Source organism: Haliotis rubra, unplaced genomic scaffold (genome assembly GCF_003918875.1).
Source record: "Haliotis rubra isolate DU_JTF1 unplaced genomic scaffold, ASM391887v1 Scf517, whole genome shotgun sequence".
NCBI lineage: Eukaryota > Metazoa > Mollusca > Gastropoda > Lepetellida > Haliotidae > Haliotis > Haliotis rubra.
The window spans coordinates 722,038-794,126 of NW_025767210.1; the positions used below are offsets into that span (position 1 = coordinate 722,038).

At 39.0% G+C, this 72,089-nt stretch overlaps 2 protein-coding genes across 2 annotated transcripts in view; both read left to right on the forward strand.

Annotated features, from left to right (window-relative positions):
• Window positions 1-5,774: 5,774 nt before the first annotated feature.
• Window positions 5,775-17,943, forward strand: LOC124292423 (ankyrin repeat domain-containing protein 50-like). Its single transcript, XM_046729503.1, has 4 exons — window positions 5,775-6,331; window positions 15,559-15,646; window positions 16,174-16,373; window positions 17,646-17,943. The coding sequence occupies exons 1-4, from the start codon at window positions 5,775-5,777 to the stop codon at window positions 17,941-17,943; spliced, it is 1,143 nt and encodes a 380-aa protein (XP_046585459.1).
• Window positions 17,944-70,647: 52,704 nt separating this feature from the next.
• The window catches only part of LOC124292431, a 2,504-nt gene continuing 1,062 nt past the window's right edge, over window positions 70,648-72,089 (forward strand). The window contains exons 1-3 of the mRNA XM_046729510.1: window positions 70,648-70,733; window positions 71,028-71,166; window positions 71,384-71,476. Coding sequence (XP_046585466.1) covers window positions 70,719-70,733; window positions 71,028-71,166; window positions 71,384-71,476 — 247 coding nt within the window. The 5' untranslated portion in view covers window positions 70,648-70,718. The remainder of the gene's footprint in view (window positions 70,734-71,027; window positions 71,167-71,383; window positions 71,477-72,089) is intronic.

The window sequence follows — 72,089 nt, forward strand, 5'->3', positions numbered from 1 at the left end:
CTGCTTGTATCTTATCCCTCTCTCTGTACATATACTTAAACTTAATCTAACAGGCACACATGAGTATTAATATTGAACACATGATACAAACAAAATTGTAAATGGTTGGTTTCACTTAGAAACAAAACGACTGACTGACTGACTGAGTTTGGTTTTACGCCGCTTTTAGCAATATTCCAGCAACATCACGGCGGGGGACACCAGAAATGGGCTTCACACATTGTGCCCATGTGGGGATTCGAACCCGAGTCTTCGGCGTGACGAGCCAACGCTTTAACCATTAGGCTACCCCACCGCCCCAGAAACAAAACGATTCTGTACATGTAGGTTCGCTTTTTAATGGGTTTCTGATCATTTGACAATCTTAAATGGATATTTGTGTATATACATATTGCACACATTGTCAGTGTTTTCATTTGTAACTTTACCTTCTATTTTACAAGCATAATACACAGAAATTTCATATTATGAACTATTCATTTGTAACTATTGGTGAGTGCCTCTCAAGAACCTCATTGGTGAATATGTATTTATCTTTGGTTCTTAAAGCTGTTGTGAAGTAGGGGGATATTTTGATTTCACGAAAACAATTAACACAAGAGATCTTCTGGCAAGCGGTACTGATCAAATCACTTTAGGCATCTGAAGGAACTGTGTTTCACTGTAATAATGCTGTTCACGGCATGAGACCAGATTTTCTGCTTTTATTCTTTAGATCACTCCTCACAGGAAAATGTCTTCATCATTGAGTAGGGCCTGTAAAAGTAGTCGAAACTACTTTAATTCATCCCGATAATAACTTTGGTACTCTACTCCCATACAATTTAGACGATAAAATATTCCTAGTCTTTTATGTTGAACAATATTTCAAAGTTTAGGAATTATCAACTATTTCTTTTTCAAATCATTCATATATCAATATCATTGAGATGCTTCTCCACAGCTTGCAATAACAAAAAATTTATTTACATGAGGCCCCAAAATGTCATGAACTGCCTCCTGCTAATTGGGATTTCAATTTTAATATCATTGAGATGCTGTTGAAGCATATGTACAACGTTGGGCCGACAGAACTTGGGTTTCCAACTATGGATACCAATGAGGCATAGGGCCATGCTTGGGTAGAAAGAGAACAGCAACCTGTAGAATCTCTTTCACAATGTGTTAAATCACTGCTTGATGTTGTTATTGGTAGAATGTACACAATGAAAAATTGGAAACCTTTCTGTCCCAAGCCAGATGTCATCTAGTGTCTGGTTGCCCTACATGAAGAATTTGTAGTTGTTTATGATAGCAAAGTGTCAACTAACATAACATTATATGTAATCACCACTATTTCAATTATTTAATCAAAGACCTTGGTGTAAATGACAGATAAATATGCCTCATGTGAAGACAATCTGTTATGTGAAGAAGAAAGCTACCCAAAAGACTCACTAGTGCTATTAAATGACTCTAATACATGTTGACCATCCATTCCTCTCATGTATTAGCCTCCAGGGCGCCGTTTCACAAAGCTCTCGTAAGCCTAAGATCTCGTAACTTTTCTCGCAGCATTCGTACCTCCTATGTTACATTATAGGAGGTACGAATGCTACGAGAAATGTTACGAGATCTTAGACTTACGAGAGCTTTGTGAAACGGGGCCCTAGGCCCTTATTCTCGAAACGTTCGTAGCCCTAAGAATTCTTAACTTTGATAGTAGCCAATGTGTTCAGAATGGGCTTAAGAAGTTCCTAGGGCTACGAGCGTTTCGAGAATAGCTAGCCAGAGTTTTAAAAACAATTCGTATAAAGAGAGAGGCACATTGTTGGTTCCAAACAATGTATTACCAAATCTCTGTCTCTAAGATTGATCACAGTCCTTAATACTGCCAGGGAAGTACTTTCTTTGCATTCACAGAAAGCGTTTGAGACAAGAGGAATTAATGCCATGTTGATTCACAAACACTCTGTGAAATTGCTTGCATTTCAGAGTGCAGTGAGTTCTGTTCTAGTAAAATATAAATAAAATCATTTGTTCAACTTAAGCTTCAGGTATACTGAAGGTCTGATATCTTGTAATAACCACCAAATACCCACTTACTTCGCGCTCCTTAACTCACCCGGACTTCACGTAAAGGAGACAGGTGAGACACCGCATACGTTTCATACTTAGATCTATAAAGATCAGGCAATAACAGCCCTAACTCACCTTTCGACGTACAGTCTAACGTGCTCCTTTGAGCATGACTTCAAAGAGTATGATTCAAATCTTAACTTGTTCAATTAATGTTTCAAGAATTTCGTCCAGCCGTCTTATTTCAAGAATGGAATAGCAAGTTGACGTAGCTCGAGGGTCGTATGAACTCGGTCATCTTCTACTTGGGTGTGAGTAAATGAGTAAAAATGTATAGTCACATCGGCAATATTTCAGCCATATCGTGACTAAAACATAATAGGTTAATATTAGAGCATAAAATCTGTTGACAAAGGACAGTAAAATAACTAGAATATCACTCTATTAAACCCAGTATTTAGCTTAAAAACCATATACCTATTTGGGACAATAAAATATAAAAACAATCTGTTCATCACCAATAACTAAAGGTACATGTAGATCACAATACTGGGTACAATTGGGAATAACAGTCACTTTACTACATGCATAGACCCCATCTGGATTTACAGCATCCCTCCAACCGTTGGCGATTGTAGTCAAATTTCGCCAAACATGAAAGACACATATTTTGCAATTAAAATATTAAGGATGAAAATATACTTTTAATGAAATTAGACTTACATACCCTCTCTGTGGGACAATCGTTTTACGCTACATGTACTTCAACCCCCATTTAAGGTAAACTCACGGGCGAAAGAAACGTCACCTCGCTTTTTGAACATGTCGTAAAACAACAAACTCAGATTTTGGAAATTTAACAATCATAATTGGAAAATAAAGGGATTTACAACATTCTGAATGATGAAAGTGTGAACTACAGATATGAATAATCACTTAGTGTACGAAAAAAGATAAAAAAATCATTTTGGTGACGTTTCTTTCGCCCTTGAGTTTTTGTCCACTGACAGTCGACAGTTATTTATCCATTCTAACAAATTAACATACATTTATTAACTACAATACAAAATCAAAATTCTCTATTGAATTTTTTTCTTTTAAAAATGCAATGATTAAATGAGAAAATTGTTAAAAAGGTCCTTCATGGATAAAGCTTTGAAATATTTATACCTTGTGAGGAAATTTATACCATGAAATGTCAAGTGACGGCACAGATAGAGCGGGAAACGCAGTGTTCAATTAGGTTCACGTAGCTCTGTTCTCGTTTGTCCTCAGGTCTCACCTGGCCAATGTGGATCCAAGACCTGTCTCCCGAAATTTCGATGTTTGGAGACTCGAAATAGACAGGCTGTTTGAGTCAAAGGCAACGGCATTTTTTAAATATATGTAAATATTATGTTACATTGAAAAGCCAATTTCTTGATGCCTGCAAGGAAGGTGATCTTTGTGAGGCAGAGGTATGTTGTAAATCCTAAATTATGACTTTTGTAATATGTGTGGTAAAACGAGAGCAGGAACATACTTTGCACATCTTTAAGAAACCTTTGGTAAAGCAATTGTATGGTTGTACAAGTCCAACAATTTTTAAGAACATGGGTTTCTTAGTTTGTTTAACGTTGAACTCAGCGATATTTCAGCTGTCTCTAAGCAATCGCGTCAGGACCAGACAATTCAATGATTGGCATCATCTGATACAACTACAAAGCATACGTTTATGAATCAAACAATGATGATACACGTACTCCTTCAAACCTAGTATAACTGTCTTTCCTCGTGATTGTTGTTTAGGGTTTCATGCATGGGACGCCCGATAATATGTAGAGGGCATCACGGAAATTTATAATTTCCAACTTATATGGAAGAGGCTCGTATTCAGCCTCGTATTTATCCAGGCCAACAAACCTGACAATGTCTTGATGACAATGTCTTTGCTTTCCAAATATTAATTTGTATAACCCGCATTGCTCTCGGTGCGTAAGCTTTGGTACTCCATTAACCCGTTCATTCGCACTGGATATAAACTAGATGGTGCTATTTGAAAAGGCATGCCTCTTAATATTCCATCAATGATGATCGTGATAGTGAGAGCTTAAGATTGTTTCCAACTGTTTTGGTTTTGTAGGGTTTTTTATAATTGGTTTATTTATCCTAAGCACTATCACAGTTTTGCATAACAGTTTCTTCTGTATGAACTTTAATGCTAGTGTCTAATTAGTATTTCTACAGTTGAAAATGATTCGTTTTGACAAGATAATGTCAAGGTTTAAAGGATTGTTATTTTCCGATAAATAGACAAAAGAAACATTTTCCACGGATATTGTAAGTGGGCTTTGCATTTTGTGCGACATCCAACTTTCCAGTTCTCACCAGATGGAGCACACTTAGATCCACATTTCCAGAATATATGCAAATCATCTTCTATTTCCCTGGGACAGTAGATGCATATTTAACTTTCTACGTACGGTATTGTGGTTAGATCACGTTCGTGCAAGTACACAGAATACAATTGATACTCTAACTTATTCTTTAAAATCGTGTCCAAGGTCGTACTCCCATTTAACTAAGTTGTACAGCGCCCGTTGTTTTCGGTGCATTAGATCTGGTACTCCCTCAGCCTGTTTTACCTTTTTGGGATATAGTACTCGTTGAAAAGGCATGCCTCTAAATGTACCTTGAATGATTTTCGTGATGTTGAGAGCGTAAAATTACTTCAGATTGTTTTGCTTTTGTCTGGTTTGGTTTGTTATTTATATATTTGGCTTGTTTATCTTAAGCAATTTAACGGTTTTGCATGACAAAATATTGAAGAGAATAAAGCACTACAGACCAAAGCTTATTGAAGTAATCTCTGTTACAAAAGGAGTACTTTGTTAACGTATATAATTTGGTGGCCTTCTGTATGAATTGGAATACTAGTGACTAGTTAGTATTTCTAAAGTTGAAGGTGATTCGTTTTGACAAGATAATGAAAAGGTTTGTTATTTTTCTATAAATAGCCACAAAACATACCACATTTTCCATAGATATTGTTACAGAGCTTTTCATTTTGTGCGATATCAGGCTGTCTACGAACCTTAATGAGAAGACAGTTCGCTGGCAAGATATGATGCAGCTTTTGATACTGGAACTGTTGTCAGGTTCCTGCAACTAAACGGGATGGAATCTCTTCTATCATGTTCTTTAATATCATGCCCAAGGTACTACTCTCATTTAGCGAAATGGTTATTTCTCTCACATATGTTTAAGTGCTATTATAGAAATACTGTGAACCTTAATTTTGTTTGTTAAGACGATATATATGAAATGGTAAAATGGGAGATTGTAGGGTAATGTTTAATTTTGGTAATCGATGGCTTTGGCAAAACTACTTTTAACTTTTGAAGTACAATCTTGGAAAGATGTATGTCATATCAGTTCCAACACACCAATGGAAAGTTGACACCATTTGCTTCAGTACACGTAAATCTACCATTTTTACAGCTAAATCCATTCTAAACTACATTATGTCATGTATGTTTTAACGCACCGATGTCAGTGCATTATTTCCGTACATATCTTCAGATTGGAAGCAGTCCTTCCCTGGAGTGGCTCTTCAATATATGAAAAGAAAGACACTAAAAAGCAAACTTTATGATGCCTGCAAGGAGGGTGATCTTAAAAAAGTGAAGTGGATCTTGTCTCATACTCGGGTGAACATGAACTGTAGATGTGGGAAAATGAAAGCGACGCCTCTCCTGCTGACTGCATTCTATGGGCACAGACAAGTGTATGACTTCCTTGTAAGTAAAGGTGCTGATGTATCCCTGGTAGGTGTTGACGGTAGCAACATTCTGCATGTGGAATCTGAAGGTGGACATGAGGAGGTGGTGAAGTGTGTCCTTTCACAAAATATTGTTGACATCAACAGCAGAGACGAAAGGGGAAGGACACCGGTGATGCGAGCTGTATATTTTGGACATAGAGACGTGTACAACCTCCTTGTAAATAAAGGAGCTGATGTTTCCATCGAAACTAATGACGGTCGCAATATTCTTTATAGCGCTGTTGCGGGTGGACATGTGGACATGGTGAAGTATATCCTTTCGCAACATATCGTTGAGATCAACAGCAGAGATAAGAAAAGGAAGACAGCATTGATGGTGTCAGCATACGCCGGACATAGAGAGGTGTTTGATCTTCTTGTCAATGAAGGAGCTGATGTGTCCCTCGTAAATGGTGACGGTCGCAATATTCTTTATACTGCTGCTCAGGGTGGACATGTGGGCATGGTGAGGTATATCCTTTCGCAAAATATTGTTGACATCAATAGCAGAGATGGGAGAGGGGGGACACCATTGATGGTGGCAGCACACGGGAGATATAGAGATGTTTTTGATCTGCTTGTCAATGAAGGAGCTGATGTTTCCCTTGTGACTAAAGATGACAACAACGTCCTTCATACTGCCTGCACCGAGGGACACACGAGAATGGTGAAGCATATCTTACTACTAAACGTTGTAGACATTCAAACGAGGAATGGATTTGGCCATACACCAGCAATGATAGCAAAGCAGAAGGGGAATATGGCAATAAATAAACTACTTCAGTCACATGCTCGGGGTAGCCACATTGAGTAATAAAAAAAGTATGGAACTGTGATGGGCTTATTGAAGTAAATGCTAAAAGAGCTTGTGTTGCTTGACTATTTTAGATTAATGGTTTCACAGAACCATTAGTTATCAATGTATTTTGTCCCATCTTGAAGTTTAACATTGTTAATGATTTTGTTATCAACCAAAGTTTAACACCTTTTCTTGATATCTAAACACTCAAAATAATATGTTATCATTCATAACATGACATTATACATTAATGTGGTAGAGAGCACATAAATGTATCATGTAAACAAACAAATGATGATAAATTGACTGAAATCAGGAAGAATTCACTTTAATCTCTGGTACATAACACAGCTAATTACGAAGCCAAACGTCAAGACAGATCAGAGGTTTGTTTCTGTTGTGGATAAAAAAACATGATTGTGAATAAATGCCTTGTTTTGTACTTAATCGGTTTGAAGTTAATTTTATATGCATCCATCTTCCATATAAAAACAATGATGCAAAAATACCCACCACACATAGGGGCACATAAAACAACATAAAGCTTACGTCATACGTCATTATTGTTAAACATTTCTTTGACAAGAGATCTAGTGATTAACGTTTCATTCATTACTGCCTTTTACAGTTTCAGTCATTGTGTAGATTTTGCGCATCTGTTTGTAGGAATTGCTACTTACGTTTTCTTTAAAAAATTAAAACTACCAAGCCAAATCAGAATAACCTTTGAACAACTCAAACTGCGTGTATCTTATCCGCTCTCTGTACGTGACAAAGTTCTTAAACTAAATCGGCACCCATGAAAGGCCACCTCCTCGTGGTGGGTGCTGGGTAATGCTAAGCGCCTTTCAAACCCCCCGTTGTGGACCCGGGGGGATATTAGGTCCACCAACCTGTTTGCCGTGGGTTGCGCCCCTGTGTCGGTGGAGGAAGGGATTCTGGTGGTTGAGGGCACTGGTTCCAGGAACAGTGTTCCTTTGCCCAACACACCACTTCGGCCCTGACTTCACCTAGACGGGTGGTTGAATTGGCCCGGTTCAACCAATCGGCTGGTCATGCCGAGCCCTGAGCACTAAATTTCATTGCTCCAATATTATTTGGCACTGTTTTATTTGGTAACAATATTGACATGTTTTGTTTTTGTATATCTACTATGTGATGTAGGGATTTTCAAATTTGTGAAAATTTGCCTAGATGCTGGTGCCAGAAGGCGGTGGCTCATGGGCCAATCTGGTGGAAAAATTACTTTTTGGTTTTTCTGCTTGAGTATATCATCCGAGTATCCTTGGTGCTGCAAGTCGGAGACCCGCTTGTTTTTAGCATTGTCCTTTGTGATACTCCGTGGTGGGTGGGGAGCTCGGATGATGAAATCTAAACACTTACCATGGCTTATGAAACCCCAACAAAAAAAAAAAGCAAACGTCCTCTGGAAATTGATCCTGATGATAACGACCTCAGACTGTCCAAACAAATTGATTACTGGCCCCGTTTTGTTGTCATTGACACGAAAGATAGCACACCCTTAAAATTAAATCCTTTTGCTGTGTCTAAGGGTATTCAAGGCATTGCTGGCGAGATAAAGAACATTAAAAGACTACGTTCTGGTGCGCTGTTGATAGAGTGCAGCAAAAAAGCACAGTCTACCAACCTGTTGAACACTGACACTTTTGTTGGCATTCCGGTTACCGTCACGGCCCACAAAACACTTAACACAAGCAAGGGAATCGTGAGAGACCGATAGATTGCTGGCTGACATGTCGGAACTTGATATCGTCTCGAGATGAAGGATCAGGGTGTACTGTATGTCAAACGTTTCTCAACACGTAAAATGATACAACCATTAAAACCAACACCTATCTGTTTTCCTTTTCTCTACCAAATGCTCCAAAATCACTGAAGGCAGGTTATTGTAACCTCAATGTTGAGACATATATTCCAAACCCTCTTAGGTGTTTCAAGTGTCAAAAGTTTGGCCACGGCGTGAATACTTGCACATTGTCTGTTGTGTGTGCTCACTGTAGTGAAAAGACACACACAACTGAAGATTGTGTCAGTAATGTCAAAAAGTGCACCAACTGTGCAGGGAATCACCCATCTTACTCTAAGGACTGCCCCGTATGGAAAGACCAAATGGCAATTAATAGAATAAAATTCACGCAAAACATTAGTTTTGCGGATACCAAGAAGCTAGTCCACAGCTCAGAACAAACAGAAAGTTATGCTTCTATTGCCAGACCAACGGCTGAGGTACCATCTAGGGTAACTAAAGTGTCTACAAGTTGTCAGACAAACTTAACTTGGGTAAATACTGAATCTCCTAAACCTTTCTCGACTGCTACAACTACACAAACTGGAAACTCACCTCCTGATCCATCTCTAACCCAGTCAGAGACGTCCTCCCGTGATCATGAACCATCTTCTCAGTCGTCAGCGAAGTCTCAACAAGATATCACTAAACCCAAAAGTAACAAGCCAGATTTTTCTAAAAAAGCTGAGTGGCAGAGCCCCAAAAGGGTCGCAAAACAAAATTCAATTATACAACAAATATGGATCTCTTGAGGCCATGGACGTATCTGAAAACGTCCATTCTAGGGCACATAGCTTGTCGCCCTCCAAACAAGTGCGGGGTAGATCCCCAATAAATCCCCCCAAAAGATAATGTCTTCTAATAATCTTGTACAGTGGAACTGCAGAGGGCTAAGGAATAATTTCAATGATTTGCAGCTCTTAGTCCAGGACTTCACACCATCAGCCATTTGTCTCCAGGAGACATATTTAAAACAGACGGATACATTTGAATTACGTAATTTCAATGCATACCACTCCTTTTCACCTCCAGGTGATCGGGCCACTGGAGGATCTTCGATCCTTATCAAACAAAGTGTTATCCACAGCCCTGTTATACTTAATACTGGTCTCCAAGCGGTTGCAGTACGACTGACGTTACATGTTGCGTTCACATTATGCTCATTGTACATTTCACCGTCTTCAACTCTTCGGAAGTCTGACCTTCAAAATTTATATGACCAACTCCCAAAACCTTGTATCATTATGGGAGATTTAAATGGCCACAACCCGCTCTGGGGTGGTACAACAACTAATGCCAAAGGTAAACTATTAGAAGACTTTTGTTCAGATAATGATGTATGCATATATAATGATGATTCGAGCACATATTTACATCCTGGCACAGGAACTTATTCAGCCCTTGATTTATCAATTACAGACTCAGACTTATTGAATGAATTTGAGTGGTCAGTCCACGACGACCTGTGTGGAAGTGACCATTTCCCAACAATTCTCAAACCCGTGAATCCATCTGATGTTCCTCCATCATCAAGATGGAACTTTAAGAAGGCTAACTGGCCTTTATATGAAACTTTCTGTGCTGACAAACTCAAACCTGAACTTTTTCATGATCTTCCTGATGCCATCAAATGTTTTTCAGATGAGCTCAGACACATAGCTGACAAGTGTATCCCCAAATCCTCTGCAGTTCCTCATGTACGTAAACCATGGTTTAACGCTGAATGTAAACAAGCTCGCAAGGCACGGAAGAAAGCTGAACATTATTTCCGTCGCCATCCTATGGTCCACAATTTAAACAAATTTAGAATTTTAAACGCCAAAGCACGGCGTACTTTTAAACAAAATAAACGCCAATCTTGGCGAAACTATGTCTCAAACATCAATTCGCGCACGCCAATATCAAAGGTGTGGAACATGATTCAGAAAATAAAAGGTAAGGGCTCTAAATCTAGCATTAAGCATATAAAAAATGGAGATGAATTATTAACTGATAAATCTGACATAGCAAATAAACTTGGAGAAACTTTGGCCAAACATTCTTCCTCATCTAACTATGTACCTGAATTCCAGAAATATCAAAGACAGCAGGAAAAGAAATCTATTAATTTCAATTCAGACAATGGGGAAGACTACAATGAAACCTTTTCGATAGATGAGCTTCATACTGCTCTTGACCAAGCTCACGATACTGCTTCAGGAGCTGATGGTATACATTATCAACTCCTGAAACATTTACCTGAATCATGTTTAGAGACGCTCTTATCTATTTTTGATGTCATTTGGACATCTGGACAATTTCCTTCGTCGTGGCGCGATGCTATAATTGTGCCCATCCCTAAACCTGGACGTGATCATACTGATCCTTCCAATTATAGGCCAATTTCATTAACTAGCTGTGTTTGCAAGACCATGGAACGCATGATAAATAATCGACTTGTTTGGTACTTGGAAACCAATAACCTTATAACTAATATACAATGTGGTTTCCGTAAAAACCGTAGTACCATCGATCATTTAGTGCGCTTAGAATCTTTTGTGAAAAATGCCATAATTAATAAACAGCATGCAGTGTCGATCTTTTTCGATTTAGAAAAAGCATACGACACAACATGGAAACATGGGATTTTAAAAGATTTACATGACTTTGGATTACGAGGCCGTTTGCCTCACTTTATATCCAACTTTTTAAATGACAGGCAATTTCAAGTCCGAGTGGGTTCAACCCTGTCTGACCATTACAATCAGGATCAGGGTGTCCCGCAAGGCAGTATTTTGTCTGTCACATTGTTTAGCATTAAGATAAACAGTTTATCCAAGGTTTTAAACGATTCCATTGATGGATCACTTTTTGTGGATGATTTTAATATTTCTTGTCGCGGTAAGAATATGCATACTATTGAACGGCAACTACAGTTGTGTTTAAATAAAATACATAAATGGTGTCTTGAAAACGGCTTTAAATTTTCTAAATCTAAAACTAATTGCATACACTTCTGCCGTAAATATAAACCACATAAAGACCCAGAACTGTTTTTAAATGGCACTCCCATCAAGGCTGTAAAAGACGCCAAGTTCTTAGGTCTCATTTTCGACTCCCATTTAACTTTTCTTCCGCATATCAAATCTCTCAAAACTAAATGCCTGAAGGCACTTGATTTATTGAAAGTCGTGTCTAATTCAAGGTGGGGAAGGGATCATGCTACGCTCCTACACCTTTACAGATCACTTGTCCGCTCGAAGCTTGATTATGGCTCCATCGTTTATGGTGGAGCCTGCAAAAGCAACCTAAAACTCTTAGATTCAGTCCACCATCAAGGTCTGAGACTTTGTCTTGGGTCCTTCAGAACATCTCCTGTTGACAGTCTCTACGTCGAGGCAGATGAGCCTTCTCTTACCCAACGCCGTATAAAATTGTCATTACAGTATATTACGAAGCTATATTCTAACGAGTCTAATCCTGCGTTTCACTGCATCTTCACTCCTCTTTATGAGGATTTATATAACAAAAAAGCCTTCACTTGTTCCGCCTCTGGGGCACAGAATTAAACCATTCCTTTCTGCTGCCGGCATTAAGCTGGAGAATATATCTCCTTTTCGTCTTCTTTCTTCTCCTCCTTGGCAATTGGTGAGGCCAGACGTTGACTTAACATTAACCACATTTAAAAAATCCGAAACTAATGATTTACAGTATAAACAAGAATTTAGTCAATTAAAAAAATAAATATAATACCTATAAATCCTTATATACAGATGGATCCAAGGATGGTGGCGCGGTTGCTTGTGCCACTGTCATTGGGTCCAAAACAATATCTTCCAGACTACCCAATGACAGTTCAATTTTCACAGCAGAAGCAAACGCAATACTAACAGCTCTTAAATATATTAATAAACACCGTAAATATAAACAATATATCATCTTTTCAGATTCTCTTTCGTGTCTTCAGGCTATTAAAAATCTTTCTTGCAAACATCCACTTTTATTAGAAATTATTGAATTGTATAATGAGCTTGCTACTGGCCAGTGCGACATCGTCTTTTGTTGGTTACCCAGCCACGTTGGCATTTCTGGGAACATGATGGCTGATATTGCTGCTAAGGCAGCCCTCAACAAATCTGTGACACCACTTCTGCTCCCATACTCTGATTATAAAGCTTGCATTAGATCTTACATCCGTGATCTGATGCAAAAGAAGTGGGACACCCAAGTAGGTATTAATAAATTACATGCAATAAAACCCTATATCGGTTACACTTACTTGGGTTGTCAGTCCAGATTTGAAGAGGTCATCATACGACGATGTCGTATTGGCCACACAAGATATACGCATGAGTACCTATTAAAAGGTGAGGATCCTCCGTTTTGTATCCCTTGTGATGAACGAATCACGGTCAAGCATGTCTTGCTTGACTGTGTTGAGTACTCCATCACAAGGGATATCTATTTCACATCCAAAACACTGAAGGATCTTTTTACAAATGTCAGCTCTCATTTAATTCTTGCATTTTTAAAAAATTAGATTTGTTGACTGATTTGTAAATAGGTATATATTTTATTATTGGTAGTTTAGATTAGCAACTTAGATTGTTAGTGGCTGTACCCTCAAAGGGGGTTGACGTAGCGTAAAATTATTGTCCTCCTGAGGGGGTACGTAAGTCCCAAAACATTCAAAGTCAATTTAAGAATACCAGGTTTTTAATCGTAGCATTCTTGTAATTTTAATTGTAGCTAACATTCCTTACAATCGCCAGCAGCTGAAGGGATGGTGTAAATCCAACTAGGGTCCATGCAGGTAGCCAAGGTACTGTAAGTCCCCATGGTCCCTAGTTTGGTGATCTACCTTCTGGTGTTGGCGATCTATAGCCCATTTTTACATTGTATTGTCTTCTTTAATTGGAATATTTTAGCTTTTTTCGCTAGTTTTATATTGATATCTGTGATATTCTAGTTGTTTTACTGCCCTTCGTCGGCAGGTTTTTTATAATATACATATATTTCATTCTAATATCGAATGTTCTCGTCACGATATGGCTGAAATATTGCCGATGTGACGTTAAATAATAACTCACTCACTCACTTAAACTAAATCTATATCATACACAAGTATAATACACACACATTTCATATTATAAACTATTGATTTGTAACTATTGGTGGATATGTATATCTTTGGTTCTTCTGATGTATGTTGTTGTAAAGTAGGGGAACATTTTGATTTTACGAAAGCAATTAACACAACAGGTCGTCTAGCAGGTGGTCCTGATCAAATCACTTTAGGTTTCTGAAAGACCTGTCTTGCACTGTGATAAAGCTGTTTATGGCATGAGGACAGATAACTCCTCGAAGGTTAATGTCTTCATCACTGAGTAGGGCCTGCAAAAGTAGTCAAAACTACCTTAATTTATCCCGATCATATCTTTGGTACTCTACTCCTATACACTTCAGATGATATACTATTGCAAGTCTTTAATGTTTAACATTATTTCAAAGTTTAGGAATTTCCAAAAATCTCTTTTTCAAATCATTCCATCCTACTTGTCCAGTTAGAGAAACATGTTGCATAACGTGGATTGGCAGGTACGATATAAATCTCAGAACGTGTAACTGCCTAGAATCTTCTACCAACATCTAGGTCATGTGATCACAGATAGCTTCTCCACAGCTTGCAATAACAAAACACTTATTTACATGCGGCCCCAAAATGTCATGAACCGCCTCCTACTAAATGGAATTTCAATTTCAATATCATTGAGATGCTGATGAAGCATGTGTCCAACGTTTGGCCGACAGAACATAGGTTTCCAACTATGGATGCTAATGAGGTATAGGACCAAGAAATATGCCACCTGAAAAAAACAGGCGATTATTTCGTATTGCTATACGAAACTGTTAAGCCATTAATTATTTGAAATGAGTAACATATAAAGTAAATACAAAGTCAATTATCAGTACATGGCGTTTCTAATGTACATATACACACGTGCGTTAAAACACCTCTCCTCTCCAATCTTAACATGGAGTATCTACTGTACATATACACACGTGCCTTAAAGCACCTCTCTTCTCCAATCATAACAAGTGCTCATGTCACCAATGTCACACCAGAAAGTCTTGTATCGAGGTGTTTTACCATAATGTAATATCGAACCTGTGCCATAACAGTGGTACTTAAAATATAACTGCCTGCTGGATAAATGTAGGAAATGAAAAAAATAAACACAATTTCATCCTGCCGTCTTTTTTCAAGATGAGAAGAGCAAGTGGATGTAGCTCGAGGGACGCATCAACTCGGCCATCTTCTACTTGGAAATATAAATAATGAAATGTCACGTGACGGCACAGATAGAGCTACTTAATGCAACGTGAAGGGCGTTTACTTCAGCTTGTTCTCGACGAGTGATCACACTGGCGTCTGTTGGCTGTCAGTCCTCATCACACTGTGAATGTCATTCTCAGATGTCATATAGAAGTGCATTATCGTTACTCTAGGACTTCGTCAACGTTTTAATATGTTTCGCCGGTATCATTTTGCAATCCTGCTCCACTGCTTCGGCGCTATGATTGTATTTTGTTTTGGATCTCGGTCAGAGAAGAGACAGACTCACTTCACTGATACAATATAACACATTGGCATCAAATTGTGTGAACTGAAATGTATTGAGAATGGCCAGTGTTTAAGTTTTCAATACATTATTAAAGCTTTAGTGTGTCGTTTATCAAGTGACGAATCAAAGAGGATTAAAAAGGAAGAAGGATACATCATTATTCCTAGAAATTATTCCAGTGTAAGTCATATTTCGTGTCATGTTGTTCACAGCAAACCATGTCAATAACGTGTTTCGATCACGTGATATTAGTTTATATAACAGTTAAATCGAGTTAAAACTACAAGGTATGTTTGTGAAAGATTAAAAAAACACAAAAATATGATAGCATTTGGTCTGTACACATAAATACGTGCGCTGTCTTGAATAGTAATCGAATAATGGGTGTTTGGCTTCCAGCATAATACGATTTTTAGAGATTGGACCTTTGAGAATAGTTCTTTAATGCTTCAAATCCTCACGTGGCTCTGTTCTCGTTTGTCCTCAGGTCTCAACTGGCCAATGTGGATCCAAGCACTGCCTCCCGAAATTTCGATGTTTGGAGACTCGAAATGGACAGGCTGTTTGTGTCAAAGGTAACTGCAAATTTATTTATATAAATGTAAATATTATGCGACATTGAAAAGCAAATATCTTGATGCCTGCAAGGAAAGTGATCTTTGTGGGGCAGAGGTATGTCGTAAATCCTGAATTACGAACTCTGTAACGTGTAATAAAACGAAAGCCGGAACATTGTGAGAGAAATGTTTGGTAAAGCAATTGTACGCTTGTACATTTTTTATGGGCATGGGTTTCTTTGTTTGTTTAATGTTGAACTCAGCGATATTTCAGTTGTGTGACGGCGGTCTCTAAGCAGTCACTTCTGGTCCAGACAATTCAGTGATTGGCATCATCTGATACAATGACAAAGCCTACGTTTATGAGCGAGTGAGTTAGTATTTAACGTCGCATCAGCAATTGTTCAGCCATATCGTGACGACAACACATTTGACGTTGCATACGTTTATGAATAAACCAATGATGATATAAGTGCTTGTTAAACAACATGGTGGCGTTATTCAATTCTTGTTTAACTGTTTTTATCCATTCTTGTTATTTACAGTTTCATGCACGTGACGTCCGAGAATATGTAGAGGACGTCATGGAAAATACTAATTTGGAACTTATATGGAACAGGCTCGTATTCAGCCTCATATTTATCCAGGCCAACAAACCTGACAATGTCTTTTTTGATAAATCCACTGACAACATTTACATCATCGAATTCTGGGCCCCCCTTAGCAGTAATGAGTCAGGGAAAAGGTAGCTGACCTCATAAGCTGTGACACGTGCATCCCAAATACTAAGTTGTACAGACCCCTTTGCTCTCGGTGCCTTAGGTTTGGTACTCCCTTAAAATGTTCCCTCGCACTGGATATAAACTAGATGGTGCCCGTTGGCACGGCCCGTCTCTAAATGTGCCTTGGTGTATGTTCGTGGTGGTGAGAGCTTAAGATTGTTTCAAATTGTTTTGTTCTTCTTTTTTATCTTTATATAACTGGTTTATTTACCTCAATCACTTTCACTGTTCCCCATATCAACATCTTCTGTATGAATTGGAATATTAGTGGATAGTTAGCATTTCTAAAGTTGAAGAAAAAGTGATTCGTTTTGACAAGATAATGACAATCTTTAATGGATTGTTATTTTTCTATAAATAGCCAAAAAGGACATTTTCTATGGATGTGGTTACCGGGGTTTACATTTCGTGCGATATCTGACTTTCCAGGTCTCGCTAGATGGAGCCCAATTAGTTGCTTTTCAGGAATATATGTTGTTCTTCGAAACATTAGCTGCATTTTGTACTGTCTACATACCGCATTGAGAAGACAGTTCGTGAGCAAGATATAGTGCAACAGTTGATACTGGAGCTAATGTCGTTAAGTCAGTTTAACTAAACGGGACAGAATTTCTATCTTGTTCTTCAATATCGCGTCCAAGGTACTAGTCCCATATAGCGAAATGGTTATTTCTCTCACATATTCTTTAATTGTTTTTTTTTTATATAGAAACACTGTGAACCTTGATTTTATTTGTTCAGATGATATATATGAAATTGTAAAGTGAGAGATTGTAGGATAGTGTTTAATTTTTGTAAATGTTGACTTCGGCAAAACTGTTTTAAACTGTTGAAGTACAACCTTGGAAAGATCTAGGGCCACCATGCTTTTAGACTGTACAACTAATTCATCTAACTTCATCTGTCACCCACGTTTGACACCATCGGATGTAGTTCTCGTACATCTGCCATTGCAATTACAGCTGATAAAAAGTGTTAGAAAAGGTGTGTTAAGCGTCTTCGTTCTTGAACCAACTGATGAATTCATCTACATATTCTTTACACAAGTATGAAACCGTAGATCAGTGCATGATGTCCGTACATATCTTCAGATTGGAAGCAGTCCTATCCTGGAGTGACCCCTCAATATATGAAGAAAAGGACGCCAAAAAGCAAACTTTATGATGCCTGCAAGGAGGGTGATCTTAAACGAGTGAAGTGGATGTGTCTCATACCCTGGTGAACATGAACTGTAGATATGGGTCAAAGAAGTTAACACCTCTCCTGCTGACTGCATTCTATGGGCACAGACACGCGTATGACTTCCTTGTAAGTAAAGGTGCTGATGTATCCCTATTAGATGTTGACGGCGGCAACATTCTGCATGTGGCATCTGAAGGAGGACATTGGGAGATGGTGAAGTGTGTCCTTTCACGAAATATTGTTGAGATCAACAGCAGAGACAAATGGGGAAGGACACCGGTGAAGCGAGCTGCATATTATGGACATAAAGGCGTGTACGACCTGCTTGCAATAGCGGGAGCTGACATTTGATGGTGTCAGCATACTGGGGACACAAGGGCGTGTTTGACCTTCTTGCCAGTGAAGGAGCTGATGTTACATTCGTAAGTGATGATGGTCAAACTAGTCTTTTCAGTGCTTCTGGGGGTGGACATGTGGATATGGTGAAGTATAACCTTGTGCAAAATATTGCTGACATTAACAGCAGAGATAAGAAGGGGAAGACACCATTGATGGTTGCAGCATACTTGGGACATAGAAAAGTGTATGACTTCCTTGTAAATGAAGGAGCTGATATTTCCTTAGTAGCTCACGATGGTCGCAACATCCTTCACAGTGCCACTGTGGGTGGACATGTGGGGATTGTTATGTGTGTCCTGTTGCAAAATACCGTTGAGATCAACAGCAGAGATAAGAAAGGGAGGACACCATTGATGCTTTCAGCATACTTTGGACATAGAGAGGTGTTTGACCTTCTTGTCAGTGAAGGAGCTATTGTTTCCCTCGTAACTGATGACAGTCGTAATATTCTTTAGAGTGTTGTTGCGGGAGGACGTGGTGAGGTATATCCTTTCGCAAAATATTGTTGAAATCAATAGCAGAGATAAGAGAAGACGTACACCAGTGATGTTGGCAACATATCGGGGACGTAGAGAAGTGTATGACTTCCTTGTAGGTGAAGGAGCGGATGTTTCACTTGTGAATTATAAAGGTAACAACGTCCTCCATATCGCCTGCACCAAGGCACACACATGAATGGTGAAGCATATCTTACTACAAAACGCTGTAGGCATTCAAACAACGAATAAATTTGGCCATACGCCAGCAATGATAGCAAAGCAGAAGGGGAATATGGCAATATTTAAGCTACTTCAGTCATACGTTTGAGATAGCCAGCTAAAATAATAGAAAGTATAGAATTGTGAGGAGATATAATTGAAGTAGCTAAAGGCATTTGTGTTGGTTGTGTGAACAAATACATCAATAAGGTCATTTGGACAAACGATGTGCTAGTTTTATTGAAACGTGTTCAATCAAATGTAACTGTTAGAAAATGATAAAGTGTTCTAATATGTATATAATATTTTAGAATTCCGACTAAGTAGATACGGCGTTAATTTGTGTGAGTTTTCATACCTTAATATTGAACATTATATTTGGAGCACCGTTTGTGTGACCAGTAGTTTGATTCGTAGTGTGATACTATAGTCAATTTGAAACTACCAATGAATTTCACTTTAGACAACGAGGTCAATCAAATATAGTGAAATTTAGACTGCGAATCCTCATAATTTCACCTTGCCAATTGAACATTTAAATCTCAGAATTTCATTCAACTTAGGATAAAAGTTGTTTAACAAACGATCATAGATTCAAATCGCTATTATTGGTTTGTATTACAAGGGGGTAAGCGCAGTAGTTGGGCCAGTGAAACAAATGCACGTGCGGTACATGATGAGCGTTAACTTAGACCAACCCTACTTGTTCTCGGTGTTTCATTTAATGTGAATACGTTTTCCGACTGAGCAGTTTTAGCGACATCATCGGCGTAGAGAAGTGAACATACATTAGGGAATTCTTCTGATATAAATATTCCTTTGCAGTTGGACGTTGACCTTTCAGTGACGTTCGTTGATCTATAAAATGAACAACAGTGGATTCACCATACACCCAACACAGCACTGGAAAAACTCTGATAGTCCTGTATGTGTACGGATACAAGACTGAAGCTTGGAGTGCATGTTTCTTAAGATATTCAAGATGTTCCCATGTATTCCATACTTTTGAGGGGCGGTAGGGAGGCCTAGTGGTTAAGGCGTTTGATCGTCATGCTGAAGAACTAACAAACATTGTGTACGACACCCGTTTGGACCATTTTTATTCTATCAAAGTGAAAAAAATATAAACTTTTCAAAGCTTATGAGTTCTATTGTCTAGTGGCCTCATGCGGGGGCGGTGAGGTAGCCTAGCGGTTAAACCATTCGCTCGTCACGCCGAAGACAGGGTTCAATTCCCCTTATGGGCACAATATGTGAATTCCATTCTGATGTCCCCCGCCGTGATGTTGCTGGAATATTGCTAAAAGCGGCGTAAAACCAAATTCTCTCACTCCATAATTTTGATAAGCCGATGCCATATTAAAGTATGATTGATGCTATCGAAAGCCTTGGAGAAGTGTCATTGAAGAGGACCCAGTTTCTCCCGCCAGTTAATTTAGACAAGTATTTCGTGATCAAGCCGTAGAGAGAGAACAAGTTATCAACTGTGAAATACCCTTTCCACTGTTGAAGTCGCTGGTTTGATATTGTTTGTAAATACCTTTCCAATCACCGGCCAGAGCGAAATTCCTCCATCATTACACACTTAAAAAAAAGAAAGCGGCTACATGATTCTAAGAATACTGGACTCATGTAGCTGCAGCAAAACAATACAAATATACTATTTCTTTCCAAAACGTCATCTTTGTATGGCTGTAAACAGCTTCTCTCTCTCTTCCACTTATCACAATATTAATACTGTTTGTTTCGAGGTGTTGAAACTTCCACAGGTATCTCATGAATGAACAGTGTATGTATACTACTAGCAGCACAGCTGCTACACAACTTTAGGTTGTGAGGTCGGAAAACTTTTTGACCTCCCCTCGTATAATTTCGTTAACCGTTTTTCACGCAAGACTTGAATAGAAGCAGTGTTCCCCTGGAACATATTTTATCAAAATTCGGCAAGTGTTAACAATGTAAAACATTTCTTCCTATCTTAAGATATCCCTTTTGTCTTTCGTTTTATACATTTGCTCACAGTTGGGCAATGTGCAGATTATGAGTGAGTGAGTGAGTCACATCGGCAATATTTCAGCCATATCGTGATTAAAACTAGTTCTAAATTTATAATACGTACATATAATATATAAAACCCTGTCAACGAAGGACAGTAAAATAACTAGAGTATCACAGATGGAGTCTAAAACTAGCATGAACATGTAAAACTATTTTAATTACGAAAACAATACAATATAAAAACGGGCTATAGATCGCCAACAACTGAAGGTAGATCACCATACTAAGGCCCATGGGGACTTACATTACTTTTGCTACCTGCATGGACCCTAGCTGGATTTACACCATCCCTTCAGCCATTGGCGTTGATGCTCAGATTTAGCCATACATTAAAAACACAAAAATACTACGATTAAAAACCTGGTACACCTAAATTGACTGGAAATGTTCTGGGACTTACGTACCCTCTCAGGAGGACAATAATTTTACGCTACTTCAACCCCCTTTGAGGGTACAGCCACTAACAATCTCAGTTACTAATTCAAACTACCAATGATAAAATATATATCTATTTACAAATCACTGATCAAATCTAATTCTTTTGAAAATTCAACTATTAAATGAGAATTAACATTATAAAAAAGATCCTTCAAAGTTTTGACATTAAAATACTTATCCCTTGTGATGGAATATTCAACACAGTCAAGGAGGACATCACCTTTCAATAGGTATTCATGAGTGTATCTTGTGTGGCCAATACGACATCGTCGTATGATGACCTCTTCAAATCTGGACTGACAACCCAAGTAGGTGTAACCGATAGTTGGTTTTACTGCATGTAATTTATTAATACCTGCTTGGGTGTCCCACTTCTTCTGCATCAGATCACGGATGTAAGTTCTAATGCAAGCTTTGTAATCAGAGTAAGGAATAAGAAGTGGTGTCACAGATTTGTTGAGTGCTGCCTTGGCAGCAAGATCGGCCATTGTGTTCCCAGAAATGCCAACGTGGCTTGGTAACCAACAGAAGACGATGTCGCATTGACCAGTAGCAAGATCATTATATAATTCGATTATTTCAATTAAAAGTGGATGATTGCAAGGATATTTTTAATAGCCTGAAGGCAAGAAAGAGAGTCAGAAAATATGATATATTGTTTTTGTTTGGGATGTCTTTGAATATATTTAAGAGCTGTTAAGATGGCGTTTGCTTCTGCTGTAAATATAGAGCTGTTATCAGGTATTCTAGAAGATATTGTTCTGGATCCAATGACAGTGGCACATGCCACCGAACCACCGGTGCAGATTATGCAACAATCACATACATTACACTTTTATGAATCCCCAACCAACGGACGTCCACCACATCGCGTGTACAAGCAAGCACACACTTCAATGAAGGTATGTCGTGATGTCATATGTAAGTATTGTTGAAATGTCTTTGGAAATGTTTGGATTTGGAGATTGAGTAAATAATATTCTATACTGACTTTTACAGTTTCCGTCATGCTATTACAACAGTAGATTTTGCTGATTCTTTCATGAATAACACCATGAAGAGTTATCAGTGTCAAATATTATATAACACGTATATCCAAACCAATGTATCTGTTTGTTTGAACACTGAATATGTATAGTGAGCGAGTGAGTGAGTTATTAGTTAACGTCACATCGGCAATATTGCAGCCATATCGTGACGAGAACATATTTGACATTGAAATGGAAGAATATTTGTAGATTTACCCACGAGGTACAAGTGATTACTGAAAATGTGTCACTGGTGAAATTGACATTAATTTCACTCGTGTCTCATTTTCCTTAACCAAAGTACTGTCGCCAAACAGGAATAATCTGTTTTGTGTCAATCTGCGTGTGAAAGGGCACTCTCCAACTGCTTTACTTTACTATAATTCGTCTCCTTGTGACCGGTTGATGACAGTCGAAAAAGGAACGACCCGACTCGCTACAAGGAATAAACCACATTAAGTTTAGCAAGGTACAAAAATTCCGCTAGTAGATGATTGTAATCATCTCGCTTGAGGTAACACTTTATGCTACTCTTACTCTGCTGTTAATATGTGTATTGAAAGGTGTATACTATATGTGTTCCTTTACCATGAAACAAAATGTCGCAGGAATTACTGCGTCCAACTTTTGGTTGACTGCAGGTGTTTGTGAAACGGGAAAGGCATATGACCAGCCATAGATAACGACATATGCCCAGCCATATGTAACGAAAGTGCCACCATTCGCTCTATTTACATTAGATGTACACCAAATGAACACAAACACCAAACCCGTAAATCACCAATGACATCTGGGATGCCTTTGGAGTGAATGCATACTGAAGCGCCGACTTAGAAGTCGTGATTTCGTCCAGCTGATTGCAAAGCAAAGTCACGATTCGTTTCATACTTCATGCTTACTATGCTCACTGAGTCCCTGTTTGTGGTGGATATTTGTGTGTGTGTGTGATTGCTTATGCTCCAGCAAAAGACGACCAAACAATCAAGTGTGTTACTCTCAAACGAATAACCACTTCCAGTTTATCCTTTGAACAAATCCCATTGACTCCTTTGTATCTTATTGTCTTTCTGTTCATGAAAGATACTGAAACTTATCTAACGGTAGGAAAGTACATTATATTGTAAATCCTTTTCTTCACTAAGAAACCCAACCCTTTCATATTGGTTTGTAAATGTTTTATTTTTGTCTTTCGACAATGAAATATAGAGATTTGTTTTATAAATGTAGAAAAATGTACCGATCATTTGTAACTCTACCTTATACATTACACATATTATCAGACAAAATATTGTCGATGTCAACTTCTTCTTTATTGTATACACAACACAACGTTTCAGGGCTTTTTCTTGCCCTTTCGTCAGGTGAATAACACAAAATGTGAGTATTTTATTAGTAACTGTTGATGGATATGTGTTAATAACCACATATGTTTTGGTTCTTTTGGTGTATATTGTGGCAAAGTATACACTACGATGGGGGCATTTCAAACCAATTATCTAATTTGGATTCCATTTATTACTATTATCTTCGTCTGCTTTCAGAAGAGGTGACTTATTTGTGTGGAAAGGGTTTTGTCGCTCCCATTTCCAAAGACATGATACCACACATATCACACATCATATCACATGAACGGAGTTTATAATTCAGGATATATACGGTATATCTGCCGAAACCGCATAAATGTATTATGTCTTCTCACAAATAATATTAATATATGTTTTTAAGTGTTTAGATATCGGGAACAATATGTGTTAACCTTGGCAGGTAGATAACAAAGCCATTTACAAAGCTCACCTTCAGAGTGGGACAAACGATATTTGTAAGCACAATCTGCATGGAAGATAAGTGTTACACATGAAAAACGAGGTTCTGGGATAATCTTTCTCGTGTACTTAATCCCTTAATCTTTGTTGTAAAAACCACGCTTCTGTTACTCTCAAAGAAAGAACTACTAATGTTTTCACATTACAACTCGTACCAAACCATGATCAGATTAACCTTTAAGGAACTCAATTTGCCTGTATCTTATCCTGTCTCTGTACATTAAAGTACTTAAACTAAATCTGTCTTGCACGCATGAGTATTAATTAATATTCAGCATATGATATGGACAATAATGTAAATGGCTGGTTTCACTTAGAAACCAAACGCTTCTATGAAAGTTGTAACATGTAGGGTATTGTTTTGAAAATGGCTTTCTGATCATTTGACCATATGCATGTTAAATAGATATTCTTTTTTATACACATTGCAAACAGTGTCAGTGTTTTCATTTGTAACTTTACCTTCTATTTTACAAGTATAATACACAGAAACTTCATATTGGAGATTGGAACATTGTGATTTTATGAAAACAATAAACAAAACAGATATACTGGCAAGTGGTACTCAGAATAACCATGATATTCCTTTTGTTGTGGCCACAATAAATTAATTTGCTCAAAGTGAGAATTATTTTGTGTTCACGTAAAGTTCCCAATTTATATTGTTCATATTTCATTTAAGATTGTAAATTTTTGAATAAAATATTTTTTATTAACTAGCGTAAAGCTACCCTTCCATATCTGTCAAGGGGAGGTAAATGCCTGGAGTCAAGCATTATATGCCATGTGCTCTCAGCATGCACATGCTCAAGTCCCCAAGTCATCATGTCACCAAGCAATAACGTATTCTAGAGCAAAGTCAATCTGCATTTGTAAACAGCATATGTAAACAAAATAGCTCAGGAAACCAGAAGACAAGAATAAAGTATTAACAACAAGTAACGTGGTAATTACACCTTTCTTGCGTCATCAAATCATTTCATGTTTCTGAAGGCACTGTCTTGCACTGTGGTAAACAAATGATCATCGTATGGGGAGAGTTAACACTGCTTTTTATGCATAGATGACTACTCTCAGGATATTATCTTCATCATGGAGTAAGGTCTGTAAAAGTAGTGGAAACTACCTTAAGATATCCCGATGATATCGTTGGCATACTCCTGTACACCTTATTACAAGTCTTCAACGTAAGACAATATTCGAATGAAAAAACACACACAACTAACATGGCATTTGGTCTGTAAACACAAATATGTGAGCTATCTCGAATATTAACCCAACACTGTATGTTATTTTTCAGTATGAAAAGTTTTGGAGAAATTCGACCCTTGAGAATAGCCTTGGTCTTGAAGGTTTCAAAAGCTGTATATGTCATGACGAGAAATTCAATGTTCAAATACGTCCATGTGGCTCTGTTCTCGTTTGTTCTCAGGTCTCAACTGGCCAATGTGGATCCAAGTGCTGCCTTTCGAAATTTCGATGTTTGGAAACTCGAAATGGACAATCTAAATGTGTCAAAGGTAACTGCAAGATTTAAATAGAGGTATATATTATTTTATACGTTCGTTGACGATGTTCGAAAGTAATGATTGTTATGCTCTGTACGTGCTGATGTTCTTGGATGACAAACACAGTGGCATTAAACACAGGTTTTTAATCGGCCATTACTAAGGGAGGTAATTACATACTTCCTGGATCCAAGGGAGATAACTAGCTACTTTCTGTTGGCTTGTGTCACTCAAGGCTTCAGGAGTTGTCTCCCATATGTCACTGGGGCCATAACATTACAATGATAAGATTGTTTTCTTTTTATTGTGAAAGCCACATAATTTGCGCATTAACCCCAAAGCCACAAATCATTGTGCCTCACCCGTCTTTTGTATTTGTTGTCACGACAAAACAAGAAAGTTAAGGTACAATAGTTCCATCCACTATCTCTCTTTCCCCTCAGTCTTCTATTTGGCTCCCGATCGTCTTGTGAGAAACGCCAAACTATATTATTAACCGTAGTCATCCCACACGTTATGTGAATGTTGTCTCTGCTACTGACTGTTGGGCAGCTGGACGGTATGGATAACATTGCTAACGAAAGGAATCGCCCTGTCAAATAGGCAAAGACGTGGTACCTGCTGAGAATGCACCCCGATCGATTTTTAGGCACCTGGCTTGGAAAGTAAACTAAATATAGTTCTGCCTCTAGTCAAGCTGAACTAACCAAGGTGTGATTTTTCACGAGATTTAGAGATGAATGTAGATTAAACAACAACATTTGTGCAACTGTCCGATAAGTAGATGCGTAATAAAAGCGACAAATCCCCTTTCACATTCACCAGTAATTTCTGCTAAAAAGCAGAAACGATTGTACAATTCAGAGAATATCATGAACACATGTCATTGATCAATATATGGAGGGACGCAAACCTCATGATGCCTACAAGGATGGTGATCTTAATGAGGCATGTATTATGTATGGTATGAATCCTGATTTATTAACTCTGTTGTTGTGGTATCACTTATAATATGTGTGCATCATCTCTTTGGAAACGAAACATCTATAAGAAATGTCTGTTAAAGAGGTGACGGTAGAACAAGTCAGACTGTTTCATGAGCATGTTTTCTTTCTTTTGTTTAATGCTGCATATGACTGTCCCCTAAAAAGAATATTTTTCACGTTTTATGTAGGAAAAAGAAACATTTGCCTCAGGCATCCTACCACTGGGAATTCAAATCAATAACGATAAACAAAATGTAATCAATATGCATTGAGTGTAATATCAGGAAGAAAACAGATTCTCTCCAGATACCTGAATTCATTTAGGAAAGATGGAATAAACGTATCTAAGTGAGTGACAAGGAAAGGGCATTCAACATCTGTAACACCAAGGCACTTCGCGTCGTACATTACTTGGCCTAGGATCTGTGAGTGGAAAGTATTGTTTTAATCAAATACACCCATTCTACAGTACATCATGTCATATACGGCACCCATGAAAGGCCACCTCCTCGTGGTGGGTGCTGGGTCACGCTAAGCGCCTTTCAACCCCCCGTTGTGGACCCGGGGGGGGATATTTTGGTCCACCAACCCGTTTGCCGTGGGTTGCGCCCCTGTGTCGGTGGAGGACGGGATCCTGGTGGTTGAGGGCACTGGTTCCAGGAACAGTGTTCCTTTGCCCAACACACCACTTCGGCCCTTACTTCACCTAGACGGGTGGTAGAACTGGCCCGGTTCTATCAATCGGCTGGTCACGCCAAGCCCTGTGCATGGTACATATATTATTTGCACACATACTTATTTTGGGGCTTTTGATATTTTGGTCTTCCATTTACAAATTATTCTCATGTTGAATTGCCTAGAGTCCTATGCCAGAAGGCGGTGGCTCATGGGCCAATCTGGCAATAGAGACCTCTGAATTCTGTTCTTCTTCAGAAAGGTGTCAAGGGCGAACCAGCCTGCCATTTGTTCTGTTAGATTCGACAGCTATTCAAGTGTTTATGTGCTGGAGTATAACATCTCTGTAACCCTGGTGGAACATGCTGGATGCCGCTGTAACACCGTCCTTGTTGACACTCCATGGTGGGTGGGGAGCAGGGATGTTGAACACTTTTCCTTCACCATGGCTTTTCCTCTTCCTTCTGGTTCATCGAAGCATAAACGTAGATTTGTAGAATCTACATCGTCGGATGAAGGATCTTCTGACACTGTTGACTCGTGGCCGAGGTTCATTGTTATCTCCTCTATAGAAGACACTCCTTTACAACTGAACCCCTTTGCAATCTCCAAGGGCATTTATGGTGTCTGTGGAGAAGTGAAGGACGTTACACGTCTCCGAAATGGCTCGCTCTTAGTGGAATGTGCCCGTAGACAGCAATCGGTCAATCTGTTGAAACTAAAACAGTTTGTGAATACACCTGTTGTTGTCTCGGCGCACAGAACTCTGAACTCCTGCAGAGGTATAGTCAGAGACAGGGCCCGTTGCCTTTCTGATATGGATGAGGACGATATTGTTCATGAACTAGAAAACCAGGGCGTAACAGGAGTAAAGCGTTTTTCAAAAAAGAAAGATGATGGCACAATTGTCAAGTTGAATACGTACTTGTTTACGTTCTCACTTTCCACGCTTCCAAAAGTATAAAAGCTGGGTACTTTAACATCGGAGTTGAGGTATATGTACCAACTCCGCTCCGATGTTTCAAATGCCAAAAGTTTGGTCATGGGGCCAGGTTCTGCCGTAATACCATGGTATGTTCCCGTTGTGGTGGTGCACATGAACTCTCTGAGTGCACGAATAGCATCAAGTGTGCTAACTGCGATGGAGAACACTTGGCCTCATCAAAATCATGCCCGGTCTACGAACGTGAGACTAAAATTCAAAAGATAAAACACACCAGCAACATTTCTTATGCTGAAGCTAAAAAGCAGGTAACTGTATCATCCAATTCTACTATTTCCTATTCAACTGTAGTTTCCTCTCGTGGCAATACCTCCAGACCTCCCATGACATCAACGTCGTGCCAGACATCCATATCCTGGGTGAACAAACAATTTACAATAGATTATAAAATCCAGACCTCTCAAATTGGTATCTCTTGTATTTCGACATCGGCCTCTCAGACGGAAACTGTCACATCGCTGCCATCAGCAGATCCTGCTTCTGAACCTGAATGTGCCTCAAATGCATCACAGCAAATTAAACCATCCAAAAATGAAAAAAAGGAAAAGAAAAAATCGAGAGGAAGGACCAGGGCCCTTCAACATTTGGAGGTGCCTTCCTCTCAGTCGTCCCCTGTACAGGTTCAAAATCAATTTGAACCTTTGGAGATGGAGGTCAATCCCTCTGTCCCAGTCCATGGGAGTAGACCTCACTCCAGTCCGCGTTCTCCAATTGATCCTCCATGAGTGGCTCAAATAACATTGTTCAGTGGAATTGTAGAGGACTGAGAAATAATTTTAATGATTTACAATTACTAATACAAGATTTCACACCATCAGCATTTTGTTTACAGGAGACGTACCTAAAAAACACAGATCAATTTGATATCCGGCAGTATACTTCATATAACTTCTTTTCTCCTCCGGGACTCCGAGCTACTGGAGGCTCTTCAATTTTGGTGCGACAGGGTATTATACACAGCCCTATTCCCCTAAATACAACACTTCAGGCTGTTGCAGTCAGGTTGACTTTACACATTGCCTTTACATTATGCTCCCTTTATGTGCCGCCATCTTCCACTCTTCACCAAACTGATCTTCAGGCTCTTTATGACCAGCTCCCCAAACCGTGTATCATTATGGGTGACTTGAATGGTCATAATCCTCTTTGGGGTAGTTCTCATACAAACAGAATTGGGACAGTACTAGAAGATTTTATTTCAAACAACGATCTGTGTATATTTAACGATAATTCGAAGACATACCTACATCCTGGCACAGGCACATATTCTTCTCTTGATTTATCACTCACTCACACAGATCTGTTAAATGAATTTGAATGGTCAGTCCATAACGACCTGTGTGGCAGCGACCATTTTCCAACTATTCTTAAAACAATAACTCCTGCTGATGTTGCTCCATCATCAAGATGGAACTTCAACAAAGCAAACTGGCCTTTGTTTGAATTACTCTGTATTGACAAACTAACTCCTGCTCGTTTTATTGATGCTCTTGATTCAGTGCAATTATTCTCTGATGAACTACACAAAATAGCTGATGAGTGTATTCCTAGGTCCTCTACAAATCCACATATACGTAAACCATGGTTTAATAATGACTGCAAACAAGCTAGAAAGGCACGGAAAAAAGCTGAACACTATTTTCGTCGCCACCCAATGGTGCATAATTTAGATAAATTTAAAATGTTAAACGCTAGAGCACGTCGAACATTTAAGCTTAATAAGCGCCAGTCGTGGCAAAATTACGTTTCGAAAATAAATTCACGGACGCCGATGTCCAAGGTATGGAACATGATCCAGAGAATTAAAGGTAAAGGGTACCAAATCAAGCATTAATCATCTCAAAATTGGGGACCAATTGTTAACAGATAAATCTGACATCGCAAATAAACTGGGTGAGACACTTGCAAAACATTCTTCCTCGTCAAACTACGTTCCCGAATTTCAAAATTCCAAAATTGCAAGAAAAGAAACAAGTCAATTTTCATTCGGATAACGGGGAAGACTATAATGAAATCTTCTCTATCCACGAACTTCATACTGCTCTTGAACAAGCTCACAATACTGCAACAGGAGCTGATAACATTCATTATCAACTCCTGCAACACTTACCGGAATCTTGCTTAGAAACACTATTAAATATTTTTGATGACATTTGGACATCTCGTAACTTTCCTTCATCTTGGCGTGATGCCATTGTTGTACCCATACCTAAACCTGGACGTGATCATACCGACCCCTCAAATTATAGGCCCATTTCCTTGACAAGTTGCGTTTGCAAAACCATGGAACGCATGGTCAATAACAGATTAACTTGGTACTTAGAATCGAATAATTTAATCACAAATATTCAATGTGGTTTTCGTAAAAATCGCAGTACCATTGATCATTTAGTTCGATTGGAGTCATTCGTTAAAAATGCCATTCTTAACAAGCAGCATGCAGTGTCAATATTTTTCGATTTAGAAAGCCTATGACACGACATGGAAGCACGGCATTTTACAAGATTTACATGATTTTGGTTTGAGAGGCCGTTTGCCTCAGTTTATATCCGAGTTTTTAACTGATAGGCAATTTCAGGTCCGCGTGGGTTCTACCCTGTCTGACCATTATAAGCAGGATCAGGGTGTCCCACAAGGTAGTATTTTGTCTGTCACATTGTTTAGTGTTAAGATAAATAGTTTATCAAAGGTCTTAAGTGATTCAATCGATGGGTCACTATTTGTGGATGATTTTAATATTTCTTGTCGTGGTAAAATATGCATACTATTGAACGGCAACTGCAGTTGTGTTTAAACAAAATAGATAAATGGTGCCTTGAGAATGGATTTAAATTTTCTAAATCCAAAACTAATTGTATCCATTTTTGTAGAAAATATAAACCACATAAAGACCCGGAACTGTTTCTAAATGGCTCTCCCATCAAAGTTGTTAAAGAAGCCAAGTTCTTGGGTATAATTTTGACTCGCATCTAACTTTTCTTCCCACATCAAGGCCCTTAAAACTAAATGCATGAAAGCACTTGACTTGTTGAAAGTTGTTTCCAATTCTAAGTGGGGAGGGATCAAGCTACCCTACTACAATTATATCGATCATTGGTTCGTTGCAAACTTGATTATGGCTCCATCGTATATGGTGGAGCCTGCAAAAGCAACCTAAAACTTTTTAGATTCTGTCCACCACCAAGGTCTAAGACTATGTCTTGGTTCCTTTAGAACTTCACCTGTTGACAGCCTCTACGTCGAGGCTGATGAGCCATCTCTTACCCAACGCCGTATAAAATTAACTTTACAGTATATAACAAAACTTTATTCCAATGAGTCAAACCCTGCATATAACTGTGTCTTTAATCCCTATATGAAGATCTGTATAACAAAAGCCTTCTCTTGTTCCGCCTCTTGGTATAAGAGTGAAACCTTTCCTTTCTGCAGCTGGCATTGAGCTAGAACATATAGCTCCTTCCCGTCTTCTTTCTTCTCCTCCTTGGCAGTTGGTCAAACCACAGGTTGACCTAACTCTGACAAAGTTTAAAAATCAGAAACTAATGAATTACAGTATAAACAAGAATATAATCAATTAAAAAGTACATATAATACATATAAATCCTTATTTACAGATGGGTCCAAGGACGGTGGCGCAGTTGCATGTGCCACTGTCATTGGATCCAGAACAATATCTTCTCGAATACCAGATAACAGCTCTATATTTACAGCAGAAGCAAAAGCCATCTTAACAGCTCTGGACTATATTCAAAGGCATCCTAAACATAAACAATATATAATCTTTTCTGACTCTTTATCCTGCCTTCAGGCGATTAAAAATCTCTCTTGCAAACATCCACTTTTAATTGAAATAATTGAATTATATAATGATCTTGCTACTGGCCAATGCGACATCGTCTTTTGTTGGTTACCCAGCCACGTTGGCATTTCTGGGAACACAATGGCCGATCTTGCTGCTAAGGCAGCACTCAACAAATCTGTGACACCACTTCTTATTCCATACTCTGATTACAAAGCTGCTATTAGATCTTATATCCGTGATCTGATGCAAAAGAAGTGGGACACCCAAGTCGGTATCAATAAATTACATGAAATAAAACCAACTATCGGTTACACCTACTTGGGCTGTCAGTCCAGATTTGAAGAGGTCATCATACGACGATGTCGTATTGGCCACACAAGATATACGCATGAGTACCTATTAAAGGTGAGGATCCTCCGTTTTGTATCCCTTGTGATGAAAGAATCACGGTCAAGCATGTCTTGCTTGACTGTGTTGAGTATTCCATCACAAGGGATAAATATTTTCAATCACGAACTATGAAGGATCTTTTAAATAGTATCAGTTATCATTTAATTATTGAATTTTTAAAAGAATTAGATTTGTTAACAGATTTGTAAATAGCTAAATATTTTATGATTGGAAGTTCGAACTAGTACCACAGATTGTTAGTGGCTGTATCCTCGAGGGGGGTTAAAGTACTGTAAAATTATTGTCCTCCCGAGAGGGTACGTAAGTCCCAAAACATTCAAAGTAAATTTCAACTTTCCGTTTTTTAATCGTAGAATATGTGTAATTTTAACGTATGGCTAGATTTATCTCAATTGCTAACAGCTGAAGGGATGATGTAAATCCAGCTAGGGCCCATGCAGGAAGCAAATGTACTGTAAGTCCCCATGGTCCCTAGTATGGTGATCTAACTTCAGTTGTTAGCGATCTATAGCCCATTTTTATATTGTGTTGTCCCCTCTAGTTAAAATGTTTTAGATTCAATTACTAGTTTTACGTGTATATCTGTGATAATCTAGTTATTTTACTGTCCTTCGTCGGCAGAATTTTATCGTTTCACTTACATTGTTGATAGATTTCTAACTTGCTTTAGTCACGATATGGCTGAAATATTGCCGATGTGACTTAAAATCTTAACTCACTCACTCATGTCATATACGCTCTTACAAACCAATGTCAGTGCATTATGTCCGTACAAATATTCAGGTTCGAAGCAGTCCTAGCTACCCTGCTGTGACCCCTCAGTATAAGGAGAGGAAATTAAAAACCAACCTTTATGGTGCCTGCATTGAAGGTGATATGAAACGAATGAAGTGGATCGTGTCTGATAGTCGAGTGAACATGAGTGAAAATAATCTGCTAGATACGATTGTACAATTCCGACTATATAATGAGCTTGTATTTGTTTTATTGTTCATTGCTGTTTTGGGTTGTTGTTTTTGTTTAACGCCACACTGGCTTCGCGGTCTGTGAGTAATAGAGTCTGGACCAGAGAGTCCACTGACTGGCACCGTGAGATACAATGACAGAGCATATGTTTATGAATCACTATCAAAATAGTGATGATTCCAGGTGTTCGCGAAAAGGCGGTAGATAGATAGATAGATAGATAGATAGATAGATAGATAGATAGATAGATAGATAGATAGATAGATAGATAGATAGATAGATAGATAGATAGATAGATAGATAGATAGATAGATAGATAGATAGATAGATAGAGAGAGAGAGAGAGAGAGAGAGAGAGAGAGAGAGAGAGAGAGAGAGAGAGAGAGAGAGAGATAGATAGATAGATAGATAGATAGATAGATAGATAGATAGATAGATAGATAGATAGATAGATAGATAGATAGATAGATAGATAGATAGATAGAGAGATAGATAATTATAAGTTTAATAGGTGTTCGGGCAACAGGGCCCATTTACACCTTGTCCATTACAAAGGTTTGCTAAGATTCTTAACTTTGATAAAGTTGTAAAGCTGCCACAAACTTAAATATAAGTAAGAATGACATTCTAAACATCATTGCGTGTGATATTGTTTGAGCACAACAGTCCAGTCAATGAGATGTCAATATTGAGAGATGTTAGAGATTCAACCATCACCTTACATATATTTGGCAATGCAGTAAATAATGAGCCACATAATCTTACTGATTACACACTGTGCAATTTGCAGAAATATCTTTATTAATAATATTTAGATATGCACCAAGACCACAATGCCCAAGACGAAGTCTGGTTAAAAGAACCTCTTCTCTACGGTTGCGTCTGGATAATTTCGCTTTAGTTACAAAAGGTTCGATGTCATAGAGATGGCGTCCTTTTAAGAATAAGGTCCATCTCTGTTGCCATTGTCTTTGAGCATGAATCGTTCCGACAGTGCATAATTCTGCAGGAGAGGCCAATATTGTCTCATCCTGTCCTGATCCATCAAAGTCTAATGCAACTTTTGCCAATTTATCAGCTTTTTCATTTCCAAATAGTCCAACATGAGCGGGTATCCATGAAAATTCAACATCTAAAAGATCTTTACTTAATTCATTAAAAAGGTCGAGTATAATATTGATCAAGTCTTGTCTTGCTGAGGAGAAACCTGTCCGAATTGCTTGTAAAGAACTGACAGAATCACTGAAAATGACCGCTGATACAGGTCTACAAAAATAAATCCAAAGCAAAGCTTCAATGATTGCTGCAAGTTCAGCAGAGAATACTGATAAGTGATCACCTAATCGTGTAGAAATTTCTCTTTTATCAGTGATTATGAAGATACCTGCACCAACACGACCAGACACTGGGCACTTAGATCCATCAGTGTAAATCTGCTTGGCATTGATCCACTGTAAACTTCGGATATGTTCCTCGGCTAGAGCTAGAGTGCTGGCTCAGATTTATTTACTTGTTCTAGGACATCAAGATAAACTGATGGAAGTTCAAGCAACCATGGACGCTTCTTTGGCAGAGCACTACCAACATCTATTTACAACATCACGTACATTATGATGGAAAGCAGTTCTCTAAGAACGCATCCCATAAGGCCCCATGCCGTCTTTCCAAGGATCTAGAAAATACTCAACGCAATCTCCCAGTACAGCTGAAGTAAGGTGTTTCGTTCCAAAAGATTTCATTTGTAGCATGTATCTAACTTTTAACAGTTCACCTTTGAGATCTAACGGCATTTCACCCGATTCTACATGTATTGCCTCAGCAGAGGTTGTTCTGAATGCTCCGAGGCATATTTGTAGGGCTTTTGACTGAACAACATCTAGTCTTGCCTTTTGTGTAGCACATGCAGATCCTTATGCTTGACAGCCGAAATCAAGTCGTGATCTAATTCGGGCACGATACGACAGTAATAAACACTACCTGTCTGCCCCCCATTAGGTACTGGACATACTTCTCAGAAGGTTCGAGACTTCTGAATCAAATAGTCTATATGAGGTTTCCAGGTAAGCCTCTTATCAAACCAGAGTCCCAGAAACTTGACTTTATCCACAAACTCCAAATGAAAACCACACAAAACCAATTTTGAATCATGAGGAATCTTCTTCGAGTAAAAATGATTGCAGACGATTTAGAAGCTGAAATCTTAAAACCACAATGCACTTACCAATTCTGTACAAGATGGAGAGATTGTTGAATGCCATTGAAGACAGCGTCAAAATACCTGGACCGTTTCCACAACGCTCCATCGTCTGCAAACTGTGATGTTTCAACCAGTACATCGATATTGTCAAACAGGTCATTAATCATAACATTAAATAATGTTGGGCTGATTACACTACCTTGTGGTGTTCCATTCTCTAACATGTATATATTCGACAGAGAAGTTCCAATGCGAACTTGTATAGTTCTATCCCTCAAGAAATCTTTTATCCAGTCAAGCATGCGCCCACAAACTCCAAGCTTATACAGTTTTATTACCAAACCGTCTCTCCATAACTTGACATAGGCTTTTTCAATGTCCATGACAACAGCCAGTAGATATTCAGTGCTTCCTGGTGCCTTTTTAATTTCGGTTTCAAGTCGCACTCAATGATCAGCACAAGATCTGTTTTTTCGAAAGCCTGACTGGACACCTGAAAGGAGATTGTTCTTTTCCATGAAGTAAACCAGACGGTTATTTACCATTCTCTCCATTATTTTACACATGTTGGAGGTAAGAGCAATAGGTCAATAGGATGGGGCTTTAGTAGGATCTTTACAGGCTTTGGAATAGGAACTACAATTGCCTTTTCCAAGAAATGGGAAGTTTGCTTTCAAACCAATGTGATTAAAAAGTAAAAACATAGTTTCAAGGCTGATAATTGGCAGATGTTTGAACAATAACATAACACAATAAACCTTCACCTGGAGAGGTGTTTTTGCGTCCAGAAATGGCATTCCTTAATTCCTGTAAACTAAATAAAGAGTTGTAGTCAGCGATGTGGTGTGTGGGACAATGTAAGATATCTGAATACTCTGATTCAAATGACTCTTTAATAAGCCGGAAGTCTGAATTAAAGTTATCTGTACTAGATACTTTTTGAAAGGACTTTGCCAGTGCTTTATTCTTGTCAATATTTGTTGTTGCTGATGTGTCTTTACTAATAGATGGAATAGCACGTTTGGAACATGATCTCCCAGAAATAATTTTCACTTTTCTCCATACCTGAGAAAGAGGTGTATTTTTATTTATGGAACTTGTGTACTTAGACCAAGACAAACGTTTAGCTTCAGTAACAGTTCGTTTGAGAAAAACGGAAGCGCGCCGAAACCCTATCAAGTCAGATGGTAAAGCTGATTTTTCAACTACTTTCTTCCTAGCATAATGTGCTGATCTTGCGCATCCGTCCACAAAAAGACTGGCGGTTTAAGAGGACGTTTACCCGAACTTCTGCCTATGAGTCTAGTAGCTGCATTAATAATGTTAGAAACAAAACTGTTTGAATTTGAATTTATAGCTGGCGTGATAGTGTCAGAGCACAAAGCAGTAAATGCAGACCAGTCAGCTTTAGAGAAAGTCCACCGCTGAGCTGTTTCTCTTAATTCAATTATCGGGTCAAGTTGGAGGCTGGTAAACACAGGATAATGATCACTACCAAAAGAATCCCGAAAATACACTTCCCAATCACAATGTGGAGCTAGTTGTGGACTGACAATGGTCAAATCCAGGGCTGAAAATGAAGCAGAAACCAGCCATACCGGGTCATGGAGCCATCATCCAGAAGGAAATGATTATTTTCATCAAGGAGCGTCTCAATGGCCTTACCTACAACATCCAACCTAACAGCTCCACACAATGGATCATAACTATTAAAATCACCACACAATACTTGCAGACTGTGGCAACCTAAGTTCACTAAATGATAACGAACCCTTTATGAGCATAGCACAACCACCGATTGACCCGATCGGACGGTCTTTACGTAGACAGACATATCCATCCCAACGGAATCGCTCATTAGGATTCAAAAACGTCTCCTGAAGACATATAACATCTGGCATGGGATCAAGACTGTTGACAAAAACTTTAAAACCTGGACCATTAGCATTAATAGATCTAGCATTCCGCTGAAGGATTAGGAGAGCCTTAATAATGATTATGACTTCCATTGTTGACCCTTAACCATGCTCGTCAGATCCTCAGATGACAACGTTAACCCCAGCAGAGAATGTGCAGCTGATGCTATCGTCTGTAGACAATCAGACTTGAACGCACGATTCGTTCCAAGTTTGGCAACTATGCAAATAACAAAATTGAGAAAATCACACTGTTGAACAGAGGTGTACAAGAAGTTTCATGCATCAGTAAGAGAATCAGTCTGACAGTCAACCTCTTGGGTGTCAGTCTGCGTACTTGCTGTCACCATGACAGAACGAGATACCATATCAGAACTTGGAACAACCGGAGACTTGGGTTGAGCAACGGGTGGTTGTTTATGAACCTTTGTATCCTTAACAACATCCGAAACTACACGCACATTTCGAACAGCCTGAGAATAGGAAAGTTTCCCCTCAACTCTAACTTTCTGGATTTGGACCGCTTCTTGATATTTAAGACAACCTCTGTATGCAGCAGAGTGAGCTTAAACCACAGTTTTTACATTCCTCATGCTTGTGCTTCCCTCCACATCTAGCGCAAACATGATGAGTGTTCCTACACTTAGCAGAGACATGTCAAAAGGACTGACATTTACAGCAGCGCAGTGCGGGGAAAAAATATATCTGGATTGGAAATCTCTGGAAGAAAATAACAACACGATCTGGTAAAGACTGACCAGCAAATGTGATCAAAACAGATTTAGTAGGGATTTTATCAGGTCCACGAGTCAGACGCACCGGAGAGTATAGTCGAGACAAAACAGGTTTTATTTATTTCTCAATTTCACTCATCTCAACATCCAGGTCGATACCATAGATTACTCCTCGAGATCTCATTAGTGACTCAGGCTCAAAAAGTGTAACATAATGTTCATCAAGTTCTGTAATTTGCATAAGCGTATGGGCTACCTCAACGGATTTAGTTGTTACACAAACATCATCCCTGGCCATCCGCTTAACACTATCTATTTCAGTTTTAACCTTAGCCAGAGCTCTAGCCAAAGCCCGCTGGGTCATCAGTTGACAAAGGGTTGGAGAATTACCATCATCATCAACATCTGCCTTAATGATGACAGTTGTTGACTTCATCTGAACTGGCTCATCATAAACAAAGGTGAGATCTGACCATGCATGAGAGGTAGTTGGCGGTTGCTTGACAACACAAGCTTTCTTAGAAAAACCAACCGGTATGCGACCGATTCGCTTCCTCCCTGAAGACACCACTTTAAAGCCACCCTCACAGTCCATTCTGTTGTCAGACATTGCCGAGGAAAATCCCTAACAACTGACTGATTAACCCACGAAAAAAGAATAAAAGTAAAAGTTTCAATACACTCCAACAGAAGAGAAAAGCAGAACACAACCAAAAAGGAACCACAATAAACAATCAAGTATGCGTTGATACTGATCAGTTTGCTGACAGCAAGCGAGGCAAGTCATGAACAAACTCACTTGCCTAACGGAGACCACATGTGTCACGTGTGCTTGGTAGTGCGGGAGGAGTGAAGTTATAGACACTCTCAGTTAAGTCGAGCTGCCAAACACAGTCAGTCATCCAAAGACTGTCCCCGACCATTTGTGACCTGTGCTGTATGTGCTACCAGTCGATGTGATGACACGGTCAAATCAATGACGACCAAGGCGGCGGTGTGTGAAAGACCTCTGTAGTGCAATGAGCGATTGTGGCTAGTGCTAAGATGGCTGGTGACATAGATATTCAAAATCACCAATAAAGATAAAGAAACAAGCTTCAGTCCTTTGATCAAGAAAGTAAAATAATTACACTACAATGGAATAACCTGACTACCCTTAAAACATGAATGAACGGACCCTATAACCTTAAGCTATGTGAGTAATATACCTAAGATAGAGATAGACAGACAACTAATTATAACACTTGTTGGAAACAAGCAGTAGTCTGTTGAATACAGCTATATACAATGATAAAACCTGATAGGTACAAATGTACAAAATATGAAAATGACTGACTTTATCCCTGTTACAATATCATTCAGTGACGCATGTTTAACTCTCGAGAGGATCATTTCCATTATTTCCTTTGGTGTCCTCTGTATGAAAGATTCAGGTTTAACAAATACTTCTTTCAAAATAATATAATTTTACATGCTATTCTAAGCGGCGACAAGTATTTGTCTCAGTATGAAAACGAATCTGTTTATAATTCCTTGAATGATTCCTATTTTGTCTGCTCATTTTCTGTATTTCCACAAATATATTTGTAAACTCATTCGTTATAAGTTTGTGTTTAGGAGAAGCATTTATATAGGCTGGTGTAGCCTGTTTTCCATTTTGTATTTATTATTCTGTATTGTACATTACATGACTTTTGGGAAATGAAAAACTGTTAAAAGCATTCAGAGGGCCATAAAATTTCAGTTTTCCATACCAAAGCACTTACATCCAGCTTAGTCTGTGCACTCTTGGATGCAATGAAGTGAGTTTTGATTCCAGTTTGAAACAATATTAAAATGAAATAATTCATTGTCAGTCATAGTCGGCACTTGGACAACAGGACATGTACATTAATATGTTTCATTAAAAACTGTAGAGCGTCTAGTACGGGAACTAAACTATTCAACGTATTTGTGGCCATTGTCTTGTGAATTTCAAGGTGTGTTCCACAACAGATCTAAAGACCCTGGAACTGATTTGCAAAGAAGAAGAAGAAAAAGAAAATGACGAGGCTTAGGACGAACAGGACGCGTTACAATAGAAGAAATCATTACAGTATAGCCTGTGGGAACCAGATAAATTTCCTTTTCCTTTTTCTTTTTTATCGTTTCACTCAGCAATATTCCAGCTATATGGCGGCGGTCTGTAAATAGAGTGTGGACAAGACAATCCAGGGATCAACAACACCGATCTACGCAATTGGGATACGATGACATGTGTAAACCAAGTCAGCGAGCCTGACCACCCGATCCCGTTAGTCGCCTCTTACGACAAGCATGGGTTACTGAAGACCAATAGTAACACGGATCTTCACGGGTTCGGCGATCTGTAAATAATCGAGTTTGGACAAGAAAAAACAGTCATCAACATCATGAGTATCGATCTACTCTACTGGGATACGATGACACTTGTCAGCCAAGTCAGCGAGCCTGACCACCCGATCCCGTTAGTCGCCTCTTACGACAAGCATGGGCTACTGAAGACCTATTGTAACACGGATCTTCATAGGTACGGCGATCTGTAAATAATCGAGGGATTATTTACCGACCGCCGCCATATAGCTAGAATATTGCTGAGTGCGGCGTAAAACTATTATCACCCACTCACTGACCACGAAGACGAAGATTCTTAGTCTCGCCACTAGAGAGAATCTAGACGCTGGCTGTCCTTTATTGAGTCAGAAGCCGTGGTTGCTGCTTCTACTGCGCCCGGCACCCGCGAAGAGCCACCTCCTCGTGGTGGGTGCTGGGTAACGCTAAGCGCTCTTCAACCCCCCGTTGTGGACCCGGGGGGATATTTGGTCCACCAACCCGTTTGCCGTTGGTTGCGCCCCTGTGTCGGTGGAGGAAAGGATTCCATTATAGGGAGACTGGATGTTGAGATTCCATTAGTGGTAGACTGGATGTTGGGATTCCATTAGTGGGAGACTGGATTTTGGGATGGCATTAGTGGGAGACTGGATGTTGGGATTCCATCAGTGGGAGACAACAACACGATTTGTTAAAACAACAACAGAAAACAACACGATCTGTTAAACAACAACACCAGACAACAACACTATCTGCTCCACATCAACACAGACAACAACACGATTTGTTAAAACAACAACAGACAACAACACGATCTGTTCCACAACTACACCAGACAACAACACTATCTGCTCCACATCAACACAGACAACACCACGATCTGTTAAAACAACAACAGACAACAACACGATCTGTTAAACAACAACACCAGACAACAACACTATCTGCTCCACATCAACACAGACAACACCACGATCTGTTAAACAACAACACAGACAACAACACGATCTGTTCCACAACAACACAGACAGCAACACGATCTGTTAAACAACAACACCAGACAGCAACACGGTTTGTTAAACAACAACACAGACAACAACACGATCTGTTCCAAAACAACACCAGACAACACCACGATCTGTTAAACAAAAACACAGACAACAACACGATCTGTTAAACAACAATACCCGACAATAACACGATCTGTTAAACAACTACAGACCACAAAAAGATCTGTTCAATAACAACACGATCTGTTAAACAACAACACAGACAACAACACGATCTGTTAAACAATAACACCAGACAACAACACGATCTGCTCCACAACAACACAAGACAACACCACGATCTGTTAAACAACAACGCCAGACAACAACACGACCTTTTAAACAACAACGCAGACAACAACACGATCTGTTCCAAAACAATACCAGACAGCAACACGATCTGTTCAACAACAACAGACAACATCACGATCTGTTAAACAACAATACCAGACAACAACACGATCTGTTCAACAACTACAGACAACAACACGATCTGGTCAACAACAATACAAGACAACAACACGATCTGTTGAACAACTACAGACAACAGCACGATCTGTTCAATAACAATACCAGACAACAACACAATCTGTGAAACAACTACAGACAACAACACGATATGTTAAACAACTACAGACAACAACATTATCTGTTCAACAACTACACCAGACAACAACACGATCTGTTAAACAACTACAGACAACAACATTATCTGTTCAACAACAACACCAGACAACAACACGATCTGTTAAACAACAATACCAGACAATAACACGATCTGTTGGGATTCCATTAGTGGGAGACTGGAGGTTGGGATTCCATCAGTGGGAGACTTGATGTTGGGATTCCATTTGTGGGCGACTTGATGTTGGGATTCCATTAGTGGGAGATTTGATGTTGGGATTCCATAAGTGGGAGACTGGATGTTGGGATTCCATTAGTGGGAGACTGGATGTTGGGATTCAATTTGTGGGCGACTTGATGTTGGGATTCCATTTGTGGGCGACTTCATGTTGGGATTCCATCAGTGGGCGACTTCATGTTGGGATTCCATTAGTGGGAGACTGGATGTTGGGATTCCATTAGTGGGAGACTGGATGGTGGGATTCCATCAGTGAGAGACTTGGTTTTGGGATTCCATTTGTGGGCGACTTGATGTTGGGATTCCATTAGTGGGAGATTTGATGTTGGGATTCCATAAGTGGGAGACTGGATGTTGGGATGCGATTAGTGGGAGTCTGGATGTTGGGATTCCACTCGTGGGACATTGGACTGGATGTTGGGGATTCCACTATAGGGAGACTGGATGTCGGGATGCCATTAGTGGGAGACTGGATGTTGGGATTCCACTCGTGGGAGACTGGACTGAATGTTGGGGATTCCACTATAGGGAGACTTGATGCTGGGATTCCATTAGTGGGAGACTGGATGTTGGGATTCCATTTGTGGGCGACTTGATGTTGGGATTCCATTTGTGGGCGACTTCATGTTGGGATTCCATCAGTGGGAGACTTAATCTTGGGATTCCATTAGTGGGAGACTGGATGTTGGGATTCCATTAGTGGGAGACTGGATGGTGGGATTCCATCAGTGAGAGACTTGGTTTTGGGATTCCATTTGTGGGCGACTTGATGTTGGGATTCCATTAGTGGGAGATTTGATGTTGGGATTCCATAAGTGGGAGACTGGATGTTGGGATGCGATTAGTGGGAGTCTGGATGTTGGGATTCCACTCGTGGGACATTGGACTGGATGTTGGGGATTCCACTATAGGGAGACTGGATGTCGGGATGCCATTAGTGGGAGACTGGATGTTGGGAGTCCACTCGTGGGAGACTGGACTGAATGTTGGGGATTCCACTATAGGGAGACTTGATGCTGGGATTCCATTAGTGGGAGACTGGATGTTGGGATTCCATTAGTCGGATACTGGATTTTGGAGATTCCATTAGTGTTAGACCGGATGTTGGGATTCCATCAGTGGTAGATTGGGTGCTGTGATTCCATTAGTGGGAGACTGGATGTTGGGATTCCATTATTGTGAAACTTGATCCTTGGATTCCGTTAGTGGGAAACTGGATGTTGGGATTCCATTTGTGGGAGACTTGGTGTTGGGATTCCATTAGTGGGAGACTGCATGTTGGAGATTCCATTATAGGGAGAATGGATGTTTGGATGCCATTGGTGTGAAACTAGATGTTGGGGATTCATTTCTCAATAACATGGCATGATATATATACCGAGAAACATGTTGTGAAGTTGTTTTGCTCACATGTGACATTACAGATATGAACATTTATTTGTTTACACTTTTAACAATACTTTTCTTCAATGTATGTTTTTTCCTTAAATTATCTTATATACAACATACAAGCAAAACGTGAAAGTCATCTTCAACGATATTTAAGGAACTTGTCTGCATTTTCTTTTATGGCTTGCCAACTTCATCTACTAACTTGCGTGATCAGTTTCTAAATTATGCCAAAGGTATTCTGTATCGGTCTATGATTACATCGGTTAAGATGTAATGTGCATATTTGCATTTCGGTATATTATCTATGATATTCACGCATGCTAGAAACATTGCTGGAAATATCTGAAAGATTACGGTTTAATACAACACTCGTATGGATTACGTCATCTAATTTGTTTTGGTTGGGGTAAAATATATGTAATCAGCATGACTTACGATATCTGCAAGCGAGTTGCAACCCTTGCTCGGTGGTTATGAGCATTCGGGACCTGCTTGGGGATTTCCAAAGTTTCCTTGTGGACGTGCTGACTGAATTTCCAGATTTGATCAACCACTTAGAATTACAAACATGAAGCCCCATGCATTTTCCCTTTTTGGTTGTACCAAAGAGTCCCCGTAAATATCGATCGGGTAAATTGGCTGGTGATGTAATGAACTTGTGTTTCCAGCCGGTTGGGTGAGGTGAGCTAGTTTGTTCCTCGAGCACCCGTTTGATCACGTTTTTGTTCGACTGAGAAGTCGATTGGGTGCAGTCGACCCTGACAGGCATTTAGTATCTTGAATGTTTCTTATGGGAAAGGCTAAGTCGCTTTTGTTGACTGCTAAACGTGACAGATAGTTCTTTTTAAACAAATTTGTCATGAGAACAAAGAATATGAAATTATCCCTTTTTCAGGGCCTTATCGTGATGTTTTCATGTCCAGCCAGTCGTGTAGCATATAAACGTATTGGACCTTGACGTACAGTAGAGACACACCACATGATTTTATGGTGACTATTGAGGCGATCCTATTCAATACGATTCAGTTTCATGAACACGAAAGCAACACAAACATTCCATTTTATCTTCATGGAGAGATCAAATCTCAGACGTTTATAAAACACAAATACTCGCATATACATACATACATACATACATACATACATACATACATACATACATACATACATACATACATACATACATACATACATACATACATACATACATACATACATACATACATACATACATACATACATACATACATACATACATACATACATACATACATACATACATACATACATACATACATACATACATACATACATACATACATACATACATACATACATACATACATACATACATACATACATACATACATACATACATACTTACAGAAATTGTCCAACATGTCAGTTCACATAAAGCTGTTAGAAAGGAGTTTATAAGATAGTTATTGTGGTTAATAAATTAAAATATTTAGTTGATTCAAAACTTCAGCATCGTGGTCTCAGAGGGCGATTGTGGAAGCAACATATAGAGTGAGTTAGTTAAGATTTTAAGACACATCTGCAGTATTTCAGCCATATCGTGACTAAATCAAGTTATAGATTTATAGTAATATAGTAAATTTTAAAATCCTGTCAACGAAGGACAGTAAAACAACTAGATTATCACAGATATAAATTGTAATGCAATCTAAATGTTTTTATAGATATATATATATAGAGATTATAAAAACCTGCCGACAAAGGACAGTAAAGCAACTAGAGTATCACAGATATATATGTAAAACTAGTAATTGAATCTAAAACACAATATACAAATGGGCTATAGGTCGCTAAAAACTGAAGGTAGATCACCATACTAGGGACCATGGAGAGAGAGAGAGATAGAGAGAGAGAGAGAGATAGAGAGAGAGAGAGAGAGAGAGAGAGAGAGAGAGAGAGAGAGAGAGAGAGAGAGAGAGAGAGAGAGAGAGAGAGAGAGAGAGAGAGAGAGAGAGAGAGAGAGAGAGAGAGAGAGAGCGAGAGAGAGACAGCGAGAGAGAGACAGCGAGAGAGAGACAGCGAGAGAGAGAGACTTGTGAAGCCGGGTATTGTGATTTTACTTCCTCTTCACGTGGTTCACCTGAAGTGGTGTTTCTGAGGTGTATGTGTTTGAAATTCGGATTTACAGACAAGTTCCATTGAAGTACCCCTTTTTTAGACTGCGATGTTCCAGAGATCACCTAACATTCAGCACTATCACAAATCCTATGTATTAAACGTATTAATGAGAGATAGACAGAACCTAAATAATACCAAAACAAACTTTAATTTCTTTTTAACATCAAGCCGCTTCAAAGGTGTGTGATGTCACTGAACCAAGATAGTTAGCAAGTCAGTAAACAGACTATGGTGTATTTAGAACAGAATAAAAAAACACACACAATATGTACGTTGGATTTTCTTGATAATTTCTGATTGTAACCAGTATTTTGTGAGTGAGTGAGTGAGTGAGTTAACGTTTACAGTCACAGCGGCAGTATTTCAGCTATACAGCAAGGTTATGGATACTTGGATCATATATTTTCACGCAACCCAAATTACCCCACACATTGGTGATGGGTCAGGACACTTGGCAATACATACCAGACCTCTTCAGGAAATATATGTCTTTGAAATAGTTTAATTCTAGCCAGTATGTCCTGCAGAAATTGACCTGTGGACAAATCCACTGATTTGGTGGTTGTCGTTGTCCGTTGCAGGAGGTGTGATATGTTTCGGGATCCTGGACGCTCGATTCACTGAGGTAAAGGAATACATTAACAGGCTGGAACCTCTGATGCAGTGGCTGGAGCAGGATGGGGCGTGGCAACTGTTGGACAAGAAACACTACGATGTTTTTTACGACCAAGACCCTGGAACTGTCTTCAGATATGTTGTTCGAGCTTCTGATGTTCAAGTGAAACTATATTTACAGAAGCTTCGTCATGCCCATTGATTCGTCTCCATGTAATTGCGATATCAGCTGTAGTACAGTAGCATTTACATTGCAGTACAATCACTGATCAAGTTAATATTCACTACCTTATGTACTTCATAATTATTCCATTAGTACCTGTTACACGTACATTCCATATCCAAGTGAATCTTGTAAACATAAATGTGAGTGAGTGAGTTAAAATTCAAAGTCACAAAAACATAAATAAAGCAATGCGAAAGCCAACATGTGAAAAGAAGGATACGATTTTGACTATATGAGCATATCAATAACCAGGGACGGTGGGGTGGTCTAGTGGTTAAAGCGTTCGCTCGTCACACTGAAGACCCGGGTTCGATTCCCCACATGGGTACAATATGTGAAGTCCAATTCTGGTGTCCCCTGTCGTGATATTGCAGGAATACTGCTAAAAGCGGCGTAAAACTCACTCACTCACTCGCTATCAATAAATATCAAATAGTACTAATGCAAGGCGTCCAGATCTCTTTAACCTTGCTGCGGGGTTTCAGAGTATTTCTGTTATTGCGTGGGCCGTCACTTGTACTTGTTTTGACATTAACTGCGGTGGTATTGTCATAGCGTCTAATTCATTAATAAAATGATTACTGTATATGACATTTATAGCCTTAATTGATCATACCCCTTGGCCGTGTCTGCCATTACATCAGCTGGTTCAAGGAAGTGCTATTGTTTCTCTATCCGTCCATTGTTGAGTCTTCGCCTGTCCATTGTTGTCAAAAACTGTATATATGCTCACATCTATATTGTCAAGCAGTCCGGTATTCCGACTGTCTGTGTAGGGACGACTGCGAGCAGGATAATGCCGCTCGTAGGAAACGCCTTGGGGTTGAGCTGGAACTCCGCTCACCTCATTCATGTATACTTCTTTTATCATGTACTGTATAACCAACTAAAGAAGTTTGAACTCAACGTATTCCTTCGTCTTCGACAAATCAATACGTCTCAATTATGAGCTAATTCACATGTCAACACATATCTACGCGTTGACAGTATTTCATTCCACATTGACAACGATACCATAATCTGTATCGCCCTCACGAAGACGTTGTTATCCACAAAATTTGCCTTTATTGAACTTCCCAACTTCTAAAATGCCACTCAAAGAAGTTATGCCTCAAGGGTCTTGGATAATATACTGCAAACAAAAAGTATGGGAACACCCTAAAATTTGATAGTCATATATAAACTTAAACGTGGTGAGGTCATTTATACTCTAAGGTAAATGCAACTTTTTGTGTGTTTAATGGGTACTTTAAACAACATGTTGGAACATGCAGTGAAGCAGCTGATACAATATCCATTGATACAATACTCCCGCCGTGATGTTGCTGGAATATTGCTAAAAGCGGCGTAAAGCTAAACTCAGTCAGTCAGTCAGTCGTCCCCCTATGGATGAGTGTAATGTGCCAAAATGTATCGTCATTTGACACGACAAAGAACATAGCTAACAGAATTGTGCTGCCTAATTTGAAGATTTTTTTTAGAATAGGGCCATGCGTGATGCGAGATTCAAATGCCAACACGTGCGTTTGTTGACAAAGCGGCTCTCATAAGTGTGCTCTTCGGCGAGTTTCGGGGTTGCTGTGGAGATGTTACGTGCGTTTTCCTACATTGTTAGGTAATGTAATTTTCAAAACATGTGGTGGCATGTGGTCCTGTGTATAGAGCTCAATCACAATCAGTTGAAATTAAGCAACGATGGGCTCGGAGAGTCTTTGAGATTGGTGTCTGATAGCTTGAATCCTGGGAGTTTCTAGGACTTCATTCCTGCCCCACAACGAAGCACATGTGACGCATGTGGTCTCACCTTAGGCAAGTGAGTTTGTTCAAAATTGCCTCTGTTCACCCAGCAGAAAAATGGGTACCCGCTGAGATAAGTCGTGAGACTATCTAGCCTGCAAAAGGCGCGTTATTAATATTCTCATTATTAATATTCTCATTGTTATTATTGTTATTATTATTACAAAAACACTGATCAACTTTAAATTCAAACACTGTGATTACACAGTCAAGTCCTGTCTGAGATTCTTAAGCCGTATTAGAAATATGTTTTTGAAAATGTAATGTGAATATCTGGTAATAATCAAATTCAAACATTTTAATCAATCTTCAAAATCATTATTTTTTTTTTAAAGCAGCCATTTTCACCTGCTTCTGTAATGCTCACTACTGTTGGAGTTGTTTGAAATAGCTAATGAGTGACTGAACACAGTGACCACCTGAATGAATAGCCCTATCCGTTTCACATATTTTCCAAAAGAAAAAGTCATAAGGTAGACATCGCACCTCTGTCAAATTATGATTAAGATTACTTAGACGCAGTATAAAACAATGACAACTAAAAGACTGAAAAATTATAACAGCTAAATTTGTACATTTCAGTTCACCGTATGTGAATTACATGTGCTGTCAATGTTTTCAAATAATTTTTCCTTTCATTGAAACTCCTCTAGAGGCGCTATGTTTGTGTGCTGAAGAAGTATGTTCCTTAGCCATAATGTGCGTATTACAAACCACGGACATGTCGTGTGGGCAGGTGCGCGTGTAATCGTCTCGTATGTTCTGACAATGATGGCGTCACGTCAGTACAGCGGTGTTATGTCTTGTGTATAAAACATTTTAGTTTCGAAACAAATAAAAGAAACCTGTCGAAACAGATCCAACAATAAACAGCAATTCTAATATATCCACACAGATATATCTTGAATAATCTATAGATACGATAATGAGCAATTTTGGAAAGATAAACACGGAATATACATTAGTGAGTTCTGCATTACATTAATTTTTAATTGTTAATTACCACCTGAGTGATTTCATTGTAGTTTTTTATAATCCTTCCTTTTCACTGTTTGAAAATTATAAATATAATCCATAAAAATAATCCTCATTCTTCATTTCCAATTAAACTATTACAACCTTACGTGCCAGACGTTTATTTTATGATTGATGCACTCAACTGGAAAAGGCAGTTAAGATTTTTCTGTGCAAATAGAAGACGGGAGCTTCATCCTGTCAAACACTGTGTACCTTTAAACTTTCGATCCCTTCTAAATCAATCAAGACCAGCTATGTAAACATCAGTAGAGGTGTGTGTCCCCAATTCAATCCTATGTTTCAAGTGGTTTTAATAATGCACTCATTACGGGAGTTTGTCAAAGGTGACGGCTATGAGAAGAATGAATGCAGAATGACAGAATGCACAATAAATACATGTAGTTAAATAACCAGTCATCGACGGACTATAAAATACCTAGAGCATCACAAAAAGAGTTAAAACTAGCTAGCATATATTTTTAAAAGTAGAAGGGTGGGTGGGTGAGTGAGTGAGCGAGCGAGCGAGTGAAGATTTACAGTCATATCGGCAATATTTCAGCCATAGCGTGACTGTAAAAAGTTATGAATTCATAATAAACGCAATTAAATTATAATAAAGAATTAAATCTAGCATGTAGTTGTAAAATTAAACGATTTTTCATAGACAGTACAATATACAAACGGCGGCGGGCTGGATATCACCAGCAACTGAAGGTAGATCACTATACTAGGGACCCTAGCTGGATTTTACACCATCCCTTCAGCCGCTGGCGTTTGTAGGAAAATTCAGCCATAATTTAAAATAACACAAATGCTACGTTTAAAAAATAAACATCTGGTAAGCATAAATTTACTTTGAAAGTTTTGGGACTTACGTACCCACACAGGAGGACAATAATTTTACAATACTTCAATCCCCGTGCCACTGGATATAGCCACTAACAATCTAAGTTGCTAATTTAAACTACCCTTAATAAAATATATATCTATATACAAAACATATCAACCAAAATTTATTAATCAGTTTTATTTCTTATAACAATTCGATTTTCTTGTTCTTCTACTGCCCTTCGATGTTGAATATTTGAATATTTATATTCAAATTCTCGTCACGATATGGCTTCATTTGGACGCACTTTACTAAGTTTATGTTGTCTGTTACCATACCATAGAATGGGTGAGTCGATGAAGGAGATAGTGTTCTGTTGTTGTCTGTTACCATACCATAGAATGGGTGAGTCGATGAAGGAGATAGTGTTCTGTTGTTGTCTGTTACCATACCATAGAATGGGTGAGTCGATGAAGGAGATAGTGTTCTGTTGTTGTCTGTTACCATACCATAGAATGGGTGAGTCGATGAAGGAGATAGTGTTCTGTTGTTGTCTGTTACCATACCATAGAATGGGTGAGTCGATGAAGGAGATAGTGTTCTTGGTTGTCTGTTACCATACCATAGAATGGGTGAGTCGATGAAGGAGATAGTGTTCTGTTGTTGTCTGTTACCATACCATAGAATGGGTGAGTCGATGAAGGAGATAGTGTTCTGTTGTTGTCTGTTACCATACCATAGAATGGGTGAGTCGATGAAGGAGATAGTGTTCTGTGGTTGCTAATTACTCTCTTGCATCTTTTGGTATATTTGAGTTTCTGGAAATATTGAATGTTGGTGAGCAATTAGATTCTGACATTGAAATTTATCCCTCCGAAAACGAAAGTTCTATGTTGCTTTTGTAGATTTCAAAAAAGACGTTTGATTCAGTAGATCATATTGTGACTTGATCAGGTTATACGGTTATACGCGACATTTTTAAACAATAACCTGTCAACAAAGGACAGTGAAATAACCAGATGATCTATGAGGTATAGGTCTAAAAATAGTACGTACGCAAAAAACTGTGACTATTCCTAACAATACATTCTGAAACTGGGCGGTAGATAGCCATGCGTTAATGTCAATAAACGAGTTATATTTTGATATTGTGAAATCTGGTAAACATGCAGGTGACGGAACTAAAACAACTTTTCAGTTAATGTCGATTAAAAAACCATCTTGGCCTTTTATACCAACTTGATATAATTTCAGCGTATGCAGGTGACGGGCAAGGTAAACAAATAGTGGTATTTTTGCAAAGAGGTGGTTTGAGAAAGATGTTGTTGTAAATGTACTACAAATGAATGTTTAAGCGACTACAAATATGTTGTCTATCCATACGCTGAATCTGAATAAATATGTAATTAACTTGATGGTCAGAGCATGGTCAGATATGGAATTATAAAGAGTATTGTACTATAGAACAGGTTCATTTGGTTTATTGTGAATGTTCTGGATGTTTGTATGTAAAACAAGTGTAAAATCTTTGAAATCTTGGCTAGAAACATTTAATATCATTTAACATCACATTGCTGTTTAGATATGGCTTCTGCTCTATTTAGTTATCGCAGACAGTTTGTATTGTAACCATTTCTTTTAGACAGTTTCTTAGGGGTGTCGTCCAAATGCTTAAGCGTAAATGGCACTTTTCTGTTCATAAAATTTCCAGATATCGATTCATCGTTGCTTGAACCAGGATCGAATTTAGTTTACTTAAGCTACATGAATGTCGGTAATGTCTCTATACGTTTTAGACTGGGCCTTAGTGACTCAGCAACCAACTGAGGAAGATATCTCTCTTCTGTCCATTTTGTGTCGTTATCGAGGATGAATTTCATTTTTATGTTATTGACAATGTATATAACAGCCTAAGAACAAATATTTACCACAATTGCCCTAATCTCATGTCAATGTGAAAATACACTCTTCCCTACTGTACTGCAAGGAACCTTCGAAACAATACCGAGTAGCATTATTTATTCATTGAACATTTTTGTTAGGAAATGAACTGAAACCCTAAATTGGATAATATATGTTAGTGCTATGTCAATCATTTGTATGTGGGCCCGTGGCCTTTCATGCAAATATGAAATGATTTCAATATTCACTTTAGAACATTAAACGTACGTTAGGATTTGAGAATGAATGTGACCATTTGTAAATTGCACGTATGTATGATTGTTCCCAAAGGTGATACAACGAAAGTTAGTGAGTTAAGTTTTACGCCGCACTCAGCAATATTCCAGCTATATGGCAGCTACAACGAAAGAAACCAATGCACATAGTTATTACCATATATCAACGAGAATATAGCATAAACCATAAAATGAAGCAACAGTTGATCCAAAGAAGGATCTTATTAGTTACTAGTACTAAAAGTGATAATAATGAGTCAGTGAGTGAGTTAAATGTAAATTTCAGCCATATCGTGACGGGAATGTGAATATAAATATTCAAATATTCAACATCGATGGGCAGTAGAATAACAAGAATATCACGGGGGTAAGTTAAAACTAGTTGGTAGCAAAGAATAAGCTATTAATCAACAATAACGAAAATGGGCTACAGATGGCCAGTAGCTGAAGGGAGATCACCATGTTATGGACCACGGGGGAAAGGTTAGAGAGACGAAACAATTAAGCAACAGAAGTCTGGTCACATTACCTGGAATATACATTCAGTGTATACATAAATATCCTCAGCTACAACTTGATTGCTTAAATTGCATGTTTTGGAGTTTGAAAATGATTGAAAACTTGTTTATATATAAATATCATGACACAAAATACAACTCATTTTAACTTCACGGGAAAGGTTGTTTAAGTGAATGAGTATGGTTTTGCGCCGCTTTTAGCAAAATTCCAGCAATATCACGGCGGGGAACACTAGAAATGGGCTGCACACATTGATCAAATAACCACTAGGCTACCCCACCGCCCCAGGTAGTTTAGAACTGTGCAGAGTCAAATTGTGGCGTGATAATTGCATCTGGTCTAGATAAGTGATGGATAATTTAAACACCCTTCTACGCCCTCCAGCTACGATAATAACTATCCATCATGTCATCGAGCCTAAAAAATGCGATCATTTGTTTTGTTCATATTGGCGTGACGAGTGAACGCACTGTTAGTCAACGCAGTAGTTTGACATCCGTGACATGTTTACATGGTGATACTAACTGCAAATGTCAAGATAATGATCAGCTAGAAACAGGCTCACTATGTTTGGGACTCAGTACTCGTACTGATGTCAATCGCTCTTCAGTGGGCTTCGCCGGGTAGCTCTCGAGGACGAAAAACTTTATGACTGCTCTGCACTGCTTCTGCCGCTTCATTAGTGTACATGTGATTAGATGTCACGAGGCCCGATGTTGATGTGGATGATATAAACCATTCTTCAATATCACTATTGCACATGTCAGAAGTATTTTAGGCTCAAAACCTTTTTATAACCCCTGATATTATCTGTATATTGATTTTGTGTTAGATAAATGAGGTTCTTACAAAGATGAATACTATTGCCAAGTCAAACCCTCGAGTCGATGAAGAGATCATCAAGATGAGAGGAGATCAAGCAGTGTCTGAAATGCCAACGTTCGAGTCCCATCGAATGACACTCCTCACAGCAAGAAGATCCGTCCTGCCCAAATTTCCAACAAGCAAAGAAGATCTTGTCATACCACCATAATTCCAGACAACAGAGATTGGAAGTCAGTTTCTGTTAAGAGATGATGGGTTTGACAACAGACTAATCATCTTTGCCACCGACCCCAACCTAGAGAGTGAGTGAGTGAGTTGAGATTTTAAGTCACATCGGCAGTATTTCCACCATATCGTGTTATAGATATATTAATATTTAAAGGTAAATTATAACATTCTGCCAACGAAGGACAGTAAAACAAACAAACCTAGAGAAACTATGTGCAGCAGACAATATCTACGGCGATAATACTGTACTATTTCCTGTTTAATCACACACACGCACGCACGCAAGAACGCACACACACATTAACACTACCAAAACGTGCGAAAAGAAAAGAATAACCGTATTGCTTTGAACGTCATAGCTACTCCTTGTTTCCAAACATAATATTTAGCATGTGTTAACATACCATAGATTCATGCTCTGACTTGTCATGTCCGGAACTAATATACGACCATAAAAAGATAGGTTTCTTATAAACATAAACACCATCTACAAATACGATCTCTGTAGATAGTCACTGAGCCAGATCAAACGCAGCGATTACCTTCCCAGAGAGACGCACGAAGGTAAGTACAGAGAAAACAAACAGTCTATCATTTCAAATATGATCACTAAATATATTTTACTTTATGGAATATGTCTGGGATATTATGGGATAATTTACTTGGATATTGGAAGTAGCACCAGTGGTGCTTATTAACCCAAATTTGAAATACTAGTAATACATATCGAATCGAGATGCTTTACTTGGCAGTTACAGTTGGATCAGAAGGTAATGTACATGTATGTGCGTGTGTGTGCGCGCGTGCGTGTATGAGAATGAATGAATGAATGAATGAATGAAAGATTTTTACGGAGATTACAATTACTAAAAAAAAGTATATGTTAACATTACATCAATTTAGAGGCTATTGAAAGAAAATAATACAAGTCTAAATTTCAAGATATCACCCTGACAACATGCAGTTCCGTCATGGAAACAGGTATTATATACCCTTACATAAGAAGAACTCGGGGATATCTAATATCGCCTTTATGGGTAAAAGAGCCATTCACTCCAGGAGGCACACTGCGTATAGTGAGTGAGTTCGATTTTACGCCGCTTTTGGAAATATTCCAGCAATATCACGGCGAGGGAATTCAGAAATGGGCACCACACATTGTACCCATGTGGGGAATCGACCGGGTCCTCAGCGTGACGAGCGAACGCTTTAACAATATCATTGCCCTGAACAACTTTTATATTTTTCAATGACCCCATGCTAAAAGTGCCTCTTTCCAAAAACAGTTGGTTTTTTTATTTATAACTCTTAGTTTTATAAATGTTTCCCCCTTCAGCAGGATATCTGGTATGTTTTGTGAAACATTATAGGAAAAGATGGCAGTCAATTTAGAGTCTTTTAAACATATTCTTTTAAGCCATGCAATACTTTTAGCATTGGAAGTCTGTTTTATGTCGGGCATTCTTAAACCGCCATCCTAATATTTTTGTTTTATGATATCACGTGTAATCTTATCAGGTTTGTAATACCATACAGAGGAGAAACATAGTTTTTCTAGGTCATTAATAATGTCATTTGATGGATTGGGTAGGGCGGAAAACAATTGGTTTATTGTTGGCAGAATTAATAATTTCAGGATTGTAATCCTACCGAGGGGTGTAAGGTTTCGAGCTGTCCATATTTGCATTTGTCTCTTTATTTTTTTAAGTTTGTCTTTATAGTTCTTTTCAACCATCTCAGCTAGGTTTAGAAAGAATACAATACCGAGAATAGCAAAATCAGCTTGGGACCAGTTAAGTTTCCATTTTTTGCACAAAAGATTGGTTGATCCTCGGAGAGATCCTATCCAAATGATTCTTGTTTTGTTTACATTCATTCTCAGACTGGAAAAGGAAGCATAGTCGTCTAATATTTGTAAGGCATTTTGTAGACACTTCTCAGTACCATCTAAGACAACGGAGGTATCATCTGCAAACTGGGAGACTAGATATTCTGTGTTTCCAATTGTTATACCTTTTACTTTTGGATTGTTTCGAATCATTGCAGATAAAATTTCAGCGCATATAATGAAGATATACGGCGAAAGGGGATCTCCTTGTCTACAGCCTCTAGTTATATTAAAGAAGTCAGAACCAAACCCATTTACTAATACTGATGAAGTCATATTACAATATAATGTCTTGATCCATTTTCTTATAGATTCCCCAAATTAAAAAAACGCAAAAACCTCTTCAATGAAGTTCCAGTCTACGGAATCAAATGCTTTTTCAAAATCGATCAGTAGTAACATTCCAGGAATGCCCATAGCTTCTGTATAATCTATTATGTCTGGTGTCCCCCGCCGTGATATTGCTGGAATATTGCTAAAAGCGGCGTAAAACCAAACTCAGTCAGTCAGTCAGTAATCTATTATGTCATATATCAGTCTTGTGCATTCACCAATATATCTATTAGCAAGGAATCCTTTTTGATCTGCATTAATAATTGACGCCAGTACCCTTTTAATTCTATTTGCTACTGTTGCCGAACCGATCTTGTATGACACATGTAGTAACGACATCGGTCTCCAGTTTGATAAATATTGTTTTAACTTGTCTTTTTTAGGTTTACAAGTAATAAGACCTTGTTTTTGGCTAGTCGATAGTTCACCGTTTTGTTATGCGTAATTTAAAGATCTAAGTAAAAACGGATATATATTATTCCAGAAGAATTTGTAAAACTCAATTGTGAATCCTGATTGGCCAGGATTTTTCCTATTTTTCATTTTTTATGCGAGCTTAGGACTTCGTCATACGTTAATTCCCCTTCTAGGCTTTGCGTTTGGTTATCATTAAGTTTTGGAATTGCAGCATCCTTAAAAATCTCATGTAAGTTAACCTGTTTGGTATCTTTTTTTGTGTATAACTTTTTGTAAAATGTTTTTGTTTCTTTTATTAAATTGTTTTTACCTGTTACGATTTCATTATTTTCTTTTTCCAGTTTTGTAATTGCTTTATTTAGAAAGTTTCGTTTTTCAAGGGATAAGAAGTATTTGCTTGTTTTTTTCTCCATGCTCATACCAGTCAACTTTTGATCTCATTATAATACTTTCCGTTTTGTATTTATGAATTTCTTCTGATTTTGCTGACAGTACATTTTCTTTAATGTCATCCTTTTCTGAACGGTCAAATTTTATTTTATAAATCATTGATATAGTCAACAAGTTCTTTTTCCCTCTTATTTCTTTTCTTTTTCATTTCTGATGAGTATTTTATTGTGTAACCCCTTATCATTAATTGGTTTTTAAATTATGACAGTCATCATTAGTATTATTTTGATACTGTTTTGTAGTATCTTTGATTATTGCCTTCACTTTGTCAACATAAATTTTAGCTCGTAAAAGAGAGTTATTAAATTTCCAAATTCCGACGCCTTTTTCTACATCGATTTTATCCAATCACACGATGACTAGTTTATTGTAACAATGTTGACAAGTGTCAAAAAAATGTTTATATTTAGTTATGTGGCATTAGCGTCTTTGGCTTGTGTCAGACCAAACACATACGCCGTATTGTCAAGTTGTTAAAATCAATTCGCATCAAAATATAAATATTTTAACAAATTAACGTTTAGGAAACTACAGATAATATATACTAGCCACATACAGAAACTGTGTACACTGAAATTGCCTTCAGAATTGGAATATACTGAGTCAAAAAAAGAAACTTCACATTCTTTCTTCAGGGCACTATAAAAGAACAAGAGATGGTAAGATGGTTAAATTGTTATTATTTCATTGCTGAGATCTGTGTGATGTACTCGATACACTGACAGTGCCATAATCAGTTCCATTAGGCTACACCGCCGTTCCAAAACATGGGTATACAGAATGTCAAGTCACAAGAATAAAAATGCGAAATTTCTCAGTTCAATATCGTGTATGGCCACCCCGCGCATTCACCACTGCCAAACACCGTCTCCTCATCGACTGCCTGATGCTTGTGAACACGTGGTTGGGGATTCTGCGCCATTGCTCTTGCAAGGCAGCGCCAAGTTCCTGCAAATTCTGAGGTTGGTTCCTAAGACCACGAAGCCTTCTCCCAAGTGCATCCCAAACGTGCTCTATTGGATTAAGGTCAGGGGACCTCGATGGCCAGTCCATGACGTTGATTCCAGCGTTTTGAAGGAAATTTCGTGTCAACATCGCGGTATGCGGCCGAGCATTATCATGCTGGAACTGTAGACCTGGGCCATGAGCCGCCATGAAAGGAACGAGTTCAGGGCTGAGCACCTGGTCGCGATAAGCAGCAGCTGTGAGGTTTCCACGGATGACCAGAAGTCGGGAACGGTTGTTCCCACAGAAAGCACCCCACACCATGCAACTTCCGCCCCCGAATCTGTCGACTTCCTGTACACAACATTGGGCATACCGTTCACGACGTCGTCCGCGAATCTGAGGGTAAACCTGGATTCATCGGTAAAGACGACTCGATTCCAGTCTCTCTGGGTCCATCGGAGGTGACGTTGGGCCCACAGCAGACGTTGACGTTGATGAAACGGCGTCAATATTGGCCCACGATATGGACGTCGAGAATGCAGCCCGCAACCGATTTCGAATGGTCTGTGAGGACAGTCGACCTCTAAACATCTCAGCCCTGGTTCGTGTACCCGCAGAAATCTGTCACGTAGGTGACGTAGGACGATTTGATGGTCTTCTGCTCTTGACGTCACACGTGGACGACCCGACCTTGCCAGTTTGTTGTAGACGACCTTGCAAATCATACACAGTACGACGGCTGCATCCCATTGCTCTTGCGACGTCAATAACTGATCTTCCCACTTGCAACATGCCAACGGCACGTTCACGTTGCACATTTGACAATCGTGGCATTTCAAGTACCGTTAGAACTGTGGTTTAAAAGTGTTTTTTCAATTCTTGAGGCCAATGCAAACACCTGCATATGAAGAAAACTTCGATGCGAAGATCACGTGATCGACTGCACGTGCAAAACCTGATTTGGCACTAACGTCATTTGCACGACGAATGGATGAGTTTGCGTGGGTTTTGCTAACGTTTTTCTAGAGTCGACAGATAGGGATCCAATTTCAGATACATAGATGTATCATCAGAGAAAAATTATTCATTATTTTTCAAATTACATTTTGTGAAGTTTCTTTTTTGACTCAGTATACAACACAGAAAAGACGAAATGATGTAGACACTTTATTAGCATTGAAGGCCTGGGGAATGGTTAGGGACGTGGTCTGGAACCTGTGTCTGAGATGAGTCACCCGAATCCACCTGTCCTGTCTTGGCGTCGTTACTCGGGGACGCCCAGAACGTTGGTGGTCGGCGACGTCAATACTGCTTCCATAACGCCTGACCAATGCAGATATCGTGTTACGATGGCATTGGAAATGTGCTGCCACCTGTTGTTGGCTCATGCCTGCTCGAACCATTCCAAAGGCTCCATGACGTTGAGCAGATGTTAGTCTTGGCATGATGTGTATGTGAATTATCATGTGAATTTGTGAACGTTTGAATGACCAAAGATCAAGCTTTCGACAGTGACAGCAATTTCTGAGTTTCACATGTTGTGTGCAGCTGCACAGGCTGAACGTGGAGTAACTCAAAAACAGAAAATTTATTTTTTGTGTGTGTAAAATTGCAGTCTAAAGCAGAGGTTCCATCTGCTATAGCTAGTTCAACCAACACGAATTCCAATAACTGTTGGGGCGGTGGAGTAGCCTGGTGGTTAAAGCGTCCGCTCGTCACGCCGAATATTCGGGTTCGATTCCCCACATGGGTACAATGTGTGAAACCCATTTCTGGTGTCCCCCGCAGTAATATTGCTGGAATATTGCTAAAAGCGGCGTAAAACTAAACTCACTCACTCACTCCAATAACTGTTCTTCGTGCTCTGTCGAGGAAGAAGGCGCGACTTATAAGCCTTCACTATCTCTTCTCTGGTACTGATATTGGCCTGTACACAGAAAGTGAACTAAAATTCGTTCTACTCTTCTTAAACATTTACATTCAACAGATGTAAGGGCTGACAAAACACTAAAATATCCTTTAACGGAAAGTAGAGGTGTAAAACGGAAATTTAATCCAACCCATTTTGAAAACAATGATAACAAAGATATTCTCCTTCACATGCTTACCATGTGCTCTTTTTGCAAATGACAATCAAAAATGCGCAATTGTTATACCGTACGTTCATGATTGGGCAAATATCGGGACACTTTTGTGCCGAGAAATCTTTGAATTATAGAGCAATTGTCAGTCATAAACAGGATGATATTTGTTGCCAACTTTCTAATGTGCACAAGGAAAGAGTTAAAAGAAATCGTTCAATTCTCAAAACACTAGTTGAGACACTTTGTGCGGGAGACCGAATATTGCTATTAGAGATCATGATGCTGAGAAAAGCAATTTTGCTACCGTTTTGCATTATCGTGCAAAGCACGATGACTTATTCAACAGTCATCTGCAAAACAGCACAATTAGAAACAAATATTTATCACCAGCCATTCAAAATGAGCTTCTTGATATTTGCTCATCACAAATTAGAAACCAGTTGGTTAATGGCTGCAATTCACAGAAATGTTTTTCTCTCATTGCTGACGAGGCAAAATATTCCTCAACCAGAGAACAAATTTCAACATTTCTCTTTTCGATACATTTCATTGAACGACCAGGCTCAAACTATACACAAGGAATCATTTATAGGTTTCACTGAGGCTGACAGTACAAAGGCAGCTGGGTAAGCAAGATTTGATGGATGTCAACTTCTTTATTGTGAATAACACGACGTTTCGGAGCGAATGCTTGCTTCTTCATCCCCTGATGTTTCAACGTGTATGCTTGCTCCTTCATCACCTGAGCAAGCATACACTCCGAAACGACGTGTTATTCACAATAAAGAAGATGACATCCATCAAATCTTGCTGACAAAGGAGCAAGCATACACTCCGAAACGTTGTGTTATTCACAATAAAGAAGTTGACATCCGAGTCATTCCTGTCAGAACTAGACAAGTATGGGCTTACGAAATGCTATATGAGGGGTTAAGGTTATTGTGGTGCCTCAAGCATGAGTGGTCATTTGAATGGTGTACAAGCCATCATAAGACGTCAGTATTCTGAAGCATTCTTTGTTCACTGTAAGTCTCATTGTTTGAATCTGGCCTTGGTTCATAGCTGTTCCATAACATCAGTCAAGAATATTATGTCAACAGTACAAAGCATTGCCTTTGCGTTTTCGTATTCGGCATAGCATCTCCTGGCATACACTAAGGAACTGGAATCAAATGAGAACGCTCAGGAAGCCATGGGGGCAAAAGCGAAAGATTCGTGAACTCAAGTTGTGCGGGTTCGCTATCCACTTTCAAAGCATCATTCGATGTTAAAGTTGCAAGTTTGAGTGCCCTTGAGCAAGATGGCGACTCTGGAGCAAGGTCCCTGAAATGTTCCATTCAATCTTTTGACTTCATCATTGGCCTTGTTGTTACTCAACACATAATCCAGTACACAGTTCAGTTATCTCTCATGTTGCAGTCACCGATCATTAACCTTATTCATGCATCAAGCGAGGCCTTTGTTGTCATCAGCAGTTTGAGACAGATTCGTGATGACGAGTCTGTATGGGGGGAACGTTTCAGTGAGGCATCTGATATGGCAAGCAAATACGACATTATTCCTACTAAGCCAAGATGTGTGAGCCGTCAAAGGATGCGCGACAATGCCCCTGCATCAGCCATACATTAAAATGACAAAAATACTACGATTAAAAACCTGGTATACTTAAATTTACTTGAGATGTTTTGGGACTTACGTACCCTCTCAGGAGGACAATATGTTTACGCTACGTCAACCCCCTTCGAAGGTACAGCCACTCACAAATTCAGTTTCTCATTTAAATCACCAATACTATAAATGCATGTATGTACAAAACATATTAATTGAAAGTCATTTATCAGTTCTATATCTTGTAAAAAATCGATAATAAAATGATAATTGACATTATTAAATAGATCCTTAACGGTTTGTACTTTGAAATATTATCCCTTATGATGGAAAATTCAACACAGTCAATATGACCGAGTAAATGGGTAGGCGAATATTCGCACAGTTCACTGAGTTGAAACAGAACTCACATGAGCAACAAACGGTAGAAATCAGGCGATGGCAATCACGTTGGCAAGATGTTCCAGCAGAGGAGAAACCATCGTGTTTGTTGGCAACACTGGACTTCGTAAAAGAAGATCTTTATCCAAATATCCATGGTGTGCTTAAAACACTGTGACAATGCCAGTATCTTCGGCAACTGCTGAGCGTTTCTTCAGCGCAATGAGACGTGTTAAAACGTATCTGAGGTCAACAATGGTAACGGAACGGCTTAATGCACTTGCACTACATCACATTCACAGGTATTTTGTTGTCCACTTTGATAAGGTGGTGGTAGATTTTGCAGAATGGAAAACCCGCTAAATGGCACTTCTCTTCAAGTAGAGTTGATGCATACAGTAATTGATGCTAGCAGATCTGTTCCTGACTGTTTCAAAATATTTCATAGTTACATATGTTATATTTGGGATTACACTTTCTTGGTAATGTACAAATTCTCGTACTTTTTGGGTTGAGTCCCATCCGGGATTCGAACCCGCACCCTCAGAGTCAGGCACCTAATCGCCAGCACACAAAGTCAGACGCCTAGACCATTTTCCACTGAACAGTTGGTCCTATACTCGTAAACGAGGGTCAACATTTTGTGTTTATCATCCACTGCCACAAAGCAGGGCGTAGGCTATTTTGTCTTCTATCCGTCCGTCTGCTTCTCAATGAGGACATATTTCCACAAAAAGACATCCCCTATAAAAACAAAAAACCAAAAACTGATGTAACTGATCACGAGCTAACACGAGTCCGAAATTAGTATCGGAAATATATTTATTAGCAGAGTTACGGCTCTAGGGCCAAGTTTTTGAAATTAGCGCATACCGTGCGAAATCGGCATAGTTTGTCTCAAAATCCATTAGTGATAAAGACCTGAAATTCTATTCACTGGAGATACTGACCTCGTCTAGAAACTATATCGAAACTCGGAGTCCTAAAATGATTTGTTTTACAGAGTTATGATATTGCCATTTTCCGAAGAGACATCGGCTAAGTTTGAGGTTTAATTAGGTTTATTTGGTGCTACTGAGACCGTCAGATGAACATGCTGACAATGAATTGTATTTCCAAATTCATACTGAAAACATGTTTTGTGTTTGTTCCATGAACCCTCCTATTATGAGTACTGGGAAGGTACCAGTGAGGATTTCTGGTGAAATCCCTTCTAACTCGCGTGCTGGCTGTTGTGAGGAATTGGCTTAGCAAACAGTTAGAAGTCACAAGAAGCTAACTACATTTTTAATTACAAGAATGGAATAACATGGGGTGGCCACAGAGCCACAACCCTCTGGGCTGAGGGCTACAGCTAACCTGTATTGGGGAGTCTAAACAATACTGCCTAACAAGTAAATTTTCTAACTATTTAATTAAAATTGAAACAATAAAAGACGATGGTTGGTTGATGATACAAAATGGTGGACGCCCTAGAATAATCTACAATAAATATAATGACCAGACAGTGGGGAGTAGTTAATCCAGCGAATCATAATTGAACTGCCATTAGCCTTTTTGACACATTTACTGGATACTTAGAACTGGTCGACCTAAACGACATTACCATGCAACCGACCAGTTTGATTTTACACCCATCCCAAAGGTCGGACTTACTAATGTCGTTCATTACCGACCCTGTTACTTCAATAGATCACAAGTTGCATTCAAAATTGGCGATATTACTTTCATTCACTTTATTACTCAAAGGAACCACCAACGGTGGCACAAGAGTTACATTTAATAATTGTATAGAAATTACGACAAGATGACATACCAAAGATTCAGAAATCTTGACATTTTTTTCAGGACATGTATCTTATTATTCCTAACAAGCTGCTTATATTTTGACATGTTAGGCCATTTATAAAAATAATCACTGATAAGTGAAGAACGTTCATTCGCCAGTGCGTTACATCTAAATAGATAATGGAACTCGTCGCCAATTTGTTGAAAATTACACACTGTACAAAATCTCTCTTCACGAGGAATGTTTGACCAGCGACCCTTTTCTATTGGCAATTTGTGATTACTTGTTCTAAAATATAGTAAAGGTCTATAAATGCTATCTGTGAGTAATAAAATACTTTTCAAAACATGGTGAATCTTTAATAATGGAATAGTAGAGGCCTTTCGGGGAGTCCCGAATATCACCTCTCCGGGACTGCATAAATTGGTCCTTTAAAGTTAGAACGACTACTATTGACATATAACAGTGCCTATAAATATTTGGAAGTTTGGTTGCAGGAAAATATCGATATGAACTTTACAGCTGAAGAAATTGCTAAATCTGCTAGTCACACACTAGGTGTTATTATGTGTAAATTCAAATCTTTTGGTGGTTTGGCTCATAACGTTTTAATACAATATACAATAACCTTGAACAGCCTATCTTATCATATGGGTCAGCCATATGGGGTACAAAACAATTCAGTTGTATATATGCAGTACAAAACAAGGCCTGTAGATTCTTCCTGGGCGTAGGCAGTGAGACTCCAAGTTTAGCCTGCCTGAGTGTAATAAAATTCTGTTCTGTACTTTATTTTATGGGTCAATCCTATTTCATTAAGAGGTAACAGGCAGGGATTAGCTGTGCACTCAACCAGGTGGATTGTTGTTTTAACCTGTCTGTATATTGGGATGTCTGACAATGGGAGGATGCCGTTGGGCAACTCCATTTTCTAAACAAAAAGTCGAAATTGTACGGTTGTGGCATAAGCTCTGCTGTACCGAGCAGTCAAGAATACCGAGAACTTTATGCAGATGGTCTTATACTTTTTTCAAAATCTTGGAATAGAACTGTTGTTAATATTCTTAACAATTTAGATCTCCCCGTGGTGGACCTGTATAATATACTAGGCAGCAAAAAAAACGTTAGTTTCGAATTTTCCTTCACAGAAACGGATAACTGTAAACTCATTCAATGTTTTCATTGTATATTTTTGACAACATCTCCAACTTTACCTGAGCAAAGACATTCCTTCCCAAACTCAGAATGGAACCCAGGAAATGGTCTCAAAAACGCAACCTGATCTCGGAGATGGTACGGTCTTCTCCATGTTTTTCATGCCACTCATGCTGCACGTGCTGTTCACAAGGACCAGACCTATAAAATGCACCCCCAAACCAGGGTGAAACATTCACATTACAACGTCAGCAGGATGCCGCGACTCACGACAGCTCAGAGGAACCAGGCTTGAAGCTGGCCACACTGCACACGCCGTTGCCAATCACTTCCAGGTCAACGTTCGGACCATCTACAGACTGCAGCAACGTTTCCGGGCCACCAACACCACAAATGATCACCCGCGTACTGGCAGACCAAGGGTGACCACAAGACGACAAGACCGGCATGTTGTGCGACAGCATGTACAGAATCCCTTTATGCAGGCATCCGAAACATCACGCCAGACAGTGGGAAAACACTGAAGACCAATCAGTACTGATACAGTACGCCGACGTCTTAACAGCGGGAACCTCCATTGCCGTAGACCTTACCGTGGACCTATCCTCACCCCTCGTCATCGGCGTGAATGTCTACAGTTTGCCCTACAACATCAAAACTGCCAATACAGGCAATTGGGAACTGTTCTGTTCACAGATGAGAGTCGGTACTGCGTATCAAATGCAGATAGCAGAACATGAACATGGCGACGACGTGACAAGCGTTACTCAGACCAATGTGTTATGGAAAGAGAATGATGGGGAGGTGCAAGCATCATGGCATGGGTAGGAATAGCCTTGAACCAGAGAGTGGGTCCTGTGGTGTTCCAGCACCTTGGTCCAGGGAGAGGAGGCGACATCACAGCGGTGCGCAACATCGACCAAGCTCTCAGACCCCACGTCATACCACATTTTGCACGTCACCGGAACAACATTTTCCAGCATGATAACGCCCTGGCCCATACTTCCAGAGCTACACGGGACTTCCTACAGCAGAACGGTGTCAGCATTATGCAGTGGCCAGCCCTTAGTCCTGATTTATACCCAATTGAACATCTTTGGGATGAAATTCAGAGGAGACTGAATAATGTCAAACGAAGGCCGAACACAGCCGATTTATTGCGCCAGGCCTTTCTCAGAGTGTGGTTCCAGGTGCCAATGGCCTTCATCAATCGATTGGTGCACTCCATGCATAGACGCTGTGCTGCAGTTATTGCCGCTCGTGGTGGTCACACTAGATACTAAAGTCAAGAGTCTGAATGGACTGCAAACGTTCACGTAATGTCTTGAAATTGTGCCGAGTTATTAATTGATGTGTCAAGATATTGTACACAAAAATGTTTTTGATCCGCTTATTACGTCAATTTCTGTAATGATTTGATTACAGTGCCTATCTAATTTTAAATTCGTACTGACCTTTTTTTTGCTGCTGAGTATATGTCTAAAATTGAATTTTATTATGATTCACAGTGGATACGATCTTTAGATTGTCAGAATTGGAAAAAAAGAACGTTGGATCGACCGTACTTGTAGACTGATTAACACCTTAGTCATATGTTACTGAAAGTTTGCCTAGACCTCATCGCAGTATACTTAGTACATTACGATGTGGCACTCTACCTTTGTTACATGCTCTCAAACTTGCTTTACAAATATGTGATACTGTCGATGACAGCTTTTTATGAAGTATAAATATATTTATTCTTTATGCATGACGAAGGATTATTAGCAGATTTCGCTGATCGTCTGAAGCGGGTCTCAGCTTTTATCACTACAGATGGACTTTAACAATTCAAAATTATTCCATATGGGATCAGTTACACTCCAGGCAACTACCTGCATCTCATCCGTGAAGCTCCAGACAATCTCGAGTATGTCGAAGTCTATCACCGATTCCATGGGGTATCTCGATCACCTGAAGAGGATACGTGCCTTCTTCGATAGAACCACCAAGTTGACTGTATATTTACAGTGTTTATGTCATGTCATTCGCCAATGTCAGGTACATCTGCACAAGGTAGAACTATGGAAACCCGTCTTACTAATGAGAGACAGGTGAAATGTGTCCAGAAAAAATATATCGTGAAACTGCTTTGAGAAATTTAAAGAAATTCCCATCAACTGTTTTATTGTCCGAGCATCAAATGTCGAAAACATTGAAATATTCGTCTGTTGTTTAACGTCACACACAACAATATGACAGCGGTCTTGGACCAGACATACTGCCCATCGATGACAGGCTACTGATTCATACCATATCCAGTATTTATATTCAATTTCTCGTCACGTTATAGCTGAAATATTGTCCTTGTGACTGAAAACATTTAACTCACTCACTCACTGGACCCGAAAATCCAGTGATCAACTACATGACCATCGATCTACGCAATTGCGTCCAGACAAATAACATTTTAAAATGACATTGGAGCAAAACTTTAGTGGCACTGGAGCTTGAGCTGGAGCTGGAGGCAGCTTTATAAGCATCATGTAAAATATTCCAACATGGAAAAGAAACTCTTGCTCTGTTGTTACCTCTTCAACAATTTGAAGTGTAGCTGCGTAATAATGTTTTGCCTAAACAGGATCAGGATATTTTTGGAATTGTCTGCTTTAGCAGAGATTTCTAATGAGTGTGTAATAATGTTCCTCTCGTTTTATGTTAAATTTCACATACATTTTCTCATAATTAAAGGTATATAACTATCATATATAATGTCTGCTAGTATGTCCTATGGTTTGCAGTTTTGTACTTTTATTTGCAAAGAAAGTGATTTTCATTGAAATTGTAGTGAATTCCACTTTACGTCAAGACGACCAGTTGTGTGAGGATCACCTCAGCTTCCAACACTTTCTCCCTGTTCAGCCAGGCTGAGGTTATTCATTCATTATATGGTGCTGAATTATTTAACTCCCGTCTTTCCGCCTACAGATTGCCAGTGATGGTTCATCAATTTTCATATGATAGCTGGTATGTCGTTGTCTGTGGTATCACCGTGTCTGTCGTGAGTCCAGCTACTTAAGATTGCCTTTTGGTATATAGATTCAGATAATAATCAGATAATAAAAGTATTATTATCCACCGACGTCAAATCCCTAAAATGACATTGGTATCCAGGAACCAAGATTAATTGGCCATTACTTGTAAAGGTCATACTTATATATACATGCTTGAGGTGCCTGTACCCCGTTCTTATTCTTAAGGTGCTTGCTAGGTATGCATGTCAAATAACTTTCCAATATTATAACTTTCTCCACCTTTAGTTTCAAAATGGCAAGTACAAGAAATGGCACATTTGAGAACTTCGACAAGAGAGATGGCATGACGCCAGGTCAGGTTGCCGATGTCTTCACAAGCGCCGCCGGCACTTACGACAAGGTGAGGTTAATGATCCTTAAAATGTTACTTATCGTATCTTATCTTCAGCTGCAAGAAACATCATGAAGTGTTGGTTGTACGTGAGGGGAATGCCATCAGGCACTTGCGAGTCACATTGCAGAGTGTTGGTTCTAGGCGAGGTTGATGTTGTGTTGTAGGAGCCCCCATCTTATCACAACACAATCCCTAAACTCTCCTATTATCTCGCCAAACTGCACAAGTTAACTTGAGTGCAGCTTGAAAGCTGACGGCCAAAAGAAACTTCAACATAGGTTAGTGAGTGAGTGAGATAAAATTTTACATCGCATCGGCAATATTACAGCCATATAGCGATGAAAACAAGGTGATCATTTTAATATATCTGTCAACGAAAGACAATAAAACCAACTAGAATATCACAGTATCAAGAATAAAAACTAGCAGCTATCTCTTAAAAAGATTTCAAATCAGGACAATACAATATAAAAATGGGCTGAGTATCGCCAACAACTGAAGGTAGGTGACCATATTAGGGACCATGGGGACTTTCAGCGACTTTGCTACCTGTATGGACCCTAGTTAGATTTACACCATCCCTTCAGACGCTGGCGATTGCAGGACACATTTAGCCAAATTTACCCAAAAACGGAACATACTACATTTAAAAATCTGGTAAGCTGATACTTAACTTTGAATGTTTTGCGACTTATGGATCTTCTCACGAGGACCAACATAGAATAATTCAATCCAGTTTAAAAACCACAAAAGATGCATGCCTGAAGCAAAATGTAATGAACTGATCGAAATTGTAACAAAACCAGTATGTACAATGTCACTCAGAGCAACCGGTATTGGCATGGCGGTTGCAGGAATTGGGATGAGGCAGCTAAAACAAGCCTTTAAAGTAATGGGCAATGATCACATGCATATAAAATCGCTCAAGTTTAACGGTACGTCACATTAATAGCGTACATAACCACAAGGCACGCAAAACCTACCGGGCGCACGGAAAATGTCAGTCGTCTGATGACATCTCGTGCATTCTTGAAGGTCCTGAATCAGTTCTTGTCGGCCCTGAATCAGTTCTTGTCGGTTGAACTGATTATAGTGAAGCCACAACAACATGTTGACGATGTTCACTGCAAGGATTTCCAGTACAGTTCGGTTTGATCGGTGTCATGCATTCTCGACTTACTCATAAAGGACACCGTACGGCTGCTGTTTTAGACTGATAGACAAGGAAAGTCAAATGCCATCAAATAATTACCTGTGGTGTAAACTCCTGGCCACAACCCCGCCAATGATCATGATATATAGTCACATCGGCAATATTTCAGCCATATTAAATTAACAGTACGCTCAATTATATGATTAAAAGCTGTCGACGAAGGACAGTAAAATAACTGGATTATCACTTTTAGAAATTTAAAACTGCTGTCCTAACTGAGGTCTGTAAGTTGGGAATCCCGTGACACTGTCTGATGACTAATCCCCAAGGTATTTCTTGGTCATGATGTCACTGTCTTGTCCGGAGATGCTTAATGTACTTTCATTGGAGTACTGTTTTTATCCGAGTATCTGATATGCCGTTCGTATCATTATCATACCCTGATTGCAAGTTTGGCTTCGGCTGCTCAAGTTTCGGCTAAACGTATTTACCCTTTTTCACATTTTCTAAAAAAAATTCACATTAAATATTTTGCTATTATAATTTAAACGTTTCAGTGTAATATGTTTATGTAGAATAAAGTTATTGCAAACATTCACCTGCAGTTTTTGTCATATAGCTTGAAATGAGAGTTTGACTTTAAACAACACAACGGACACATCAATAGTATAATCAATGAGTATGACAGGTGGTTGTTGCGTACATTTACAGGTGTGGACGATCAGAAAATACAAGGACCACTTACACGTAGCCGAGGGTGTAGCGGACTACTTTCAGGAAGATAAGCGGGCATCTGTGAAGATTCTGGATGTTGCTGCTGGCACAGGGATGTTAGCTGAACAGGTGCGCCCACTGTGGAGAAAACTAATGATTCATATTCGGGACTGGTCATGGGGAATTGAGTTCTGTGATTGAGATTAGTCTGGTTCAGACCAAGCAGGTCATGGTTCTTACTAAACAGGGGTGTAACGTGTACGATAAGACCAGACAATCACAGCTCTTATGGCAAGGGGTCTGTTGAAGTTTGGCGACTGAGCAATTACATTGTGGTTGATGGATCTGGTGACATATTTTATGAGATAGGATATGATGAATGAGGATTGACGGAAACAGTTAAAGTTATTTGTTATGTTTCAGTTGTGGAAAAAAGGATTTAGGCAACTAGACGGTCTTGATCCATCGCCTGGTATGATGGCTGAAGCAATGAAGAAAGGCGTATACACTAATTACTACCTGGAGTTCATGGATGGACACACCATTACCGAACTGGACACAGGTCATATGTCAAAATAAATCTATTTTGAGATGTTTTTGATTAACTTTAATACAAAATACCTGGCAAACCAATCATCTGTAGAATTGACGATTATGCGCAAATTGGGAATAATGTACCATGTACGCACTACAGTTGGTGGTAACTGTTGTATTTGATCAATGCATACGTATTTATGAACTTATCATATATTATCAGTAATTATTTCAACCCATTACAGACACATACGATTGTCTGGTGGTAGCTGCTGGTTTCAACACAGGTTTATTGCCTTCTGCTGCCTTACCGGAGATGGTGCGACTTGTGAAGCCGGGTATTGTGGTTTTATTTTTGATTCGTACGAATTTGTACCAGGAACCTTTATGATACCCAGTATGGCCATGCATTTTCTGATATGATCTGATGAAGTTATATATTTATTACAAGATGTAGATACAGTCACGTCTAAGCTCAGTTTGTCCTGGACGTCAACTTTCGATCCAAACACAAACGAGCACATGGCCTTCAAGACTTTAAACATTTTATAACCCGTAAAGACCCGGATTAGAATTGGTCCTCGGCAACCCAAGCTTGTCGAAAGTGTAGACTAACGGGATGGGGTGATCAAGCTTGGTTGACACATGTCATCCTCTGCCAATTGCGTAGATCGATGTTCATACCGTTTATCACTTGATTGTCTGGTCCAGACGCGATTATTTACAGACCGACGCCATATAGCTGGAATATTGCTGAGTGCTGAGTAAAACAAAACTCACTCACTAACTCATAAATCAGTGAGAAGTAGAGTGAGGGAGTGACATCAGCAATGTTTCAGCCATATCGATGGAAAGTACAATGTAGAAGAATCACCTTGTTTCGAAAAAACAGTTGACGAAGTTTACATTCTGTTTAAATATCATTGATGAGGACAACCAGAAACACTGGGT

Coding starts and splice junctions, on each gene's coding strand:
- LOC124292423 (XM_046729503.1), top strand. CDS start 5,775: ATGAAAGCGACGCCTCTCCTGCTGACTGCATTCTATGGGCACAGACAA. Junction 6,332..15,558: donor GGACATGTGGGCATGGTGAG/GTATATCCTTTC, acceptor GTTTGTCCTCAG/GTCTCAACTGGCCAATGTGG. Junction 16,374..17,645: donor AGTAATGAGTCAGGGAAAAG/GTAGCTGACCTC, acceptor CATGAACTGTAG/ATATGGGTCAAAGAAGTTAA.